General features: G+C 46.1%; 1 protein-coding gene across 1 annotated transcript; it reads left to right on the top strand.

Moving 5' to 3' along the window:
- Window positions 1-14,883: 14,883 nt before the first annotated feature.
- Window positions 14,884-66,789, top strand: MAL (mal, T cell differentiation protein). Its single transcript, XM_063918079.1, has 4 exons — window positions 14,884-15,077; window positions 57,680-57,850; window positions 62,356-62,475; window positions 65,339-66,789. Exons 1-4 carry the CDS (start codon window positions 14,973-14,975, stop codon window positions 65,414-65,416), a joined length of 474 nt encoding a protein of 157 aa, XP_063774149.1. The 5' UTR covers window positions 14,884-14,972; the 3' UTR covers window positions 65,417-66,789.
- Window positions 66,790-72,089: the final 5,300 nt, after the last annotated feature.

The following is a 72,089-nucleotide window of genomic DNA, read 5'->3' as shown; positions in this document are numbered from 1 at the left end:
CGCTGTCTGGCGAGCTTGGGCCTTCCACCCGCTGCTTTCGGGACGCATTCCTTCCGCATCGGGGCTGCGACGTCGGCTGCGTCGGCAGGGTTTTCCGCGGATGAAATCCAGGAGGTGGGGCGATGGAAGTCGTCGAGTTACAGACGATATATTCGCCCCGTTGCATGAGATGTTTGCTTGAATATGGTTTTGTTTATTTGTGGTTGTATAAGTCCTGTTGTAAAGTTCAGTACGTCCTTGTGTGGTGTTCGGTTTGTCTCCCCTGTTTATCCTACTCAGGGATTAGCTACTCGCCGCTGCTGGCAGCGGGGATCTGGAGTTCTTTTGCGATTTTTTGCCTGACTTGACGGACTGAATTCTAATCTACAATTCGGCTGATCAGTTCTAATCAAAGTCTCTCAGCAGGTTTTTACGCTTTCACCTCCAGCTGAGTTCTTACATGTTTTTCCCATTTTATACCCACCCTCCCCCCCCCATCCCCCGTTTATTTTCTTAATTTAATTTTGATTTTCCCATTGTGTGTTTATGTTCTGCTTCAAATTGTCTGGAAGCTTGTGCAGATCGGCTAGGCCGTTACTTCTGCAAGACACGAAAATCCATTTTTTCTTTTGGCAGATCCTTCAGGTTAATGCATTTAATAAACTCTGTTTTAGATTTTTATTAACCAAATTTTTACCCCTTTCCTTCTCTTCAGGTTGGGTAGACGATGATTTGGCAGTCTGGGTGGTTGGCCACTCTTATGTATACTGGGCAGCCAGGTTTTTGGCCTCGGAGAGGGCGCAGATGTTTCCTAGGGCTCATGGCGTTCGTTGGCTTGGTTGGCGGGGAATGATGTGGAAAGATCTGAAGAGTAGATTAGTCAGTCAGGCCAGCGAGCATGGAGTCCCTATGGTACTGGTTGTCCATTTAGGTGGCAACGACCTGGGGAAGAGGACATCTTTGGAGCTGCGGTGGGCCATGATGCAGGATCTGGCCTGTGTGGCCGCAGCATGGACCACTTGTGTCTTGGTGTTCTCAATGATGGTGCCAATGTTGAGTTGGCGAGGTGTGGCAGACGGTCGCCTGATTGATGAGGCCAGGCAGAAGGAGAATGGGGCGGTGGCGAAGTGGGTGTTGTCCCACGGAGGCAAAGTGGTTCGCCACCCTAGGATTCGGTTTCGAGACAGTCACCTTTTTCGGCCTGATGTCCAATGAGGGGATGATGCTTTTCCTGGAGGATCTGTTTCTTGTGTTGCAGGAGATAGGTTGAGGTTATGGTGGCGGTGCGAAGACTCTGGGGAGGAGTCTTTCGCTGTTGGCGGAAAAGAACGGCAGGTTGTAGTTTGTCTTGTTAGCTGTAGTGATTTACAGTTTGGTGTGGTTTAGGTGCACTCACCTCCATTGACTTTTAAGGCCGCTCGACCACCCGTTCGGGGGCAGCGGCATCACCCATCAGGGTGGGTAGTCACCGTGGGGGTTAAGTTGGGCACCTATTACCGATTATATAGTTTGTATTTAAATTAGGATAGTTTTGAATTTTAACGTTTTAAGGTTAGCGTCAGTTTAATAGAGCCGTTCTTTTTTCTGCCACCATATGCCGGCTGAATCGGCATGTTAAATACATTTTTCAATTTACAGGTTTACTAATGGTTAGGGTACAATAAATAGCTAACAATTTTCTGCCAAATTTAAGTCTCTGTGTCATTATTTCTTGGTATTAAAGGTAATGAAGGCTTTACTTTTGAATAAGGGGTCCACAAATTATCACTAGGAGGTTTAGGAGTGCATTTTTCTGTGCATCACGCAGTACTGCCTACTATAACACTAGGCCCTCCCACCTCAATATATGCTGTTTTTTTTTTTTCAATTTTATTGAAAACTGATGCTCATATAATATTTTTTTTGCAAAATATCACTCATAGGGGTAAATTTACTAAGAATCGTATTTTCCCGTTTGAGGTCAAAGTTCAATCACGAATGACATCGAAAGTGTAAATATGCAACTTTTTGAATTGATTACAACTAATTTACTTAGCTGCCGTATTCAGCATTTTCGGTTTTTCCGATGTCATTCGTTTTTTAAGGCAGTGTTTTACGTGAGTGACTTGTAAAACACTGCCGACTTTAATACAATGAATCTCGGCCGGATCTGAGAGATCCGTGCTGGGCTTCATTGTGCACCTTGTAAAAAAAAATAAAAATGTTTAAACTTTAAAAAAAAATTGCGTGGGGTCCCCCCTCCTAAGCCAAACCAGCCTCGGGCTCTTTGAGCCGGTCCTGGTAGCAAAAATATGGGAAAAAAATTGACAGGGGTTCCCCCATATTTAAGCAACCAGCACCGGGCTCTGCGCCTGGTCCTGGTTCCAAAAATACGGGGGACAAAAAGCGTAGGGGTCCCCCGTATTTTTGAAACCAGCACCGGGCTCCACTAGCATGACAGATAATGCCACAGCCGGGGGTCACTTTTATACAGCGCCCTGCGGCCGTGGCATTAAATACCCAACTAGTCACCCCTGGCCGGGGTACCCTGGAGGAGTGGGAACCCCTTAAATCAAGGGGTCCCCCCCTCCAGCCACCCAAGGGCCAGGGGTGAAGCCCGAGGCTGTCCCCCCCATCCAATGGGCTGCGGATGGGGGCTGATAGCCTTTGTTGTAAGTTATGAATATTGTTTTTAGTAGCAGTACTACAAGTCCCAGCAAGCCTCCCCCGCAAGCTGGTACTTGGAGAACCACAAGTACCAGCATGCGGCGGAAAACCGGGCCCGCTGGTACCTGTAGTACTACTAGAGATGAGCGCCTGAAATTTTTCGGGTTTTGTGTTTTGGTTTTGGGTTCAGTTCCGCGGCCGTGTTTTGGGTTCGAACTCGTTTTGGCAAAACCTCACCGAATTATTTTTGTCGGATTCGGGTGTGTTTTGGATTCGGGTGTTTTTTTCCAAAAACACTAAAAAACAGCTTAAATCATAGAATTTGGGGGTCATTTTGATCCCAAAGTATTATTAACCTCAAAAACCATAATTTACACTCATTTTCAGTCTATTCTGAATACCTCACACCTCACAATATTATTTTTAGTCCTAAAATTTGCACCGAGGTCGCTGTGTGAGTAAGATAAGCGACCCTAGTGGCCGACACAAACACCGGGCCCATCTAGGAGTGGCACTGCAGTGTCACGCAGGATGTCCCTTCCAAAAAACCCTCCCCAAACAGCACATGACGCAAAGAAAAAAAGAGGCGCAATGAGGTAGCTGTGTGAGTAAGATTAGCGACCCTAGTGGCCGACACAAACACCGGGCCCATCTAGGAGTGGCACTGCAGTGTCACGCAGGATGGCCCTTCCAAAAAACCCTCCCCAAACAGCACATGACGCAAAGAAAAAAAGAGGCGCAATGAGGTAGCTGTGTGAGTAAGATTAGCGACCCTAGTGGCCGACACAAACACCGGGCCCATCTAGGAGTGGCACTGCAGTGTCACGCAGGATTGCCCTTCCAAAAAACCCTCCCCAAACAGCACATGACGCAAAGAAAAAAAGAGGCGCAATGAGGTAGCTGACTGTGTGAGTAAGATTAGCGACCCTAGTGGCCGACACAAACACCGGGCCCATCTAGGAGTGGCACTGCAGTGTCACGCAGGATGTCCCTTCCAAAAAACCCTCCCCAAACAGCACATGACGCAAAGAAAAAAAGAGGCGCAATGAGGTAGCTGTGTGAGTAAGATTAGCGACCCTAGTGGCCGACACAAACACCGGGCACATCTAGGAGTGGCACTGCAGTGTCACGCAGGATGTCCCTTCCAAAAAACCCTCCCCAAACAGCACATGACGCAAAGAAAAAAAGAGGCGCAATGAGGTAGCTGTGTGAGTAAGATTAGCGACCCTAGTGGCCGACACAAACACCGGGCCCATCTAGGAGTGGCACTGCAGTGTCACGCAGGATGTCCCTTCCAAAAAACCCTCCCCAATCAGCACATGATGCAAAGAAAAAGAAAAGAAAAAAGAGGTGCAAGATGGAATTATCCTTGGGCCCTCCCACCCACCCTTATGTTGTATAAACAAAACAGGACATGCACACTTTAACCAACCCATCATTTCAGTGACAGGGTCTGCCACACGACTGTGACTGATATGACGGGTTGGTTTGGACCCCCCCCAAAAAAGAAGCAATTAATCTCTCCTTGCACAAACTGGCTCTACAGAGGCAAGATGTCCACCTCATCTTCACCCTCCGATATATCACCGTGTACATCCCCCTCCTCACAGATTATCAATTCGTCCCCACTGGAATCCACCATCTCAGCTCCCTGTGTACTTTGTGGAGGCAATTGCTGCTGGTCAATGTCTCCGCGGAGGAATTGATTATAATTCATTTTAATGAACATCATCTTCTCCACATTTTCTGGATGTAACCTCGTACGCCGATTGCTGACAAGGTGAGCGGCGGCACTAAACACTCTTTCGGAGTACACACTTGTGGGAGGGCAACTTAGGTAGAATAAAGCCAGTTTGTGCAAGGGCCTCCAAATTGCCTCTTTTTCCTGCCAGTATAAGTACGGACTGTGTGACGTGCCTACTTGGATGCGGTCACTCATATAATCCTCCACCATTCTATCAATGTTGAGAGAATCATATGCAGTGACAGTAGACGACATGTCCGTAATCGTTGTCAGGTCCTTCAGTCCGGACCAGATGTCAGCATCAGCAGTCGCTCCAGACTGCCCTGCATCACCGCCAGCGGGTGGGCTCGGAATTCTGAGCCTTTTCCTCGCACCCCCAGTTGCGGGAGAATGTGAAGGAGGAGATGTTGACAGGTCGCGTTCCGCTTGACTTGACAATTTTGTCACCAGCAGGTCTTTCAACCCCAGCAGACCTGTGTCTGCCGGAAAGAGAGATCCAAGGTAGGCTTTAAATCTAGGATCGAGCACGGTGGCCAAAATGTAGTGCTCTGATTTCAACAGATTGACCACCCGTGAATCCTTGTTAAGCGAATTCAGGGCTGCATCCACAAGTCCCACATGCCTAGCGGAATCGCTCCGTGTTAGCTCCTCCTTCAATGCCTCCAGCTTCTTCTGCAAAAGCCTGATGAGGGGAATGACCTGACTCAGGCTGGCAGTGTCTGAACTGACTTCACGTGTGGCAAGTTCAAAGGGCATCAGAACCTTGCACAACTTTGAAATCATTCTCCACTGCACTTGAGACAGGTGCATTCCACCTACTATATCGTGCTCAATTGTATAGGCTTGAATGGCCTTTTGCTGCTCCTCCAACCTCTGAAGCATATAGAGGGTTGAATTCCACCTCGTTACCACTTCTTGCTTCAGATGATGGCAGGGCAGGTTCAGTAGTTTTTGGTGGTGCTCCAGTTTTCTGTACGTGGTGCCTGTACGCCGAAAGTGTCCCGCAATTCTTCTGGCCACCGACAGCATCTCTTGCACGCCCCTGTCGTTTTTTAAAAAATTCTGCACCACCAAATTCAAGGTATGTGCAAAACATGGGACGTGCTGGAATTGGCCCAGATTTAATGCACACACAATATTGCTGGCGTTGTCCGATGCCACAAATCCACAGGAGAGTCCAATTGGGGTAAGCCATTCCGCGATGATCTTCCTCAGTTGCCGTAAGAGGTTTTCAGCTGTGTGCGTATTCTGGAAAGCAGTGATACAAAGCGTAGCCTGCCTAGGAAAGAGTTGGCGTTTGCGAGATGCTGCTACTGGTGCCGCCGCTGCTGTTCTTGCGGCGGGAGTCCATACATCTACCCAGTGGGCTGTCACAGTCATATAGTCCTGACCCTGCCCTGCTCCACTTGTCCACATGTCCGTGGTTAAGTGGACATTGGGTACAGCTGCATTTTTTAGGACACTGGTGACTCTTTTTCTGAGGTCTGTGTACATTTTCGGTATCGCCTGCCTAGAGAAATGGAACCTAGATGGTATTTGGTACCGGGGACACAGTACCTCCAACAAGTCTCTAGTTGGCTCTGCAGTAATGATGGATACCGGAACCACGTTTCTCACCACCCAGGATGCCAAGGCCTCAGTTATCCGCTTTGCAGTAGGATGACTGCTGTGATATTTCATCTTCCTCGCAAAGGACTGTTGAACAGTCAATTGCTTACTGGAAGTAGTACAAGTGGGCTTACGACTTCCCCTCTGGGATGACCATCGACTCCCAGCGGCAACAACAGCAGCGCCAGCAGCAGTAGGCGTTACACGCAAGGATGCATCGGAGGAATCCCAGGCAGGAGAGGACTCGTCAGAATTGCCAGTGACATGGCCTGCAGGACTATTGGCATTCCTGGGGAAGGAGGAAATTGACACTGAGGGAGTTGGTGGGGTGGTTTGCGTGAGCTTGGTTACAAGAGGAAGGGATTTACTGGTCAGTGGACTGCTTCCGCTGTCACCCAAAGTTTTTGAACTTGTCACTGACTTATTATGAATGCGCTGCAGGTGACGTATAAGGGAGGATGTTCCGAGGTGGTTAACGTCCTTACCCCTACTTATTACAGCTTGACAAAGGGAACACACGGCTTGACACCTGTTGTCTGCATTTCTGGTGAAATACCTCCACACCGAACTGACCGAAGAGCTGATTTTTTTGGTATTTTCACCTGGCATGTCAACGGCCATATTCCTCCCACGGACAACAGGTGTCTCCCCGGGTGCCTGACTTAAACAAACCACCTCACCATCAGAATCCTCCTGGTCAATTTCCTCCCCAGCGCCAGCAACACCCATATCCTCCTCATCCTGGTGTACTTCAACACTGACATCTTCAATCTGACTATCAGGAACTGGACTGCGGGTGCTCCTTCCAGCACTTGCAGGGGGCGTGCAAATGGTGGAAGGCGCATGCTCTTCACGTCCAGTGTTGGGAAGGTCAGGCATCGCAACCGACACAATTGGACTCTCCTTGTGGATTTGGGATTTCGAAGAATGCACAGTTCTTTGCTGTGCTGCTTTTGCCAGCTTGAGTCTTTTCATTTTTCTAGCGAGAGGCTGAGTGCTTCCATCCTCATGTGAAGCTGAACCACTAGCCATGAACATAGGCCAGGGCCTCAGCCGTTCCTTGCCACTCCGTGTGGTAAATGGCATATTGGCAAGTTTACGCTTCTCCGACGACAATTTTATTTTAGGTTTTGGAGTCCTTTTTTTACTGATATTTGGTGTTTTGGATTTGACATGCTCTGTACTATGACATTGGGCATCGGCCTTGGCAGACGACGTTGCTGGCATTTCATCGTCTCGGCCATGACTAGTGGCAGCAGCTTCAGCACGAGGTGGAAGTGGATCTTGATCTTTCCCTAATTTTGGAACCTCAACATTTTTGTTCTCCATATTTTAATAGGCACAACTAAAAGGCACCTCAGGTAAACAATGGAGATGGATGGATTGGATACTAGTATACAATTATGGACGGGCTGCCGAGTGCCGACACAGAGGTAGCCACAGCCGTGAACTACCGCACTGTACTGTGTCTGCTGCTAATATATAGACTGGTTGATAAAGAGATAGTATACTCGTAACTAGTATGTATGTATAAAGAAAGAAAAAAAAAACACGGTTAGGTCACTGGTATATACAATTATGGACGGGCTGCCGAGTGCCGACACAGAGGTAGCCACAGCCGTGAACTACCGCACTGTACTGTGTCTGCTGCTAATATATAGACTGGTTGATAAAGAGATAGTATACTCGTAACTAGTATGTATGTATAAAGAAAGAAAAAAAAACCACGGTTAGGTCACTGGTATATACAATTATGGACGGGCTGCCGAGTGCCGACACAGAGGTAGCCACAGCCGTGAACTACCGCACTGTACTGTGTCTGCTGCTAATATATAGACTGGTTGATAAAGAGATAGTATACTCGTAACTAGTATGTATGTATAAAGAAAGAAAAAAAAACCACGGTTAGGTCACTGGTATATACAATTATGGACGGGCTGCCGAGTGCCGACACAGAGGTAGCCACAGCCGTGAACTACCGCACTGTACTGTGTCTGCTGCTAATATATAGACTGGTTGATAAAGAGATAGTATACTCGTAACTAGTATGTATGTATAAAGAAAGAAAAAAAAACCACGGTTAGGTCACTGGTATATACAATTATGGACGGGCTGCCGAGTGCCGACACAGAGGTAGCCACAGCCGTGAACTACCGCACTGTACTGTGTCTGCTGCTAATATATAGACTGGTTGATAAAGAGATAGTATACTCGTAACTAGTATGTATGTTTAAAGAAAGAAAAAAAAACCACGGTTAGGTCACTGGTATATACAATTATGGATGGGCTGCCGAGTGCCGACACAGAGGTAGCCACAGCCATGAACTACCGCACTGTACTGTGTCTGCTGCTAATATATAGACTGGTTGATAAAGAGATAGTATACTCGTAACTAGTATGTATGTATAAAGAAAGAAAGAAAAAACACGGTTAGGTCACTGGTATATACAATTATGGACGGGCTGCCGAGTGCCGACACAGAGGTAGCCACAGCCGTGAACTACCGCACTGTACTGTGTCTGCTGCTAATATATAGACTGGTTGATAAAGAGATAGTATACTCGTAACTAGTATGTATGTATAAAGAAAGAAAAAAAAACCACGGTTAGGTGGTATATACAATTATGGACGGGCTGCCGAGTGCCGACACAGAGGTAGCCACAGCCGTGAACTACCGCACTGTACTGTGTCTGCTGCTAATATATAGACTGGTTGATAAAGAGATAGTATACTCGTAACTAGTATGTATGTATAAAGAAAGAAAAAAAAACCACGGTTAGGTCACTGGTATATACAATTATGGACGGGCTGCGGAGTGCCGACACAGAGGTAGCCACAGCCGTGAACTACCGCACTGTACTGTGTCTGCTGCTAATATACAGACTGGTTGATAAAGAGATAGTATACTCGTAACTAGTATGTATGTATAAAGAAAGAAAAAAAAACCACGGTTAGGTGGTATATACAATTATGGACGGGCTGCCGAGTGCCGACACAGAGGTAGCCACAGCCGTGAACTACCGCACTGTACTGTGTCTGCTGCTAATATATAGACTGGTTGATAAAGAGATAGTATACTCGTAACTAGTATGTATGTATAAAGAAAGAAAAAAAAAACACGGTTAGGTCACTGGTATATACAATTATGGACGGGCTGCCGAGTGCCGACACAGAGGTAGCCACAGCCGTGAACTACCGCACTGTACTGTGTCTGCTGCTAATATATAGACTGGTTGATAAAGAGATAGTATACTCGTAACTAGTATGTATGTATAAAGAAAGAAAAAAAAACCACGGTTAGGTCACTGGTATATACAATTATGGACGGGCTGCCGAGTGCCGACACAGAGGTAGCCACAGCCGTGAACTACCACACTGTACTGTGTCTGCTGCTAATATATAGACTGGTTGATAAAGAGATAGTATACTCGTAACTAGTATGTATGTATAAAGAAAGAAAGAAAAAACACGGTTAGGTCACTGGTATATACAATTATGGACGGGCTGCCGAGTGCCGACACAGAGGTAGCCACAGCCGTGAACTACCGCACTGTACTGTGTCTGCTGCTAATATATAGACTGGTTGATAAAGAGATAGTATACTCGTAACTAGTATGTATGTATAAAGAAAGAAAAAAAAACCACGGTTAGGTCACTGGTATATACAATTATGGACGGGCTGCCGAGTGCCGACACAGAGGTAGCCACAGCCGTGAACTACCGCACTGTACTGTGTCTGCTGCTAATATAGACTGGTTGATAAAGAGATAGTATACTACTAATATTATATACTGGTGGTCAGGTCACTGGTCACTAGTCACACTGGCAGTGGCACTCCTGCAGCAAAAGTGTGCACTGTTTAATTTTAATATAATATTATGTACTCCTGGCTCCTGCTATAACCTATAACTGGCACTGCAGTAGTGCTCCCCAGTCTCCCCCACAATTATAAGCTGTGTGAGCTGAGCAGTCAGACAGATATATAATATATATAGATGATGCAGCACACTGGCCTGAGCCTGAGCAGTGCACACAGATATGGTATGTATGTGACTGAGTCACTGTGTGCTGTGTATCGCTTTTTTCAGGCAGAGAACGGATTATAAATAAAAGTGGTGGTCACTGGTCACTATCAGCAAAACTCTGCACTGTACACTACTGAGTACTCCTAATGCTCCCCAAAATTAGTAAATCAAGTGTCTAAACGGAGAGGACGCCAGCCACGTCCTCTCCCTATCAATCTCAATGCACGTGTGAAAATGGCGGCGACGCGCGGCTCCTTATATAGAATCCGAGTCTCGCAATAGAATCCGAGCCTCGCGAGAATCCGACAGCGTCATGATGACGTTCGGGCGCGCTCGGGTTAACCGAGCAAGGCGGGAAGATCCGAGTCGCTCGGACTCGTGAAAAAAAACATGAAGTTCTGGCGGGTTCGGATTCAGAGAAACCGAACCCGCTCATCTCTAAGTACTACTACTAAAAAAATACCCCAATAAAGACATAACACACACACCTTGAAAGTATAACTTTAATGCATACATACACACCACCATATACACATACTTACCTTATGTTCACACGAGGGTCGGTCCTCTTCTCCATGTAGAATCCATGGTGTACCTGTTGAAAAAATTCTACTCACCAAATCCAGTGTAGAGGGCTCCTCGGGTAATCCATTTGTAATCCACGTACTTGTAAAAATAAAAAAACGGACACCCGACCACGAACTTAAAGGGGCCCCATGTTTTCACATGGGACCCCTTTCCCCGAATGCCAGGAACCCCCTCTGACTTAAGTCTAAGAGGGTTCCATCAGCCAATCAGGGAGCGCCACGTTGTGGCACCCTCCTGATCGGCTGTGTGCTCCTGTACTGTATGACAGGCGGCACACGGCAGTGTTACAATGTAGCGCCTATGCGCTCCATTATAACCAATGGTGGGAACTTTGTGGTCAGCGGGTGACCGAAAGTAACCTCACCGCTGACCACAAAGTTCCCACCATTGGTTATAATGGAGCGCATAGGCGCTACATTGTAACACTGCCGTGTGCCGCCTGTCGGACTGTACAGGAGCACACAGCCGATCAGGAGGGTGCCACAACGTGGCGCTCCCTGATTGGCTGAAGAAACCCTCTTAGACATAAGTCAGAGGGGGTTTCTGGCATTCGGGGAAAGGGGTCCCATGTGAAAACATGGGGCCCCTTTCAGTTCGTGGTCGGGTGTCCGTTTTTTTATTTTTACAAGTACGTGGATTACAAATGGATTACCCGAGGAGCCCTCTACACTGGATTTGGTGAGTAGAATTTTTTCAACAGGTACACCATGGATTCTACATGGGGAAGAGGACCGACCCTCGTGTGAACATAAGGTAAGTATGTGTATATGGTGGTGTGTATGTATGCATTAAAGTTATACTTTCAAGGTGTGTGTGTGTTATGTCTTTATTGGGGTATTTTTTTAGTAGTAGTACTACAGGTACCAGCGGGCCCGGTTTTCCGCCGCATGCTGGTACTTGTGGTTCTCCAAGTACCAGCTTGCGGGGGAGGCTTGCTGGGACTTGTAGTACTGCTACTAAAAACAATATTCATAACTTACAACAAAGGCTATCAGCCCCCCATCCGCAGCCCATTGGATGGGGGGACAGCCTCGGGCTTCACCCCTGGCCCATGGGTGGCTGGAGGGGGGGAACCCCTTGATTTAAGGGGTTCCCACTCCTCCAGGGTACCCCGGCCAGGGGTGACTAGTTGGGTATTTAATTCCACGGCCGCAGGGCGCTGTATAAAAGTGACCCCCGGCTGTGGCATTATCTGTCCAGCTAGTGGAGCCCGGTGCTGGTTTCAAAAATACGGGGGACCCCTACGCTTTTTGTCCCCCGTATTTTTGGAACCAGGACCAGGCGCAGAGCCCGGTGCTGGTTGTTTAAATATGGGGGAACCCCTGTCAATTTTTTTCCCATATTTTTGCAACCAGGACCGGCTCAAAGAGCCCAAGGCTGGTTTGGCTTAGGAGGGGGGACCCCACGCAATTTTTTTTCAAAAAAATAACACTTTCCCATCCCCTTCCTACTGATAAACATGCACGGATCTCATGGATCCCTGCATACCTATCCAAACACGGGATAAAAAAGCAGGTCTGTTTTTTTTTAGCACTTTTTTACGATTTGTATTTCTGCACGGCAGTGTTTAGCTATTGACGGCAGTGTTTGTGATTTGCACTTTTTAGTAAATTCCCGATTTCTACCAAATTGCAGGCGTATTTGACCGATGGTGTATTGATTCGTGATTTTTTTCCTAGGACTTCCAAAATATTACGAATGCCCTCATCACTGCCGTGATTTTTGCTTAGTAAATTACCGAGATGACACTTTGAAGAAAAAACGGCATCTCGGTCAAAATCGGGACCTTAGTAAATATACCCCATAGAAGGGTCGATTCATGAAACATACATAAGCCTTTTGGCTGGGGAAATCAAGAAATATCTTTTCACAACATTTATTAAGTAGTAAACATAATTTCATGAAGCAGCCCAAAACTGAGCTGTTCTCTGCTTTTGTTAAAAACATAACACCATCTACAGCGCTATATTTAAGTTTAGGGTTTCCAATGTCCTCATCGTCCTATTGCAAGTTCCATCACATGCATGAATAACCCAATATTGTGTATGCCACATGTATGGCCTTGCTTGTTCATATATACTCCATAGGCAAACACAGGGGGGTTTCCGGTTGCCCAGAAACCCCCCTTCTCTTGGCAAGTGGCTGAATTTATGACAACAAAATTGGTATATAATATGTTTATTAGAGCTGGCGCTACATCTTGCAGTTGAAGGGACAGAGCAGAGCTGCTGCACATGCCCAGTGGTAGCAGCTTCTTCTACCAAGTTTGCTGTGTGTGTGTGGATCTGAGTCCTCAATCAGTGCACTGGACCAGTGAAGAGACAGGAGCCTTACCATGAGGTGGGAGAATTTTTTGCTTAGAAAGTTCAGTAGTGGTTCTATTATGTTTGTGTATTATTATGGGATGTTTAACCTTTTCCTGACCACTTATCTTATTTATATTATTTAAACGTTTGATACAGCCATACTATAGACCATCTATAGTGTTAAATATCAATACTGTTTTCCATACAATATCCAGTGTACAAAAAGACCAATGTTTACATTAATGTTCAGGGTCGTTACTAGGTTCTTCTACCTCTCTCCCAGACTCCAGCACTTGCTCTAATGTTCTGCAGAGTGGGAGATTGTGGACTTTATTTGGAAACCCCCCCTCTAGAAATCCTATGTTTGCCACTGTATCATATTTGCAGTACGTAAGAGGAGGATCTTGTTACGTTGATGCTGGGGGGGGGGGGGCGAAACTGTATCACTGGAAAGGTACGTCTACACAAGAACTCTCCAGAATATGCTAAATAGAAACATCCTACAGGGTAAAAAGGTGACAAATGATGATGATTTTCAGATAATGGGGTCTATTCATGAAGCAGTGAAGAAGTGAGCCAGTGGCGAAGTTGCCCATGGCAACCAATCAGCATTGAAGTAACATTTGTAATTTGCATACTCTACAATTGTACGAAGCAGGGGATTGGTTGCTATGGGCAACTTCTCCACAGGCTCACTTCACTCTTTTCACTGCTTCATGAATAGACCCCAATGTTTTTTAAAATACCCTCCAGGGTACCCCGGCCAGGGGTGACTAGTTGGGTATTTAATGCCACGGCCGCAGGGCGCTGTATAAAAGTGACCCCCGGCTGTGGCATTATCTGTCCAGCTAGTGGAGCCCGGTGCTGGTACAAAAAATACGGGGGACCCCTACTCTTTTTGTCCCCCGTATTTTTTGCACCAGGACCAGGCGCAGAGCCCGGTGCTGGTTGTTAAAATACGGGGGATCCCCTGTCATTTTTTTCCCGTATTTTGGCAACCAGGACCGGCTCAAAGAGCCCGAGGCTGGTTATGCTTAGGAGGGGGGACCCCACGCAATTTTTTTTCGTGTTTTTTACCGTTTTTTAAACATTTTTAAAAATCTAATCAAAATCCGTCAAATCGGCTGTTTTTCAACAGCGGGACTGTCAAATTAGTTTTTTATTGAATATGTCGAATTCCGGCACCCACCTGCCGGAAATCGACGGTCGAATTGTGTCGAATTTAAAAACGGGCGAAAAAGTGCCGCAATTCGCCCGGAATTGCGTATACCCCATAGACCACTATATGTCTTTACTTTTATAGAACAAATATATGTATTACGCATTTGTGTCTTGATTTTTTTTTTGTCCTGCATTCCATGAAACAGCTTGTAAATCATACACACCTTTTACACAAACCCAATTTTGTGGAGTTGAGCGATTATGACAGTGTGCATCTGCATCTAAGGCGTGTTGCAACCATTTTGGAGGCGTGTTTAAGTATGCAGCTGTAATGTTTCACCTCATTTAAATATCCTGTTTTATTAAAAATTAAATATATATTTTTTCCTTTTTCCCATATCTAGTACATATAGTAAATCTGCTTTTTGGCAATAATACAGATCAACGTCTGTGTATTGCTCATCTGATTCATATAACTGACAAAACTGAAGTATTTATATTTGGTCTGTGTAAAAAAATCTAAAATAAAGCAAAGATTACTGCTGTTCTAGTATACTTGATGTATACAATGCCATGGTATTTGCAGCCATCCATTCACTCCATAATAGGGCGGGTCATCTATCTCTTCTAGAATAGAAATCTTTTCCTGTTATTCTTGTATACCTACCTAGGCTATTGTTTCTCTTAAGATATCCAGTCTCATTTCTCCTAACTAATCTGTGACATACTGTATGTGACAAGCAATCACTAAATTGTTCAGGGAGTGGTATGAGACTTACCATCCCTTCCAGGTGGAGTAACAAGTGAATAACTATTCTGTAACCTGTAGGAGTGGCACCTTAGTATTATACAGGCACTGTAGCAGAAGAGTGCAGATCTGTCCGTTCAGTTACCTCTTCAAAAAGACTTTGCAGAATGGCATCAACCACTGCGGCACCTGTGTATGGGGATACCTCTGTACTACCATCAGGACTGAAAACTGCATATTCTTTCCCTGACTTACTAATGATACTTGAATTTGTAAGTATTAATATTCCACAAACTTATTCTTTATTTTGTAGGTTCCATTAGGAAGCATCTAGGTAAAAATATATTTGTTTCCCTAAAATGCTTTCCATTAGATTCTGCACACAAGCATACAAAAGCTCCTAACGGAACACAATGGGGGAAATTCAATTTTTTGAAAAGTCAGTTGGGTTTCTGTCTGATAGAAAGGAAAAAACAGACACCCAACTGACTTTTCAAACAATTGTATTCCCCCAATGCATTAGTTTTATTTACTGTATGTGTGAAATGTTTCATTATGTCAGTTGTATTGTAATAGTTATTTTATGTGTCTTGCTTTGTTTAGTGAGTGTTGGGTTAGTAAACGTTTAAACTTGTGTAGATGGAGATGTTGAAAAAGCTGAAACAATGTGTCTGAGATCAAAAAAACTCAAATACAAAGAGAAAAAAAAATCTGTTTCCTTTTTAAAAGTTTTTGGTGTTACTGACAAACCCAAGAATAACTTAACTTCAATTCTATTTTCTCTCTGTTTGTAAAGATCTTTTTAGTTTTGTTCTCATTTTACTAATCTTAAAAATATATGCAAAAGAGTGCCCTGTTATGCTACCTCATTACAATGTTGATGTGAAGCCATGCATACATCCTGTTGCTGCTAAGTCCCCTGGGTGACTGCAATGCACCTGGGGCTTCCACCTCCTTAGGAATACTATACCATGGAGATGCATAAGATTTTCATGGGTAACAGGGGAGAAGGTGGCTTTCTTTCTTCTGGGGCAAAGACACACTCCTATGGTCTACATTAAAGTATTAAAGTATTAAAGAGTATTAAAGAGTTTACAGAACCTAAAGCTTGCATAAAATGCTGACATCCAACAAAGAGAATAACATACATTGGTCAAGGTGGAAAATATGGAGTTGATGGTCGGGGGCCTGGGGGTCTCTTAGGTGCTTTTTAACATTATACTGTATAATGGGTGTGGTATGTTAGATAGACTAGACTTAGGTCGACTGTGTCTAGGTCGACCATTATTGGTCGACAATAAGTAGGTTGACATGCTTTCTAGGTCGACAGGGACTCTAGGTCGACATGTACAAGGTCGACATGAGTTTAAAGAAAAATTTGGGTGTCGTTTTCTTCGTGGAGTGACGGGGAACCCCTGTTAGTGCACCGTGTCCCCTCGTATGGCTCACTTTGCTCGCTATGCTTCGGGCAAGGTGCCTCGCTCCGCCACCGCTGCGCTCGGTACAGGTTACCGTTCCCAATTGTAGTCCATGTGGATCGTAAAGTATGAAAAAGTTCAAAAAATTTAATTTTTTATGTAAAACTCATGTCGACATTTTGTCAAGTCGACCTAGTACATGTCAACCTAGGGTCCCTGTCGACATAGAAACCATGTTAACCTACTTACTGTCGACCAATAGTGGTCAACCTAGACATTGTCGACCTAAGCCTTGTCGACCTAGAGACCGGATCCCCTGTATAATATAGATGTATACAACTGTGTGATGGGGATTTTAGAAAAAGAATGGAACTCAAAGGAGGAAGTTTTGGTGGTGTAACCCTGAAGGTGTAGTGGAGGTGGGGCAGTTATGAGGATTTTGACACCATCACCATGGCAGTTGTCAGGTTTGGGAATGTGGGAACAGGCTGAAAGGGAACAGGGCAATGAAGGGGAGAGAAGAGTAGGGTGGAAGGAGATGAATTGTGAATACAGGGAGGGAGCAGGAGTAATTACGGGTGTGGTATGCGTTCAGCATACTGATGCCGGTATCACGACAGCAGAATGCCGGTGGGGAGGGGGGGTGCAACAAGCCCCTTGCGAGCTCGGTACGCTCGTCACGCTGCGGGCTCAGCACGGGTTCTATTCCCACTCTATGGGTGTCATGGAATAGTCCCTGTTGGTGGGCATGCTGACCGCCGAGATTGTGAGGGGGCGGGATGTAGTGGGAGGTATTGTGGTCGCCAGTCATGTAACTACATCCCAGTAATTACAGTGGCAAGTGATGTAGACATATTAACAATAATAATAATAATAATAATTGATAATAATAATTTTATTTATATAGCGCTCTTTCTAGAATAGCAGCCGTGCATCTGTACGCAGCAATAGTGGATGCGGGCACATAGTTATTGACAGCAGCAGATGTTTATGGGGCGGGGTTTCAGTATAGTGGGGCATGGCATGCAAAATGGGCGGGTGTCAGGAGCATTTTCGGGGTGGCTGCGTGGCGCTCTGATAAAGAAATGTTGATGGACTGCCTGCTGGCAAGGGGTCAACAGTAAATCGATGCATCCACAATTAAATTGCAGACACATTGTTGGGTGGCGCCACAGACATGCCCTGTGCTGGGCGGCCGCCAGCATGTGAGAAGCCGGAAACAAGATCTGCGTCCATCTCTGAATAACCCCCATACGCAGTACTGAAGCAATGAAGTCATAAATATATAAAGAGCATTAAGATACTAAAGGGACTTTAATAAATGGAACAGCAAATGACTAGATAATTAAGAATATATGAAGGTGGCAGAAGGGTGATAGACAGTGGAAGTGTCTGTCTAGCTCCAGTGTTGAGTAACTGGGGTTAGCAGTTCAAGCGACAGCAGGGACATAGGACCCTGGGGGTAATTCCAAGTTGATCGCAGCAGAAATTTTTGTTAGCAATTGGGCAAAACCATGTGTACTGCAGGGGAGGCAGATATAACATGTGCAGAGAGAGTTAGATTTGGGAGGGGTGTGTTCAATCTGCAATGTAATTTGCAGTGGAAAAATAAAGCAGCCAGTATTTACCCTGCACAGAAATAAAATAACCCACCCAAATCTAACTCTTTCTGCACATGTTATATCTGCCTCCCCTGCAGTGCACATGGTTTTGCCCAATTGCTATCAAAAATCCTGCTGCTATCAACTTGGAATTACCCCACCTATTCAGGTTGGATCGCTAATCTTGCTAAAAAGCAGTTGCTGCGATCAAATAGTTGTCGCTCAGACACCCATTGTAGAAATTGCGAATGCACCGCAATGCCAACCATACGTAAATACCAGAACAACAAAGAGTTTTTCCATCTGCGCCAGGCAAAGTCGTCCACAATTCAGCATAAGCAAGAGGCTGGAAGTGGTTATTGCTGATGTCAGGGACCCACCCGAAAAACACCTTGCCACTCCTGAGTTTTTACAAACACACCCACAAAACGCCATGTTTCCTCCCCTAAATGCAGGCTTCCTGTCAATCAAAATGTGATTGCGTTGAAGCACAATGCTTTTGCAGAAATATTTGCTAATCGTGGGCGTGAAAAATGCGCATGCTAGGTTGAGTTTTCATGCAGGAACATGTTCAGAGATGGATTGGAGGAGTGTCCACAGGCATATCTATATCATACTTGCCTACCTGACCCTTTCCATGAGGGAGAAAATGCTCTGTTCCTGGACTTTCCTGGTAATGTATGATTGCCATCACCTGTGGTGAGCTAGTTAATTGATAAGAAAGGCGTGTCACCACAGGTGATGGCAATCCTACATTACCAGGAAAGTCCAGGAACAGAGCATTTTCTCCCTCATGGAGAGGGTCAGGTAGGCAATTATGATCTATATGCCCCTGAGTACAGGAAGGCCCCTGGCTCCAGGAGGGCCTACACTGCACACGCTGCACCCATTTCTTCAGTACTTACCTCTCCAGAGTCCTGGTTCTGCAGAGGCAGCACAGTGGCCATTTTCCCTGTGTTTTGTGGATGCACAATAGGTGAATAAACCAGAAAATGGCCTCCAGTCCGTGTTCCCCAGAGACCTTCAGTATACTCTAGCACTGCACTAGAGTCTACTAGCACTCACTGCTCATATACACTAGTTGGCTAGAGAGGAGGGTGCCTGGAAGGAGAATGCACATGAACCACCTCCTCTCTTGAAATGCCCTTGGGAGTATCCACAGGTGGAGCACAACAGTCTTAAGGTAGCAGAATGGTCACAATACATTCAGTAGATTGAGAGGCAAGGTCTAGTTTTGCAGCGACGAGCAAGGCCAGGGCAGGGCTGTTTTAACAGCATTGGCCCCTATCAACTTATTCACTGAATTACATTTAAAAAAAAATCATAACTTACTGCTCCTGTGGTCCTGCGCCATTTCTCCACATGCTTCCATATAGTGCAGGGGTGGGGAACCTCCGGCCCGCGGGACGTATAAGGCCCGCAAAGCCGTTTGGTCCGGCTCACCCGCTCCTCTCAGTGTGACACGCCGCCGCACAGTCCGGCGGCAGCGTGTCTCAGCTTTCACCACACGGAGGAGAGCGCGGATATTGTCGGGCGGCGGCGGCGTGTAGGACTTGAAACCAGCCTCGGGTTCGTGAGCCAATCAGAGCTCGCGGACCGGCAGCCAATCAGGAGCCACGGCTGCCGGTCCGCGAGCTCTGATTGGCTCTCAAACCGGCGGGTGGTTTCAAGTCTTACACGCCGCCGCCCAACATAGCCGCGCTCTCCTCCGTATCCCCGCCGAAAGGAGCGGGACGGGACGGGGGGGCATCTGTATACCTGGAACTGTGGGGGTCATCTGTATACCTGGCACTATGGGGGTCATCTGTATTCCTGGCACTGTGGGGGTCATCTGTATACCTGGCACTGTGGGGGCATCTGTATACCTGGCACTGAGGGGCATTTGTATACCTGGCACTGTGGGGGCATCTGTATACCTGTCACTGTGGGGACATCTGTATACCTGGCACTGTGGGGGCATCTGTATACCTGGCACTGTGAGGGGCATTTGTATACCTGCCACTGTGGGGGAATCTGTATACCTGGCACTATGGGGACATCTGTATACCTGGCACTGTGAGGGGCATCTGTATACCTGCACTGTGGGGGCATCTGTATACCTGGCACTGTGAGGGGCATCTGTATACCTGGCACTATGGGGGCATTTGTATACCTGGCACTGTGGGGGCATTTGTATACCTGGCACTGTGGGGGCATCTGTATGCCTGGCACTGTGAGGGGCATTTGTATACCTGGCACTGTGGGGGCATTTGTATACCTGGCACTGTGGGGGCATCTGTATACCTGGCACTGTGAGGGGCATTTGTATACCTGGCACTGTGGGGGCAATTGTGGATTTGGCACTGCACTATTGGGGGCATATGTGTATCACGTCTCATTTTAACTGGCCACATCCATTTTTTTGGCGCGCGCGGGGGCAGACTTGTATGGCCCCCGAAGGATTTTATAAATATCCAAATGGCCCTCGGTAGAATAAAGGTTCCCCACCCCTGATATAGTGCATGACAGTTCTCTGATTGGTGGATAGGTCCAGTTATCCACCAGTCAGCATGCATTCACTGTCTGGCTGCAGTCTGGGCGGCAGATGGAGAATTCTGCCTGGGAGCTCTGACTGTGTGTAATTCACAATAAGAGCGGCTAACCAGAATACTCTACCTTCCTCCCAAGAAGCTCAGAAGGCAAGAAACCCAGTGGACAAATGCTCTTTGTCCCAGCCCAAAGACCTCTGGAATTGTAGGGCACTGGACAGCTGACAAAAAGAACAGCAAAAAGAGGGAGGCATAATTGGGGAGACAGATCAGGAAGGAAGTGCAGCCCGGGAGACCAGTGGGAGAAGAGGGTGAATTAAAGGTGTCTAGGCCAAACCTGCAGCCTAGAATAGTGGTGGCTGCCCACTTCAGGGTCCAGAGTGGTTCTGAGTGGGCACAATCAAGAGCCTATTGGATTAAGCTGAGACTCTTCCAGAGCTTAGCGATGGAGCATGTCCTGGATAACTCAAGATGCTTAAGGAACAGAGAGTATGAGTTTGTTTGGGCCCCAAAGGAGAGCTCACCCTCATGTCTTGTCTACATTCATTGCTGTCTCTGTATTTGAATGATTGGTGCCCTGAATTATTTGTTATTCATTCTAGTACAATTCCCATCCATATATCCAATAATCATTTACTCAGTTGCCTCAGACTTACTACTTTGACATATCATACCTTGAGCAGTTACATAATTCTTGGAGTCAGACTGTAAATGGTCCATCGTGTTGCATAATTGTGAGGGTGTGTCTCCATGTCCCAGGAAGAGTTGAGTATCAGGTTTAGCTCATATGAACTTGCCTCTTCTACATTTGTGAACAACAATAGAGCTAGTTCTACAAAGTATAAATAATTCTGTAGAGAGACACTGAAAGTGTTAGGCCAAAGAGCAGAGAGAGACATCCAAAGAGACACATCCACTAATATGCCATACAAGGGGTGGTATTCATGTGACCGGCGGTCAGCTGACCGACGGTCACATGACCTCCTCCACCATCCCGCCGTTTCAGTATCCCGGTGGTCGGCATGCCGACCTATAGGGACTATTTCCACTCGTGGGTGTCCACGACACCCATAGAGTGGGAATAGAATCTGTGGCGACCATAGGTCGCCACCGAGCCCGCAGCGTGGCGAGCGCAGCGAGCCCGCAAGGGACTTGCTGCACTCGCCCCTCCCCGCCGGGATCCCGGCGTCGGTATGCTGCCGGGATCCCGGCGTCGGTAAGCTGACCGGCGGTCAGGAGACCGCCGGTCAGCCATACTACACCCCATACAAGTACCACCATGATTTCCTCTTGCTGTTTTGATTTGCTGTATTGTCCAGACCTTTTGCAAAATAGTGGCACCTTGCCTCCAGAAGATCCCTGGCCTTTCCTCAAATGTATAACCTTTACCCACAAAGTACCCTTCATTGTAAAGCAGGGGGCAGTGCCCAACAGTTATTGAACTGGTCAGAGTGAGACCTAATAATCCATGTATGTCTATTAAGATTATAAATTACCACCTCAGAAATGAAGCAGAGCTGGTTTTCCATCACAATACTCTAAAGGGTAAATTTACTAAAGTCTCTAAAAATGAAAAGTGGTGATGTTGCCCATAGCAACTAATCAGATACTAACTTTCATTTCTCTATTGCATCCTAGAAAGTGACAGACAGAATCTGATTGGTTGCTATGGGCAACATCACCACTTTTTACCTCTATGGGGGTAATTCCGAGTTGATCGCAGCAGCAAGTTTGTTAGCAATTGGGCAAAACCATGTGCACTGCAGGGGAGACAGATATAACATGTGCAGAGAGAGTTAGATTTGGGTGTGGTGTGTTCAATCTGCAATCTAATTTGCAGTGTATAAATAAAGCAGCCAGTAACTATTTACCCTGCACAGAAACAAAATAACCCACCCAAATCTAACTCTTTCTGCACATGTTATATCTGCGTCCCCTGCAGTGCACATGGTTTTGCCCAACTGCTAAAAAAAAATCCTTCTGCGATCAACTTGGAATTACCCCCGATGTTCCAGAACTGATAAAAAAAACCTTCTTGCTTGCTAGCCTTTTTTCTTCAACACTTTCACTGTAGTCTACACTACAGCCGTGAAATAAAATAAGGTACCAATTAGCAAAATCCAGAAAACAAAATATTTTATAAAACTAGAGCAATACCCAAAAATTCTACAAAATTATACAGCACACAGGTGGCTTCCATACTAATAAAGGCTAGAGATATTTAGACAGTATAAATTCATAATGTCGACATGGGCATATTGACAAATTTCGATATACCAACAGTCACAGTATTATGAGACTATGACCGAATTTTTCTTTAGATTTAGGGTTAGTTAACATGTCTATGGGGAACCACATGGTCGACATGCTGATATTCACAAAGTCAACAGTCTTTCATTGTCAATATTATGTCAATATTGACATTTGACATGTCGACCTCCCATCCATGACGACATTCCAAATGTCAACATTCAGGACAGGTTGACATTCTGCACATCAACTTATTGATGCACATCAACAATTTATATCACACCCATATTAATAAATAATTATTATGATTCTCAAAGTCCATTAGACTGACAAGATCAAAATATGCTTAAAATTGCAAAGAACGTGATACTTAGTGCTGCCAAACACCTCTGACTTGTCCAGTCATGGACTCCACAAGACTTCTGAAGCTGTTATGTAGTATCTTGCACCATTAGCAGCAGATCATTTAAGGGGGTAATTCAGAGTTGACCATAGATGTGCTAAATTTAGCACATCTACAATCATTAACTCTGACATGCGGGGGGACGCCCAGCACAGGCTAGTCCGCCCTGCGTGTCAGGCCCTGCCCCCCCCCCCTCTTCCCACACGGTGACAATGCTTTTGTACCTGACGAGTAGCTCCCTACCTGCACAGCTCCTGCACACTGGCAGGGAGCTACCCGCCGCATACCGGGTCACAGCGATTGCATGTGACATCACGCAGCCGCAGCGGCCCACACCCCGAATGGTCCAGACACGCCTCTGTTGTTCGGACCGCGCCTCCTCGACAACGGCGTTCTAACGCCGTAGGCACGCTCCCTCCAGCCCCGCGTCTGATAGCATCTCACTGGGCTCCTGGGGTGCGTACACGCAGTGCGGCTTCTCCGCGTGCATACTCCACAAAGTAATTCAGAATCCGATGGCTGCCACTGCAGCGATGCAGTCTGAATTACCCCCTAAGTCCTATAAGTTGTGAGGTGGGATCTACATGATTAGACTTGTATTTCCAGCACATCCCACAGATGTTCAGTCAAATAGAGATCTGGGAAATTTGGAGGCCAGGTCAACACCTTGTACTTTTTGTCATGTTCCTGAAACCATTCCTGAACAATCATGTATTGTGGCAGGGCATATTTTCCTGCTGAAAGAGGCCTATGCCATCAGGGAATACCATTGACATGAAGAGCTGTACTTGTTCTGCAACAATGTTTAGGCAGATGGTACATGTCAGAATTGCATCCATATGAATGCTATGTCCTAAGGTTTAACAGAAAAACATTGCCCAGAGCATCACACTGCCTGCACCAGCTTGCATTGTAACCTTGGTGCATCCTAGTGCCATCTCTTCCCCAGGAAAATGACACAACTGTACCTGGGCATCTACATGATGTAATATAAAAAATGATTCATCAGACCTGACCACATTCTTCCATTGCTCCATCCTTGAGTTCAGATGCTCACATGCCCTTTAGGCGCTTTTGACGATGGACAGGGGTCAGCATGGACACTGGGATGCTCTGTGTGTTCTGCAATAATTTATGCTACAGGAGCTGTTCTGTGGGATCAGACTAGATGGGCTAGCCTTTGTTTACCATGCGCAACAGTTAGCCTTGGGCACCTACGACCCTCTCGCCAGATCACAGGTTATCCTTCCTTGGACTAATTTTGATAGGTTTATCTCCCTCTCCTTCTCTTTCTCCTTCTCAAGCACTCTCTCCTCCTGCCTCTCTTCGTCAACCCCCCCCCCCCCCCCCCCCCTCACTCTGTTTCTCGTTGTGAATACCTTTTCCTCTACTTGTTTGACATTTCACCCCTTCCTTTGTCAAGCAGTGAAACTTGAAATAATAATGGAGTGCCTTATCTTCAAAATATGTGTGGCAGATTTGAATCTATTGTAAGCATTGGTATCTGTCTCATGGAATATCAGGAGTATGTTTAAGACCGGGATCTAGATACATGGTTGACAGTGACCACGTCGACATTCATAATGTTGACATGAGTCAATATGTGGACATACACCATGTTGACATCCACTACATGTACGCTTCCTCAGAGTTTCGCCATGTGAAATGTTAACATTCTGAGGATGCCGTAGAGAGGGTTTGGGTTAGACTGCGAGTGTAAAAGGGGTGTGTGTGTGTGTTAGGGTTAGACTGTGGAGGGTAGGGATTATGGTTAGGGATAGGATAAGTACTGTATACTTACCGGAATGCCAATGCATCACATCACTCTGCCGGAACGGTACGTCAAGTGACTGCTGGGACCCAGAAGAAGATGCAGGAGCTACTGGGATCAGATAAGTGACCACTGGACCACTATTCTATCATGTCGACATGTCATCCGTGTAAAAATGGTGTATATTGACAGTCACTGTCGACATGTTAAGTATGTTGACATTCCGACATTCTCATGTCGACTTGATGCAAGCTGAAATTAAAACTGTTGACCTGACATACCACATCTCGGACCAGTGCTTTTTGTGGGTTTCAGTAGCAACATTTGTGTGACATGGCCCAGTTAAGTGGGTTGTACCGTGGAGCAGAAGGTTCCTAAACAGGTGCTACTGTGTAATTTTGAATAGCAGAATGTACTTCCCTATCAGCTGCATAAATTAAGTTATTGTAAATTATAATTGTGCTTGTCAGTCAGCCAAATAGTGTGTGATTTTTAGGAACACTCCTTGATCTATGGAGTGCTATAGAGATATACTGCCCACTTCACACATGCAAATCATAATGTATAGAGGCTCAATTCTTTATCAAGGGTTATAAACCCATTTTATTATACAGGTAATACTAAAGAGTACAGGGCAGGGCTGGCTCGAGGGCTGTTCAAGCACAGTGGCCGAACAAGGGCAAAATACTGTTAGGGGTGCAGTGCGGTCGCCGCCTGGGGTTACCATGAGCAGTGCCCAGAAAAAGAAGGTGCCCTTTCTGGCTGCTCTGCATCCTTTCGCCCCACAACCCTTCTCCACCCCGAATTCTCCCTACCAGTCCCTTCTCCACCTACCCTCTCCAGCCCGCCGGCTGACAACCTTCAGCAGTACTTCTTGTCCAAATTCTCCCACCTAGTCCCCCCCCATAGCCCTTCTCCATCTGCCTTCTCTAGCCCTGGTCGTCACCCAACAGCATGATTTTACATTTTGCTGTATTACATTTATAATTCCAAACATATCCATTCCTCTTTTTTCCTTAAATGTTGTGCATTTCATTACCCCGTTGAGTTTACTACATTAAATAATGCAATGCTTAAACTTCCTATTGATTTACAATGGTTTTGTGTGAAAGTTCAATGTGAGAAGAGTCATGTCGCCTCATTTGGCAATATATCTTACTTCACTCACTCAGTTTGTTTGACTTAGATCAGCGATATGTACATGGTGATTTCAAAATCAGGATCGTTAATATGTTGATTTGAATGGTTGCGCAATATGAATGGATAGGAGGGAAGGGCGAGGGAGCAATAGGGGAGGGGGGGTAGGGGGGGGGGGGGGGCTTACCCAGGCATGTTACCCAGGCCCAGGCTTGCTTGAAGAGCCTGGTGGGGGCTTTTGGAAAAAAAGTCCTGGAGGAGTAGGAATGCTCCCCTCCCCGGCAGCTAAGACTGTACTGACTGCACTGTGTCCATAGGTTCTACTAATTAATAGGCTTGCCATAATATCCCTTTGATCTGGGACACCTATGATTTTCACAGGTTCTGTGACAGGTTGACTTCAAGGGCGGAATGTAACAGAGTCAGAGTTCGCCGGATGTGCAGGATGCCGGACGAACTTTGAGTTTTTTTAAGGGGGTAGTCATTTACAAGGCAAAACTATGGGCCTAATTCAGACCTGATCGCAGCAGCAAAATCGTTCTGTAATGGGCAAAACCACTACAGGTGGGGCAGACACTGTATAACACGTGCAGGGAGAGTTAGATTTGGGTGGGTTATTTTGTTTCTGTGCAGGGTAAATACTGGCTGCTTTATTTTTACACTGCAATTTAGATTTCAGTTTGAACACCCCCCACCCAAATCTAACTCCCTCTGCACATGTTATATTTGCCCCACCTGCACTGCACATGGGGGGTAATTCTGAGTTGATCGCAGCAGGATCTTTGTTAGCAATTGGGCAAAACCATGTGCACTGCAGGAGAGGCAGATATAACATGTGCAGAGAGAGTTAGATTTGGGTGGGTTATTTTGTTTCTGTGCAGGGTAAATACTGGCTGCTTTATTTTTGCACTGCAATTTAGATTGCAGATTGAACACACCACACCCAAATCTAACTCTCTCTGCACATGTTATATCTGCCTCCCCTGCAGTGCACATGGTTTTGCCCAACTGCTAACCAAATTCCTGCTGCGATCAACTTGGAATTACCCCCATGGTTTTGCCCATTAGAGAAAAAGTTTGCTGTTGCGATCAGGTCTGAATTAGGCCTTATGACTTGTAAATGATTGCCCCTTTAAAAAAAAGTCTGCATTTACCCTGGTTTTATTCAGCCACAGAAGCTGTGAAAATCACAGGTGTCTCTGATGAAAGGGATATTTTGACAATCCTAACCATTAAGGAAAAGTTCTGAAAACCTGTATACAGTTTGGTAAAAACATAGAAGCCAATCAAAAAGCAGGAAGTCATCACATCTTATTTAATTAATTAATGCAATTTGGTTTTCTACTGTACATGAGACATGACATTAGAGCTGTGTGCTTTTGCATAATAATGTAATACAGTACATAAGTTAAAGTAATCATAGCATTTATATTATTTCCCTGGTATAGACGTCAGAGGCTCAGAGGCAGGCACAGCGACAGGGGTTACAAGGTGGGTATCTGTCCCATACCCCAAAATTCCAATGGGCCCCAAGTCTCGGATGGGCCAAAACACCAATCAACCACCTACTGTATATTTAGAAGGAAATTGAAATTAGGAACCACGCAGACCGGTGATGCAATAATAAGTAGAAACGGAAACTCAAAAGTAACCCTGCCCCTGGTTACCCCCATCTCCAGTGAGGATGGAAATGTCATCAAGTGCGCTGCGCATGTGCCCGAGTATTCAATGACGCCTGCAACAAAGTTTGCTTTCCGGAGCTTGATACATATTGGTAATGTGGTCAAATTGCATTTTGCCGTTAGTGCATCCTGCCCATACCGTAGTTACACACACAGAGACATTCAAACATACTATCACACACATATACACATCCATAGTTACACACATGCACACATGCAGATGTAGCCAGGGTAAGCACACCCACGACTATTTGCGGGAGCAACTTGTTTTATATGATGTGTGCGCATGTTTATGCGCACGTGTGAATAATTGCACCTGTGGCTCATAGACTTTACATTGTGTAATCACATGTGTGACGATTCGCACCCCGGCACTGCAAGTTGCATACGCATCACACGCTGGATGAAAGTGGCTGCATCTGTATAAAGCCACACACACACATATATACATACAGTCATATTCATCCATAGTTACACGCATACAATACTCACATTTATACACACACATACAGTCACACACTAATACCCACACATACAAATGACCAGTGACGTGTAGTCAGGGGATGCACGGTTGGCAGAGCCTCACCTGTCATACTCGAGTTTTCACTATAAAAATTATTAGAATAATACAAAGAAGATATTTAGAACATATAAATAAATCTTCTTTGTATTATTCTAAACATTTTATAGTCAAATGTTGCCAAATTTGTTGAGCACCTGGGGGTCAAGAGAGGTGAAGCAGCTACCAGCTCTGCCTCCCCTCTGGTAGTTATAAAGTGCCTGTAGCTGGGGGTGGGGCTGCACTGCAGCCAATAAGGCTGCAATGAAAAAGGACCCAATGGGGGGAATTCAAATGTTTGAAAAGCCGGTTGGGTGTCTGGTTTTTCCTGTCTAGTAGATAGGAAAAAACAGACACCCAACTGACTTTTCAAACATTTGAATTTCACCCAATGAGTCAACTGTCAGATCTGCCTCACCGGTGGTGGTGGTGTGTGTGTGTGTGTGTGTGTGTGTGTGTGTGGGGGGGGGGGGGGGGGTTATTGAACCAATGCCTGGCCACATAGTCTTAGTAGCCTCTCACCCCCATGTTCCCTGCCCCGTCCGTATGCCACTATCCCTGGAAATGCTGCTGCCTAACAGGACGTTATAGAAGACCTAGCAGTGTGGACAGCCGATGCTCCCATCAGTGGGGAGGACCCAGCAGCAGCAGCTAAGGTTGTGCTGGGAATTGGTGACAGAAGTTGGCAGTGTGTGCTCCCAGTAATTGTACAATTGGATACCACCTGGTACTGTGCTTGTCCTTTTCTCTCCTCCTCTCTCTGCTTACTGACCCCTACCAGTGCCCAGGTCTGGCTAAGTGGCAGCAGCAGATTTTGGGACAGAGGTGAAGGAGCAGAGGATGCCCCCAGTGATGCCCCATGTTACCCTGTGCCCTTATGTGCCTTATGTTACACTGTGCCTACTTATGCCACAGTGCCAATTATTACCCTGTACCCCCTGTGCCATGTTTTACCATGTGCCAACCTGTGCTATGTAATATGTATTACCCTTTTGCAAACCCAGTGCACCTCTGTGCAGTGTTCCCTATGCCATGTGTTACACTTCCCATCGTTCCCCCTTTATAATAGATTTAAATTTATACATAAAAGTAGCATGGGTTTGTTTTCTTAACTGAGAACAGAATCAGACAACTGAAAAAGGAAAAAAGGGAAAACTATGCGCTCCGGTGAGTAGCACTGCACTATGATTGTCAGCAGCCTCTCGTAGAAGGGAATTGCCAGTCCCTTAAAACAAAACTATCAAACAAATAACAAGTGGCGCTTGACGATCAGAAAGTTGAAAACATTTATTTATATAAAATGTATATAAAAATTACAACAACCTCCCGGGGGTAAATGACAATATTAAAACATCGCACTAATATAAGTATCCGTATTATAGCTCCGCGTTCAAATTATGATAAAAACATCAATAATAGATGATCTTATTTGCATACAATTAATTATTAATAACACCTGGAAGGTCATAAACCGTGCTGGGTTCAATATATGCACAAAGATATAAGACTGTTAGATACTTAATCTGAACAAGAATCACTCACGGCTGTGTGCTTTTGAAAGATTGCATATGTCACAAATTCATGGCAATGAACGGCTGGTGCAGGAAAAAGAAATTTAAATGCACAATTACCGCTGGGCAGGAGCTTCTTCGGTCCCTGCTCCCTGGTGTTGTCCCGTTGTCTGGATAGGGACACACACCAGAGCCTCAGCGGATGAAATTGATGCCGCGCCGTGCGGGGTATCCCGATGAGCCGTCCCTGCCCGATCCACACCACCTCCGGCACCTCCGCGCTTTCCAAACGGAGGCTGTAAATTGATATTACCGGAGTTATTATGGTGATCGTTCCGGGTGTATATGGCCAGCAGTCGGCCTGTCTTCGGTAAAGCAGACACCCGGTGTAGACTCCGTGCGCCGATCTGTGCCGGGCTGGGAGGGAACGGCACCTGTAACTTCTACCGCCCCAACTTGAGATGGGCGGCTGGGGCTGTAGAGATGAAGACTGCAGTACGAATGTTCCTGACTGCAGTAGTTATTTACCGGGCTCCCATGCACGGTTCTATGGTGGATTGGAAGCAGACAGCGGTGTTGATCCTTGAAATGCAAAGCCTGTGTCCTTAACGCATTTCAACGCCAGCAGGGCTTCTTTTTCGAAAGGCAGGTATACCTGGGAGTAGGGGTGGTCAGATCTTATACCTGCTCCACAGGTGACTGCTGGCCATATACACCCGGACCGATCACCATAATAACTCCGGTAATATCAGCTTATAGCCTCCGTTTGGAAAGCGCGGAGGTGCCGGAGGTGGTGTGGATCGCGCAGGGACGGCTCATCGGGATACCCCGCACGGCGTGGCATCAATTTCATCCGCTGAGGCTCTGGTGTGTGTCCCTATCCAGACAATGGGACAACACCAGGAAGCAGGGACCGAAGAAGCTCCTGTCCAGCGGTAATTGTGCATTTAAATTTCTTTTTCCTGCACCAGCCGTTCATTGCCATGAATTTGTGACATATGCAATCTTTCAAAAGCACACAGCCGTGAGTGATTCTTGTTCAGATTAAGTATCTAACAGTCTTATATCTTTGTGCATATATTGAACCCAGCACGGTTTATGACCTTCCAGGTGTTATTAATAATTAATTGTATGCAAATAAGATCATCTATTATTGATGTTTTTATCATAATTTGAACGCGGAGCTATAATACAGTGCATACTTATATTAGTGTGATGTTTTAATATTGTCATTTACCCCCGGGAGGTTGTTGTAATTTTTATATACATTTTATATAAATAAATGTTTTCAACTTTCTGATCGTCAAGCGCCACTTGTTATTTGTTTGATAACTGAAAAAGGAACCCCACACGGGGGTATAGAATTAGCCCCGAATATTTTTTGGCCACGGAAAATGGATTTTTCATGATTTTTAAATGTTTATTGCAGATTTTTCCAACTGAAAAATTTTCTATTTTTGGGTGAAAACACATAGGGCAGTATTCAATTATTTTCACCCCCTTCCACACTTGTTTCTGCTGACAGGTCTGGTATCATCACTTCAGCTCGCTACCCCCGGAGTAGCGAGGGCGCCCTAACCCTTTACACAACTAAACCTGATTACTATGGGCGCAATATGCGCAATAACGTGGATCACTTTAGAAAGGAGATTGGGCGTGATATATCATTTGAATACCGCCCATAGAATCTGGGATAAGTTCCTGGACCTTTGTTTTTTCACGAAAAAATGGGGCTGATAGGGCTGGTAGTCGTGGATTTTTCTCACTAGCTTGCAGTTTAAAAGAGATCTCTAATAACTGCTGCCAGTGGCAGCACTTCAAGAACAATTGAATATCCCCGGGGGGAAGAGTTTCAATTAGCAGTGGTAAATTACTGTAACTAACTGGTTATTGCCCTTAGTTTTTGACCGAGCACACCCAAAATGGTTTTCAGTCAGCTTTTAATGTAACCTTCTCCCCACAAATGTTATAACAATTATAATTTGATATGGAGTGCTAGTAGAGATGTGGTACGTCACTACAGTAGTTAACCAGTGTCAATCTCAGACATTGTAAATATAAACAATTATATAGAACTAGCTGTTCTACCCGCTCATCGCACGGGAGTTTCTGATTTTCACAGTTTTAAATATAATTTGGCATTAAAAATTTGGTAAACCTATAGAGCTGTAAATCTGAGACATCTTAATGTAAGTAAATATTAATCCATGCTTCTTGGCGTTACCCGAGGCGCACCCATAGCAGATACGGTAAAAAGTGACAGGACCATTTTTGTAGTTTTTTAAATTCTACCCAATGGAGGTGCAATCCAAATTTTGATCTCATTGTCCGTTTGGACGTTATTGTTCACGCAACACAAGCCACGCATCAGTAATGACATCATTATGTCAGCCCCCTTTTCATCCCCCTAGGGAGGGTTTATTAAAATTCTAATTACGCGGTGTTCCTATTTCCCACCTGCAGAATAACCATGTTAAATTTAATCTTCCAAACATGTCGGAAAGTAAGGGAATAAGTGATGAGTCAGTCAGTGAGTGAGGGCTTTGGCATTTTTGCAGTTTATTAAACTGTACACACTCGAGGTGGAATCCAAATTTTGATTCAATTGTCCATTTGGTCGTTATCATTCACGCAACGCAAGCCATGCATCAGTAATGATGTCATTATGTCAACCCCCTTAAATTTCAGCTTCCTAACATATCTGAAAGTATGAGAATTAGTGATGAGTCAGTCAGTCAGTCAGTCAGTCAGTCAGTCAGTGAGGGCTTTCGCATTTATATATATAGATAAAACATAAAGACAATCAATAAAAACATAAATGAGAAACACTACCCACTATGGTATTTAGGTGGCTGCTTTCTTTTAATAAACCAATTGGTGCTTTGGTTAGAAAGATCTGTGTAATTGAAAAAGACAAGTGCCTGGATTAAATCATGTAATAATTTAAATAAATGAAGACTTTTTTTTTTTTAAAACAAAGTGAGAAGTGCATATGTACCAAAGCTATAAATATAATCAGCTTATTTAGTCAAAAAGACGTGTATCTTGCCAGGTGGAAGGAGGCTAAGAAGGTGATCAGGCATGCAAAGGCAGGAGATACGGAGAAAATGGTCCAGTCAGTAAATAAAGGGGGCAAAAATAAAAAAAAGTATGTCTTTTTGTAGATGACACACAGATATGCAACATGGTAGACATTACGGGACGGGTAAAACAGATGATTGATGATCTAGGTAAACTTAAGGAATGGTCAGGAACATCGCAACTACAGTTTAGATAAGGAGAGTGCCTGACTGGGCACGATATCTGTATAAGAGTCTGGCAATTTTGTGATTGGTTAAAGAAGGTCAAATTGTTGCTAGGCAGATCAGAGTTTTGGGTGAGTGATAATTGGGTAGGGCCAGCCTATCGGTGAGTGTAGGGGAGGTGTTTAGTTCATGTAGGGTAGAAACTTCCAGAGTGCTTCCTCTTGTCGTCTGGAAGCCCAGAAGGATAAGTAAAAGCTGATTGTGCCTGCCTGTCTCTCTTTTCTTTCAAGTTTCTCTCTCATTCTCTATTTTCCCCTGATCGCTTTTCTTATATTCTCTCATACCCTCTTTTACTCATACTCATTTCTTTACTCATTTGCTGTACTTTCCTATATTGCTCCTGCATCTGTGTGCCTCCCCACCTGCCATGCCCAGACCTAAGCGCTCAGCATCCCGTCCCCTAAGGCTTGCGGGGGCCGCTCCCGCATCGGGAGCTGTGCGCCTCCGCCGCCCTGCTGCTGTCCCCTCACGCCAGGCTCCGAACTCCGGGGTGGGAGGCGCGACGGTGCCCGTTCCGTCAGCGCCTCCCGTCTCTGCCCCCGATGCAGCGCCTGGCGGCTCCGTGCGTCCCGCTGCTGGCGGGTCGGGCACGGCGGCCGCCAGCGCAGGACAATCACTGCCTAGCGCCGGGGACTCATCATCCCCGGCCGCGAAGGTGGCTGGGGCTGCAGCGCCGGAAAGCCGCTTCTCTCCCGCGATCAGCGGGTATGGGGCGGCTGGCGCCGGCGTGGCTGCAGGGGACATGCGCGGCGGGGATTCGGCACCCCCAGCCGCGCTGGTTTATAACGCTGGGGAGGTCGCGGGCGCGGCTACCCTGGGGCATAGTGGACCCCCCACGGGTCCCGCGCCCGGTGCTTTTGGGGCCCCTGAGGCACCCCTGGCTGCTGGGGGGCATCATATAGCCTCAGTAGCTGGGGGGGTCAGCGGGCAGTGGGGGGGTATGCAAGACACCAGTCAGACCCTCCTGGGTCAGGCTCCCCCTCTGGTGGCCATTTTAGGACAGGGCTGCTCACCTCATCCACCTCAGCAAGCTGCTAGCAGCATGCTGGGTGGGGAGTCGCAGCCATCTGGTGGACACTTGGAGGTGCTGCGGGCCTTTTCGGTACATGGCTCCGCAGCAGCCTCTGTGTCTTTGCCAGCCCAGCATTCCGTCACGGATTTTCGGTCCATGGCGGGGGGTGGCTTTGCTACAAACACCCTTGGTTTGCCAGCTTTCTCTTCCCCCAGCAGTACGGGCCTGCCTTACTTGCAATTCCCATTTCCCACGGTAGTTTCGCAAAGTTTCCCCCCGATAGTCTCCACCCCGCAGGTGGTCCAGTCGGTCTGGTCCTCCGGGATGGGGCAGGCTTTCGGACACCCGCATAATGTTTCTTCCTTTTCGGGGGGGTTTCAATCCGCGTCACTTCCGGCGCCAGCTTTCCATCAGTTCCCATACTGCCAACCGCCTTATCCCCCGGCGCAGCCAGGGCCTTACGGGTATCCGTGGCAGGGCGGTTTCGGGTCCCCAGGTTTCCGCGTTCCCAGCGTTAGCCAAGCTGTTGCGCTGCCTCCGTACCTTCCCACGGCCCAGGCCCCGCCAGCTCAGGTGGCACCGCCTGGGCCCGGTACACCATTGCATTCGGTTGCCCCGGGCGGGGAAGCGCCGCGCCCCCTCCCCGTTTCATCCGTTGGTGGTGCTGATGGGCCGGGTAACTTAATTCCGATTGTTTTTGTTCCCGAGGTTAGTACAGACTGCTCTGCAGCCCCTCAGGCCGCACCGGTACAGGACGGATCCGGTAGGCGTGGTGAGGTGGACCCATCTCCAACCGATGCCGTTTCTTCAGTTCCAGGTGTCTCGCAGGCGACTGAAATGGCTGACGTCCCTGGCCCTTCCGGTTCTGGTGAGCATGACGCTACTGCTGATTCATCTGTTGTTTCCTCATCTGAATCCTCTGCTAGCAGCGAGGGGTCTGATTCCCCCAAGCGCCCGCGCAAGCTTGCGAAATTAGTCGCGCGTGAGGTCGCCAAGGTGGTAGGGAAGGATAAGGTGCCGAGGAAGGCGGTGGCTACTGATCAGCTGCCGAAAAAGGCGGTGGCTCCTGATGAGCCGCCGTTGTTTTCGGAGATGGTGCGCTGCGCGAACACGGCTGTTACTCGGGGTTTACGGAAGAGGATGAAGGAAAAAATAGTTAAGGGAAAATTTGTCGACCTTTTCACCCTCACGGACGACATGAGGAAGGACTTCGACAAAGCGAAGAAGGCGGGGGGCATCGGTGAAAATGCTTTTCGGAGCTTTCATCATTGGTTAAGGGGTTTCTTAGTCTTTTCTGCGGTTTACCTAAAAACGCGCCCTGCCGAACATCTTAATGTGGTAAAGTACATGTTTTTAATTAATGAGATGTTCTTAAAGTACAAAGGTTCCGTCTGGAGGGATTACGATGAAAAATTCCGTAAGAATCAGGATGGCAATCCGACGTTACCTTTGGGCTTTAAGGATGTCGAGGTTTGGATGGAGGTTTCCAACCAAGCGAGTAGTGTGGTTGAGGGTCTGGCCAAGAGGAAGTTTCTGGGGGGCAAGAATGTTACTGGTACGGCGGCAAAGGGCAAGTGTTTTGCGTTTAATGACTCTAAGTGCACTAGGGGTGCGGCCTGTCGTTTTCGTCACTCCTGCCGCGTCTGTGGAGCCAATCACCCCGCCAAGGATTGTAAGTCCGGAAACGGGGTTAAGCAGGCCGACCAGGGCGCTGCAGGCGGCAGTGCGAAGTAAGGCACCCTCGCCCATAGTTGTACCTGAGTTGGCTAAATGGTTGCACCGTTATCCCAGAACGGAGGATGCTGAGTTTTTGTTAGCCGGTTTTAGTTGCGGTTTTCGTTTGCCCATTTCGGAATCGGTTCATGTTGTGTCTCGCAGGAATTTGAGGTCGGCGACGGAGTTTCCTCATGTGGTCAGGCAGAAGGTGGAGGCGGAGGTGCAATTGGGTCGCATGTGCGGTCCTTTTGCATGTGAGCCTTTGCCTGGGTTATGCGTATCTCCCTTGGGAGTAGTGCCCAAGAAGGCGCCGGGCAAGTTCCGCTTGATACAACATTTGTCCTACCCGCATGGGGGCTCTGTTAACGACGCCATTCCTGAGGAGTTTTGCACGGTCAGGTACCAGTTGTTTGACGAGGCTCTGGAATTGATCCGGGGTTTTGGGCCCGCGGCCCTGTTGGCCAAGTTGGATGTTGAATCCGCTTTTCGCCTTCTTCCCCTTCACCCCGACTCTTTCAAGTTTATGGGTTTTCGGTTAGGCGGTTTCTTTTATGTTGACAAATGTTTGCCGATGGGTTGTTCTGTCTCTTGCGCCTACTTCGAGAAATTTAGCTCGTTCCTGCATTGGTGCATTGCTGCAGGAACGGGGCAAGTTGGCATCGCCCACTATCTCGATGATTTTCTATTTGTGGGCCCAGGAGACAGCAACACCTGTCAGGAGCTCCTTTTTTCCGCGTCCGCCTTGTTCAAGGTTCTGGGAGTGCCTGTTGCTCACGATAAGACAGAGGGACCCACGTGTTGCCTTTCTTACCTGGGCATCGAGGTTGACACTAGAGCAGGTTGTTGCCGTATTCCGGCCGACAAGGTAGCGAAGCTTTTGGGACAGATCGAAGAATGCTTGAGGAAGTGTAGAGTTAGACTCCGTCAGGTGCAGTCCCTTTTAGGCTCCTTTAATTTTGCTTGCCGGGTCATACCTATGGGGAGGGTGTTTTGCCGCAAACTTGAGAGGGCCACAGCGGGAGCGACTGGGCCGCACCACACCATTCGTCTGTCTCGGGAAATTAAGGACGACCTTAGAACTTGGTCGACCTTTTTGGTAACTTTTAATTCGGAATTGCTGTGGCCTCTCCGGCCCGTCGCCAATTCTTCCCTGGAACTGTTTACAGATGCTGCCGGTGCTACGGGTTTCGGTGCTTTTTTCCAGGGCGAGTGGTGTGTTTCGGCCTGGCCCCAGTCTTGGGTATCGCGTGGCTTTACGGCTAACCTACTCTTATTGGAACTGTTCCCTATAGCGGTGGCAGTGGAGTTGTGGGCCCCTAAGTTGGCGAACCGGACGATTGTCTTTTGGTGCGACAATTTGGGGGTGGTACATGCGGTGAACAACCAACGTGCATCATCGCCGCAGGCTTTGCGGCTGTTGAGATTTTTGGTGTTACAGTGTCTCCATTTTAACATCAATTTCACGGCGAGGCACGTGCCTGGGGTCGAGAACGACATCGCGGATGCGCTGTCGCGTTTCGATTTTCCCAGGTTTCGCAGGTTGGCCCCCAGGGCGGAGGCCCTAGGTTTGACTTGTCCAACTTCTGTCTGGCAGATTATAGAACTGGCGTAGATGGCTTGGCACTGAACTCATTGGCCCCTTCGACCCGCCGGGCATACGCTGCGGCTTGGCGTGACTGGCAGGCGCATCAGGTTAGGTGCGGGGCCGGGGGTAAGTCAGAGGAGGATCTTTTGTTGGCCTTTGTTTGGGAGTGTTACCAGAGTGGTAGGTCCAAGGCATCCATGTGCGCGGCGTTGGTGGGGATTTCGTTCCAAGCCCGGTTGCAGCGGGGGACGGACCCCACCAGGTCTTTCACTTTGTCCAAGGCGCTCAGGGGTTGGGCGAAGTTAAGTCCAGCCCAGCCGGATACGCGCAGGCCTATTGACACCCATTTGTTGCGCGAGCTCATGGCGATTCTGCCGGCAGTGACTGATTCTGCTTTTGAGGCGTCCCTTTTCCGTGCAGCATTTTCATTTGCGTTTTTTGGGGCCTTTCGAGTTGGCGAGCTGGTAGCCGCTAATAAAAGGTCCACTGATACAGGCATGCTTTTCAGGGACCTGGTACTCAAGGAAGGTGTCGCCATGTTTAGGTTGCCTCGTTCCAAGACCGACCAGTTGGGTCGAGGGCGTTGGGTGACTTTGAAGGCGCACGAGGATACAGATTTGTGCCCGGTGCTGCATGCAAAAATTTATTTACCTTTACGACCCAAAGGTGGGGCTCAAGTTCTGCTGCACGGGGATGCATTGCCTCTCACTCGGTTTCAGTTTGCTGCTGTGTTGAAGCGCTGTTTGGTCGCCCTTGGGCTTAATAGCGCGGAATATGGGACGCATTCCTTTCGCATCGGTGCGGCAACTTGCGCTGCAGCACGCGGACTTCCACCGTCAGCCATTCAGGAAATGGGACGTTGGAAGTCGGCAGCGTTTAAGTCTTATGTTAGATTGGATAAGGTGTAATGTTGCGCTATTTGCGCTAACCCAAAAACGTTGTTTACCTGCCAATTTTGGAATGATTAGCGTTCCGGAATTGGAGGTGTGAAGGAATTTTTTAAATTTTTCCTCCGAGGGGGCCTAAATTACAATTGGCTGACACTCCAGGTCCACGGGAGGTTTTTTAAGTTTTCTCCTTCACTTGGGTTTTTATGTTACTAACTGTTCGGTTCGGTCTAACGGTTCTAATTACCTGTTTTATGGGCGCGGCCTGACAGCTAGGTTACTTTTTCTTTTTCAGCGTCCACTGATTCCAACGAACAGATTTGGGTAGTTGGCCATTCTTACGTGTTTTGGGCCGAGCGGCATCCCCTTGCTGATAGGTCGTCTGAGTTGTTAGGTGGTCGCAGAGTGCGATGGTTAGGTGTGAGAGGGCTCAGATGGTCTGGACTTTTGGAGCGGTTGTTGCAATACGAACAGCGTTGGGGGCGTCCCCAATGGCTGCTGCTGCACCTGGGCGGTAACGATGTAGGTCACCTAAAAGGTATAGATCTTATACTTAGGATTCAGGCGGATTTGGGGGAACTTAGCTTGCTTTGGCCTGGTGTACGCTTGGTTTGGTCTGACATTATTCCTAGGTTTGTCTGGAAGGGATCACGGAACGTCACAGCGCTAGACAGGGCTAGGAAGAAGATTAACTTTGCTGTATCAAAGTTTGTGTTGTCCGCTGGTGGTTTGGCCGTTAGACATCCGCTATTGGTGCTCCAGAGCCCCTTTTATTTTAGGAAGGATGGGGTGCATTTCTCCCATCTTGGGATTGGAGTTTTTCTGAGGGCGCTGTTCTCTTGTCTGGAGTAGTTTGTTATCTTTGTAGGTAGGGATAGGATTTGCGTAGATAGGTATTTGGTTTCTGGTTGGATTTAATTTCGTGTTGGGTGGCGGGCTGCGTTTCTCTGAAACTGGCGGTGGCGGGAAGGCGCTACTGGCCAGCGGTCACTTGTAGCATAAGTGGTGTTGTGGGGCACTTACCCCTTTTGAAGGACGGCGAGTGTGTCCTGCCCTTGTGGGGGGGCGAAGGGCGCCTCCTTGGGGAGCGTCCTCACTCTGCTATAGGAAGGGGTGGTGAGACCTTCGCAACACAGGTTATGCTGATATATATAGATGGGGCATTTCAGTCGCACCCATGACAGTTGGGGCGTTTAGTCGCCGCCATTTTGTAAGATCGTGACTAGAGCTGGTTAGTGGTAGCGTTTTCCTGGCCACCCACTACGAGTGAGGTCATTCCAATTAATAAATTCAATGACCATTTAATCCAACGCAGTTGTGTCCGTGTCGTTATTTTTAGTTGATAAGCTAGCTTAAAGGGTATAGTTAATGTTAAGCACAATAATTGAATAGACACCTTAGATAAGGAGAGTGCCTGACTGGGCACGATATCTGTATAAGAGTCTGGCAATTTTGTGATTGGTTAAAGAAGGTCAAATTGTTGCTAGGCAGATCAGAGTTTTGGGTGAGTGATAATTGGGTAGGGCCAGCCTATCGGTGAGTGTAGGGGAGGTGTTTAGTTCATGTAGGGTAGAAACTTCCAGAGTGCTTCCTCTTGTCGTCTGGAAGCCCACCCACCCACCCACCCTATTGGCTCACTAATTTGCCCCTTTTCAATTTGGCTTACGATTATCTTTCTTTCAGACTTAGTGGGCGGGAAGGCGCTACTGGCCAGCGGTCACTTGTAGCATAAGTGGTGTTGTGGGGCACTTACCCCTTTTGAAGGACGGCGAGTGTGTCCTGCCCTTGTGGGGGGGCGAAGGGCGCCTCCTTGGGGAGCGTCCTCACTCTGCTATAGGAAGGGGTGGTGAGACCTTCGCAACACAGGTTATGCTGATATATATAGATGGGGCGTTTCAGTCGCACCCATGACAGTTGGGGCGTTTAGTCGCCGCCATTTTGTAAGATCGTGACTAGAGCTGGTTAGTGGTAGCGTTTTCCTGGCCACCCACTACGAGTGAGGTCATTCCAATTAATAAATTCAATGACCATTTAATCCAACGCAGTTGTGTCCGTGTCGTTATTTTTAGTTGATAAGCTAGCTTAAAGGGTATAGTTAATGTTAAGCACAATAATTGAATAGACACCTTATTGTTAAAAAAACCCAAAGGCTAAATATAGTATCATGGGTACTGGAAACTACTGAGGAGGAAAGGGATTTAGGAGTCACTATTTCAAGTGACCTAAAGGCAGGGAAGCAATGCAACACAGCAAGGAGGAAGGCTAGTCAGATGCTTGGCTGCATTTGGAGAGGAATCAGTAGCAAGAAAAATTCAGTCATAATGCCACAGTATAGGTCATTGGTACGGCCTCATCTGGAATATTGTGTTCAGTTCTGGAGACCAAGGGCCTAATTCATAGTTGATCGCAGCAGCAAATTTGTTAGCAGTTGGGCAAAACTATGGGGGTCATTCAGACCCGATCGCACGCTGCCTTTTTTCGCAGCCGTGTGATCGGGTCTGAACAGCGCATGCGCGTGGGCTGCAATGTACAGGCGCGTCGGTTGCCGGTGACAGCTGTCGCCACGGATCGACGGAACTAACGAAGAAAGCGTTCACATCGGCGAACGCAAGAAGATTGACAACTCACTGTTTTCAGGGAGTGTCCAGGAAAACGCAGGCGTGCCCGGCCGTTTCCAGGGAGGGTTCCTGACGTCTGCTTCTTCCAGGATCATCGCAGCGGCTGAGTAAGTCCTGGGCTGTGCAGAAACTGCACAAACTTTCGACTGCACAGTCGATCGCACCCCTGCACAGCAATTACCCACTTACCTGGTCGCAGCAGTGCAAAAAATAGCCTGCATGCAACCAGGTCTGAATTAGGCCCAATGTGCAATGCAGGGGTGGGGGGGGGGGGGGGGGGGGGGCAGATATAACATGTGCAGAAAGTTAGATTTGGGCGGGGTGTATTCAAACTGAAATCTAAATTGCAGTATAAAAATAAAGCAGCCAGTATTTACCCTGCACAGAAACAAAATAACCCACCCAAATCTAACTCTCTCTGCATATGTTACATCTGCCCCACCTGCAATGCACATGGTTTTGCCCAACTGCTAACAAATTTGCTGCTGCAATCAACTCTAAATTACCCCCCATATCTCCAGAAGGATATACTGTAAATACATTACAGAGTGTGTAACACCCTGTATCGGTAAGGCAATGCTAAAAATGGTCACATATATATATATAGTGATTAAAGTAAAAGTTTATGGGGTTTCATTTAATAAAAATACCACTTAATGATAAGAGTTGTTAAACTGTATATACCCTCATAGAGGGTAAAATTTGATATAAATAACAAGCATGTCACCCTCACGGAGGGTAAGTGGTCTGAGCCAAATAATTAATGTCCCAGGAAGTTTATGGGCTCGTGGCCCCAGGACTGGTGCACTGGCAAGCTGGTGGGGGTTAATCGGAGAGCCAATAGGAGGATCGGAGCTGGCGCGTGGGTAAAGCAAGGAGCGGGACTGATCCGGGGCCCGGGGAAGAGGTGATAAAAAGGAGAGGAGATAAACCGCTGGGGAGTCCCTGACTGAGGAGAGCTGACTAGACGGTGGAGCTGCGCTGCGAGAGCGGACGGGAGCAGGGGAAGTAACGGATCGGGACGGAGCCGGAGGAAGCTAAAAACCGCCACTTACTTCATCCGATCCCCGGTGCTTCTGTGGTGTGAAGCAGGAGCCGGCGTCGGCGGCATAATTAGTAGCGGTGACGCGAGAAGGAGAAGGGGAGCTGAAGTGCGGAGGTTCTCCACTGTCGACACCCTCCGGGAGGTGACCAAGCCTCTCTAACCAACCGAGAGACATCAATACTGTGAGTGTTACAAAGGGATAGAACCACCGACACTCCATATAAGGTCGGGGGTGGGGCTGTGCTACATAACAGTAAGAAAAGGGCCTCCAACTGAAGGGACTTGATTACAGAAGCATCATAGAGACTGAGTGTGAAGACGGAGAGCCATCTATTGAAGGGGAATTACTTGTAATACAATTGCAGGAGATTGCAGCTATTCAGTGAAAAAAACAAAAAACAAACAGAGAGTACTCTCAATCCAATATCTGTCAGGCCTGACTATTTCATACCGTACTTAAAATTACAAGCTAGTCAGCAAAAGAACAGTTAAATATATAGCTACATGTAGAAATATACTTACCGCTACCGCTGTGCAGATACAGAGACTGGTTGCTAGCGCCACCATTCAGCCTGTTAGTATGTCAGCAGAAGTCAATTGCAGAAAACTCCGCCTCACAAATTATAGTCACCTATAGTGAATAAGAAGATTGACATCAGTTTCCGTTGCATCTAAAAGAATAGGATTACAGGGACAGTCAGCACAGCTTTACCACAGATAAGTTGACACAGTATATGGAACATTAATTCTGGATATTTACCAAGGATTACAAAAATTGTAAAATATTTGTTATCAACTAGCTCTGCAGGGCATAACAATATTGTATTGACGTTATTTCTAGTCTGGGACATACTAACCCCTAAAGACTTCATGTGCACCAACAGAATGGCCATAGTTTACTGCGTAGTACAGTTATTATAAAAGTATAATTAATAGTATCTGAGTTAACAATTAATAAGAAGTCAGCTGTTATACCAGTGTTACCATATATTTTTTTGTTTGACAGTTAATATGAGTAATATTGTTATATGCACTTTAAACCTTATTTTCCTTAGGGAGTGAGAAAGCAGTTGAGAGCAGCGATTGCAGTACAATAAATGCTTTATTGATGTGTCTAAGTTTATTAGTGAATATTATTATAATATAGCACTAATTACAGTGACACGGATATTGATATTTCCTGTCAATAAATGTTGTTTAAGGCGCGTCTAAGCACTAACATTGAGAAAAAATAATAATAAAGCAAATCGTTTGGTTCACCACCAATAGTTGCAAAGTCTATTTTTAACCTCCCCTCTCTGCGAAAACCCAAGAAGAAGGTACAGCTACTACAAGGTAATGCTACATTCACCAGTGAGAGGAGACAGCTATCACTAAGTGGAAGTGTACAAGTGTACAAAGAAAGGCAACTAAAAGACAATACATGCTTGGTATAGGCATATGAATATCCTTACAAAGAACTAAGGATCAATTAATGTTGAGTTTACCTAAAGGATAAAAAAGGGGCAGACTAGATGGGCCAAGTGGTTCTTATCTGCCATCATCTGCCATCATGTTCTATGTTTCTATGTTAATATATCATAATGGTCCTGTATATGGGAAGCAGTCAGGATCCCAGCAGTCAGAATACCGACGCCAGAATCCCTGCGGCAGGGGGGGTTAGGTTAAGGCACTTACGGGGGATGGTTAGGGTTAGGCACTAAGGGGGAGGTTAGGGTTTGGCTTAGGCTGCAGGTAGGGAGGGTTAGGATTAGGGGGGTATGGGAGAGTGTAGGGGGAGAAGGTATAACACCCCTTACCCACCCCTGTCAGCTTTTTTAATATATCGGTATTTCAGATGTCGGGACCCCATGCGCCGGCTGAACCCTTGTATATTTATTATCAGAATACAGGGCTTTGGGGGTGATTTAGAGCGGATCGTAGATGTGCTAAAATTAGCACATCTACGATCAGATTCTCTGACATGTGTGGGGACGCCCAGCACAGGGCTTGTCAGGCTCTACCCCGCACAGGTGCAAAACCACCCAGCGAGTAGCTCCCTGCCTGCGCAGCCTAGCTGCGATGACAGGTGGCTACCCGCCATGTTCTGGGTCACAGTGACTGCGTGTGATCTCACACAGCCACCGCGGCCCACTCCCACAATGTTCCGGACATGCCTGCATTATCCGGACGACGCCCTCCCAATGGCGTTCTAACGCCGTTAGCAAGCCCCTCCCATGTGCGCACTCCAGAAATGGCTTCAGAGTGCGATGGCTGTTGTAGTAGGGATCGGCTCTGAATTAGGCCCTTTGTCAGGTAGGAAGTGTGGATGTGGGGGACCTCAGTATCCTCATATCTGCAATACAAGATATGATTCATATGTAATCAGGAAGCGGACAAAGTAATTGTACTGTGTATGGTAATAGTAGGTCATATAGTGCAACATGGATTAGCGTGCCAAACTGCATACCAAAATGAAAACAGAATTATCACTTATCTGATACCTGTATATGGGAAGCAGTCAGGATCCCCTGTGATTAATTATTAAAATTATTATTAAAATATTAAAATAATATAAAGAAGATACTTATGACACATATTCTGTGTCATAAGTATCTTCTTTAATTAATTCTAATAATTTTTGCGGTTTAATGTGCTTGCGAGGCACTGACAGCAGGTGCCTCTCATACAGAATTGAAACGGGACTGAGCGGGGGGCGGGGCCAAGCACTGGGCTGTAAAAGCCCATTCAAAACAGATGGGGAAGCGGCACTTATACAAGTGCCTCGCTGACAGGGACACCACCCCCATGTCAGCGAGGCACCTGTGATTGGACAGCGGATCCAGTGCTGGATCTGCTGTCCAATCCCACACATGCGGCGCTGGAGGCGGCGGGTCCCGGCGGTGAGTGTCGCTGGAGGTAGGCGGGAGTGCGGCTCTCCCCCGACCTCCTCCGTCTTCCTGCTGACCAAAGCGCCGTGATGTGCGGCTCTCCCCCTCCTCCACCCTCCCGCTGACCGAAGCGGCTCTCCCCAGCAGCAGCAGAGGTACTGTTTGTGTGTGTTGTGTGTGTGTGTGTGTGTGTGTGTGTGTGTGTGTGTGTCCAGCAGCAGCAGGTAGGGAAGGTTTGGGGGGGGGGGGGAGTCATCCAGCAGCAGCAGCAGAGGTAGTGTGTGTGTATGTGTGTGTGTGTGTGTGTGTGTGTGTGTGTGTGTCCAGCAGCAGCAGGTGTGTGTGTGTGTGTGTGTGTGGGGGGGGGGGGGTGTCCAGCAGCAGCAGAGGTAGTGTTTGTGTGTGTTGTGTGTGTTGTGTGTGTGTGTGTCCAGCAGCAGCAGGTGGGGGGGGGGGGTCGTCCAGCAGCAGCAGCAGAGGTAGTGTGTGTGTGTGTGTGTGTGTGTGTGTGTGTGTGTCCAGCAGCAGCAGGTGTGTGTGTGTAAGGGTGGTGTCCAGCAGCAGCAGAGGTAGTGTTTGTGTGTGTTGTGTGTGTGTGTGTGTGTGTGTGTGTGTGTGTGTGTGTGTCCAGCAGCAGCCGGTAGGGGTGGGGGGGGTCGTCCAGCAGCAGCAGAGGTAGTGTGTGTGTGTCCAGCAGCAGCAGGTGTGTGTGTGAAGGGGGGGGGGGGGTCCAGCAGCAGCAGCTAGGGGGGAGGGGGTGTGTGTGCAGCAGCAGGTAGGGGTGTGTGTGTGTGTGTGTGCATCAGCAGGTAGGGGTGTGTGTGTGTGTGTGTGTGTGTGTGTGTGTGTGTGTGTGTGTCTCGTGCGGCTCTACCCAGCAGCAGTTAGGGGGTGTGTGTGTCCTACCAGCTCAATATCTTTTCCCCGTATTTAATTAACCCCCAGCCTGCCACGCTGTCACTTGCACCTGTTACACGTGACTTCTGCACGATACCTGCTCTCATAGGTAGCCTATTGGTCCACCGCGGGCACCGTATATACGAACGTACGGGACCCATCACCTCCGATCATTAAACGATGGCACATATGCCTGGAGGTGACAGGTCCTGTACGTTCGTACATACGGTGCCCGTGGTGGAACAATAGGCTACCTATGACAGCAGGTACCGTGCCGAAGAAGTCACGTGTAACAGGAGATGCAGAAGCAACTGACGGTGCAGTAGGCTGAGGATTAATAGAACATACGGGGAAAAGACATCGGGCCGGTAACAGGTTTTACCGCTATATTACTGCTTAGTACATCCCGCCCTCACACTCTCTCTCTCTCTCTCTCTCTCTCTCAGTTTGTAAGTATAATGTTCATTTTTACAGGTACCCCTACCCTATTGGATTCTACTGGACAAGTGGACGTGACCGGCGTGGGATGTAGGTAAGTATGTGTGAGTGTGTAAGTGTGTTTTAATAAATTTTTACTTTCACGGTGTGTGAGTTGTGTTTTTATTTGGGTATTTTTGTTGTTGTAGAACTACAGGTACCAGCGGGCCCGTTATTTCCCTGCATGCTGGTACTTGAGGTTCTCCAAGTACCAGCAAGCGGGGGAGGCTTGCTGGGCCTTGTAGTTCCACAACAAAAAACAATATTCTTTTTTTTACACACATAACTATCAGCCCGGCACCCACCGCCCAGGGGTGCTGGGGACAGCCTCGGGCTTCACCCCTGGCCCTTGGGTGCCTGGAGGGGGGTTGACCCCTTGATTTAAGGGGTCCCCACTCCTCCAGGGAACCCCGGCCAGGGGTGACTAGTTGGGGGGGTAATGCCACGGCCACAGGGACCTACATAAATGTGTCCCCTGGCTGAGGCATTATGTCCCTGGCTAGTGGAGCCCAGTGCTGGTTTTAAAAATATGGGGGACCCCTACATCTTTTGTTCCCCGTATTTTTGGAACCAGGACCGGACTAAGAGCCCGGTGCTGGTTGTCTAAATATGGGGAACCCCTGTCCAATTTTTCCCCCAGTATTTAAACAACCAGGACCGGCTCAAAGAGCCCGAGGCTGGTTATACTTAGGAGGGGGGACCTCACGCATTTTTTTTTTTACATTTTTTTAACCCATTCAGACCCTTTTCCATTAAGTTAATGGAAGCCCTGGACAAAAAAATTGCATTCATGCCCTCCTCCCACTCCCTTCCCAGTCCCAAACACTATTTTTTTTTTTCTATAAAAATGTACAATATACAACAAGTATGATGAGCAGGCAGGCAGCGGGCATTGGCGGCATCGGACTGAGATGCAAATTAGTGTCGGAGGGCTGGGTCAGTTGATGGTGGGCGAGTTTGTAAGCCATTGGCGGTGGCAGCGGGCATTGGCTCGGAGGCGGTAGGGGTCATCGGCAGGATGCGGCGTACATTATGGCTGTAGTGCCTCACCAGCCACTGACCTCACCGCACGCCACTGGTACTAATGGGTACTCATGAGTTTCCCAAATGGGTATTAATTTCTTTAGTATACTCAGGAGAGAGTATAGCTATGTACAAGAATAAAATTACATAAATGATAACTTGCTAAACGTTTTGGAGATGGTGCAATCCTGCACATGGAATCAAGTCACTTGTAAGTCCTTAAGCAACTGGAAATGTATAGAGAAATGTCCAAAAGAAAGAATTAGTCCAATATTATATCCTTAATCCTATCTAGCACATAGATGGAGGCTGCTAACACAGTTGGTAGCCATAGGACCTGATTTTGAGTCACACACAAGTCTGAATGCAGCTGTACCTTGTGATTTTTAGCATACTGCGCATGCAATGTGGGCTGCATGTGCATCTTTGTGAACTTGATCGATTCAGAGTCATCCGCATGTCAGTCTGTTCTCTGCAATGGCTCAACTGGTGATACTGGATGGCATATGTGCAGCAACAAAGTGTATACACTAGAGATGAGCTGGTTCGGTTCCTCGGAATCCGAACCCCCCTGAACTTCACCCATTTTACACGGGTCCGAGGCAGACTCGGATCCTCCCGCCTTGCTTGGTTAACCCAAGCGCGCCCGAACGTCATCATCCCGCTGTCGGATTCTCGCCAGATTCGTATTCTATATAAGGAGCCGTGCGTCGCCGCCATTTTTCACTCGTGCATTGGAGATGATAGTGAGAGGACGTGGCTGGCGTTCTCTCAGTTTCTGTGCTCAGTGTGCTGCAAATATCTGTGCTCAGTGTGCTGCAAATATCTGTGCTCAGTGTGCTGCAAATATCTGTGCTCAGTGTGCTGCAAATATCTACGTTCTCTGCCTGAAAAACGCTCCATATCTGTGCTCAGTGTGCTGCAAATATCTGTGCTCAGTGTGCTTTATTGTGGGGACTGGGGACCACCAGTATTATATAGTAGGAGGACAGTGCAGAGTTTTGCTGACCAGTGACCACCAGTATTATACGTTCTCTGCCTGAAAAACGCTCCATATCTGTGCTGCATTGTAGTATATAGTAGGAGGACAGTGCATAATTTTGCTGACCAGTGACCACCAGTATATAATATATAGCAGTACGGTACAGTAGGCCACTGCTCTACCTACCTCTGTGTCGTCAAGTATACTATCCATCCATACCTGTGGTGCATTTAAGTTGTGCGCAGTATATATATAGTAGTAGGACAGTGCATAATTTTGCTGACCACCAGTATATAATATATAGCAGTACGGTACAGTAGGCCACTGCTCTACCTACCTCTGTGTCGTCAAGTATACTATCCATCCATACCTGTGGTGCATTTTAGTTGTTGTGTGCAGTAGTAGGAGGACAGTGCATAATTTTACTGACCACCAGTATATAATATATAGCAGTACAGTACAGTAGGCCACTGCTCAACCTACCTCTGTGTCGTCAAGTATGCTATCCATCCATACTTGTGGTGCATTTTAGTTGTTGTGCGCAGTAGTAGGAGGACAGTACATAATTTTGCTGACCACCAGTATATAATATATAGCAGTACGGTACAGTAGGCCACTGCTCTACCTACCTCTGTGTCATCAAGTATACTATCCATCCATACCTGTGGTACATTTAAGTTGTGCGCAGTATATATATAGTAGTAGGACAGTGCATAATTTTGCTGACCACCAGTATATAATATATAGCAGTACGGTACAGTAGGCCACTGCTCTACCTACCTCTGTGTTGTCAAGTATACTATCCATCCATACCTGTGGTGCATTTTAGTTGTTGTGCGCAGTAGTTGGGGGATAGTGCATAATTTTCTGACCACCAGTATATAATATATAGCAGTACGGTACAGTAGACTACTGCTCTACCTACCTTTGTGTCGTCAAGTATACTATCCATCCATACCTGTGGTGCATTTAAGTTGTGCGCAGTATATATATAGTAGTAGGACAGTGCATAATTTTGCTGACCACCAGTATATAATATATAGCAGTACGGTACAGTAGGCCACTGCTCTACCTACCTCTGTGTCGTCAAGTATACTATCCATCCATACCTGTGGTGCATTTAAGTTGTGCGCAGTATATATAGTAGTAGGCCATTGCTATTGATATATTACTGGCATATAATTCCACACATTAAAAAATGGAGAACAAAAATGTGGAGGGTAAAATAGGGAAAGATCAAGATCCACTTCCACCTCGTGCTGAAGCTGCTGCCACTAGTCATGGCTGAGACAATGAAATGCCATCAACGTCATCTGCCAAGGCCGATGCCCAATGTCATAGTAGAGAGCATGTAAAATCCAAAAAACTAAAGTTCAGTAAAATGACACAAAAATCTAAATTAAAAGCGTCTGAGGAGAAGCGTAAACTTGCCAATATGCCATTTATGACACGGAGTGGCAAGGAACGGCTGAGGCCCTGGCCTATGTTCATGGCTAGTGGTTAAGCTTCACATGAGGATGGAAGCACTCATCCTCCCGCTAGAAAAATGAAAAGACTTAAGCTGGCAAAAGCACAGCAAAGAACTGTGCGTTCCTCTAAATCACAAATCCCCAAGGAGAGTCCAATTGTGTCGGTTGCGATGCCTGACCTTCCCAACACTGGACGGGAAGAGGTGGCACCTTCCACCATTTGCACGCCCCCTGCAAGTGCTGGAAGGAGCACCCGCAGTCCAGTTCCTGATAGTCAAATTGAAGATGTCACTGTTGATGTACACCAGGATGAGGATATGGGTGTTGCTGGCGCTGAGGAGGAAATTGACATGGAGGATTCTGATGGTGAGGTGGTTTGTTTAAGTCAGGCACCTGCTTGACACCTGTTGTCCATAGGAAGAATATGGCCATTGACATGCCTGGTCAAATTACAAAAAAAAATCACCTCTTCGGTGTGGAATTATTTTAACACAAATGCGGTGTTAGGGTCTCCTGCCCTGTGCTGCCACGTCGTCATAGCAACCGGGAGACAAGTACTAGCGGAGTAACCTGAGCGCAGCTGATACTCCGGTTCGGGTCTTTTGCTGTGCAGTGGTTATAGGCTCTGTGCACGGCAGGGGATCCGGTGCTGGTTTTTGTGCTCACAGTCTGTGAGGTCTGAGTGGGGCGTGGACAGCACCTGCTTTATAAGGCCTCTTTCCAGGTTAAGCAGATGCTGCTGAATCTTTGTTGGTTAGTCAGTTCCTGAAAGTTAGCCAGTACTGTGTAGCTTTGTATTTGTTTGTTGCTTACTGCAAATAGGCCTGGGGATTTGGTATTACACTCTGCCAATCCAGACCTAGCAGTAAGACTGGAGTCAGTCGTTTAGCTTGCTGGGGTTCTGTTACTACTCTGTGAACTCAGCAAGTTTGCGGCTGTATTCTAAGACTTGCCTGTCTAATCCTGTCTCACTGTGCTAGGTGTCAGGGGTCAGTTTAGTGGCAGTAAACTGAACCTGTGCACTGCAAGTGAGAATTAGGATTGTGGAGACTCTCCTTGTGTCTATCATTCCATCTCTGACCAAGGAGTTTACTGCCACACCCGTTGGTAACCCTTTAGGGTTTTGCTGTTGCCCTTAGCAACAGCATTTCGGGTTCTCTATGTATTAAAACACAACATCTTGCTTTTCCCATCTGAGCATTTCTAATACAAGGGAGATACCCAGTTCCTTAGCCTCTGGGATTCTCTGTTCACTTTGTGTGTATTTTGTTACCCTATCACCTTCTGTGTACGTTATGTCATATTCCCCAGTCTGTCTGTGAGTCCATTTGTTGTGCATAACAGTTCTGACACCAGTACTTTCCTGCAGGCACTGGTGTACACAACATGCGGACAACTGGTGTCAAGCCTTGTGTTGCGTTTGTCAAGCTGTAATAAGTAGGGGTAAGGACGTTAACCACCTAGGAACATCCTCCCTTATATGTCACCTGCAGCGCATTCATCAGAAGTCATTGACAAGTTCAAAAACTTTGGGTGACAGCGGAAGCAGTCCACTGACAACTAAATCCCTTCCTCTTGTAACCAAGCTCCTGCAAACCACACCACCAACTCCCTCAGTGTCAATTTCCTCCTTAGACAGGAAAGCCAATAGTCCTGCATGCCATGTCACTGTCAAGTCTGACGAGTCCTCTCCTGCCTGGGATTCCTCCGATGCATCCTTGAGTGTAACGCCTACTGCTGCTGGCGCTGCTGTTGTTGCTGCTGGGAGTCGATCGTCATCCCAGAGGGGAAGTCGGAAGACCACTTGTACTACTTCCAGTAAGCAATTGACTGTCCAACCATCCTTTGCGAGGAAGATGAAATATCACAGCAGTCATCCTGCTGCAAAGCGGATAACTCAGGCCTTGGCAGCCTGGGTGGTGTTAAACGTGTTTCCGGTATCCACCGTTAATTCACAGGAAACTAGAGATTTGCTTGAGGTACTGTGTCCCCGGTACCAAATACCATCTAGGCTTCATTTCTCTAGGCAGACGATACCGAGAATGTACACAGACCTCAGAAAAAGAGTCACCAGTGTCCTAAAAAATGCAGTTGTACCCAATATCCACTTAACCACGGACATGTGGAAAAGTGGAGCAGGGCAGACTAAGGACTATATGACTGTGACAGCCCACTGGGTAGATGTATTGCCTCCCGCAACAAGAACAGCAGCGGCGGCACCAGTAGCAGCATCTCGCAAACGCCAACTCGTTCCTAGGCAGGCTACGCTTTGTATCACCGCTTTCCATAAGAGGCACACAGCTGACAACCTCTTACGGAAACTGAGGAACATCATCGCAGAATGGCTTACCCCAATTGGACTCTCCTGGGGATTTGTGACATCGGACAACGCCACCAATATTGTGCGGGCTTTACATGTGGGCAAATTCCCGCACTTCCCATGTTTTGCACATACATTGAATTTGGTGGTGCAGAATTATTTAAAAATGACAGGGGCGTGCAAGAGATGCAGTCGGTGGCCCGAAGAATTGTGGGCCACTTTCGGCATTCAGCCACCGCGTGCCGTAGACTGGAGCACCAGCAAACACTCCTGAACATGCCCCGCCATCATCTGAAGCAAGAGGTGGTAACGAGGTGGAATTCAACCCTCTATATGTTTCAGAGGATGGAGGAGCAGCAAAAGGCCATTCAAGCCTATACAGCTACCTACGATATAGGCAACGGAGGGTGAATGCACCTGACTCAAGCGCAGTGGAGAATGATTTCAATGTTGTGCAAGGTTCTGCAACCCTTTGAACTTGCCACACGTGAAGTCAGTTCAGACACTGCCAGCCTGAGTCAGGTCATCCCCCTCATCAGGCTTTTGCAGAAGAAGCTGGAGAGATTGAAGGAGGAGCTAAAACAGAGCGATTCCGCTAGGCATGTGGGACTTGTGGATGGAGCCCTTAATTCGCTTAACCAGAATTCACGGGTGGTCAATCTGTTGAAGTCAAAGCACTACATTTTGGCCACCGTGCTCGATCCTAGATTTAAAACCTACGTTGGATCTCTCTTTCCGGCAGACACAAGTCTGCAGAGGTTCAAAGACCTGCTGGTGAGAAAATTGTCAAGTCAAGCGGAACGTGACCCGTCAACAGCTCCTCCTTCACATTCTCCCGCAACTGGGGGTGCGAGGAAAAGGCTAAGAATTCCGAGCCCACCCGCTGGCGGTGATGCAGGGCAGTCTGGAGCGAGTGCGGACATCTGGTCCGGACTGAAGGACCTGCCAACGATTACTGACATGTCGTCTACTGTCACTGCATATGATTCTGTTACCATTGAAAGAATGGTGGAGGATTATATGAGTGACCGCATCCCAGTAGGCACGTCAGACAGTCCGTACGTATACTGGCAGGAAAAAGAGGCAATTTGGAGGCCCTTGCACAAACTGGCTTTATTTTACCTAAGTTGCCCCCCCCCTCCAGTGTGTACTCCGAAAGAGTGTTTAGTGCAGCCGCTCACCTTGTCAGCAATCGGCGTACGAGGTTACTTCCAGAAAATGTGGAGAAGATGATGTTCATCAAAATGAATTATAATCAATTCCTCCGTGGAGACATTCACCAGCAATTGCCTCCAGAAAGTACACAGGGACCTGAGATGGTGGATTCCAGTGGGGACGAATTAATAATCTGTGAGGAGGGGGATGTACACAGTGAAAGGGGTGAGGAATCGGACGATGAGGAGGAGGTGGACATCTTGCCTCTGTAGAGCCAGTTTGTGCAAGGAGAGATTAATTGCTTCTTTTTTGGTGGGGGCCCAAACCAACCAGTCATTTCAGTCACAGTCGTGTGGCAGACCCTGTCGCTGAAATGATGGGTTTGTTAAAGTGTGCATGTCCTGTTTATACAACATAAGGGTGGGTGGGAGGGCCCAAGGACAATTCTATCTTGCACCTCTTTTTTCTTTCATTTTTCTTTGCATCATGTGCTGTTTGGGGACTATTTTTTGAAGTGCCATCCTGTCTGACACTGCAGTGCCACTCCTAGATGGGCCAGGTGTTTGTGTCGGCCACTTAGGTCGCTTAGCTTAGTCACACAGCTACCTCATTGCACCTCTTTTTTTCTTTGCATCATGTGCTGTTAGGGGACTATATTTTTGAAGTGCCATCCTGTCTGACACTGCAGTGCCACTCCTAGATGGGCCAGGTGTTTGTGTCGGCCACTTGGGTCGCTTAGCTTAGCCATCCAGCGACCTTGGTACACCTCTTTTTTTCTTTGCAGTGCCACTCCTAGATGGGCCAGGTGTTTGTGTCGGCCACTTGGGTCGCTTAGCTTAGTCACACAGCGACCTCGGTGCAAATTTTAGGACTAAAAATAATATTGTGAGGTGTGAGGTGTTCAGAATAGACTGGAAATGAGTGGAAATGATGGTTATTGAGGTTAATAATACTATGGGATCAAAATGACCCCCAAATTCTATGATTTAAGCTGTTTTTGAGGGTTTTTTGTAAAAAAAACATCCGAATCCAAAACACACCCGAATCCGACAAAAAATTTTCAGGGAGGTTTTGCCAAAACGCGTCCGAATCCAAAACACGGCCGCGGAACCGAATCCAAAACCAAAACATCCAAAACCCGAAAAATGTCCGGTGCACATCACTAGTATACACATAAGGAAACCATTCCATGGATGTATCATGGGCATGTGGCCAGAGTTACTGCCTATTCTAGGTCGTGCATGTGCAAAGTGGATGTCAAATTCAGTTGCATCGCCTGTCTTTAGGTGTTAGTGCTGATGATAGGGTCTATGAAACATCCACAGGGTCCAGGTATTGATGGTGGGTGTGGCTAAATCAATGAAGCATGGCCATACCTCTTCCTAAAAAAAATGAATGGAAAATACTATATACACCGCAAAGGGAGACATTTGTTCCCATAAGCAGCTGGCCCAGGCCCCTGCTGGGCCCTTCCAACAGGCCTGGGTAATTATTACTGTCTCTGATGTTAGGCATGACAAATGCTCTTGTCAATGGAGGAGTGGAGTGGTACGATTGCATAGGTACGTAAATGTATTATAGCTGCATGGATCGTGCCGCTATAACACTACCGAGGCGAAGCAGGAAGGGACATCGACAAGATTTATTTACATCTTATATGCCGAAGCAGGGGGGGGGGGGGCAAGAGCTCCCCCCTCCGACGATGTCGCCCTGACCTCACAGCACATCAGCTCAGCGCCGAAGCGCTGTGTCTAATTGCCCGGGCCGGCTCCAGTGTGCTGCGTGGGATCTCGCAACTCACACGAGGTCTCCTGCGCACTCCTGAGCCAGCACCCTCCACAGCCAGATACACCTCTGTTCCTGCTGTGGTGTATGGGCATCGTCACCTGCAGCTGTCGAAATCGTCAGCTGCAGGTGTCAGAACGGTCATCATTGCCCTCACATATCGGCCTGCTATCCCTGTCACTATGCACACTCCGCAGCCGTCTTACATGGGGGAGAAGCAGTATAGTGCACATAACATGCGCTGATACCACTTCTTCCCCATGACGAGCATTAATACATTTACCCCGGAATATGGAGTTTTACGGACATATAGCCACATTAGCATTCCACTCACATTCCATATGCTGCAGGTGCCTGGAATTGTGTTTGCATTACATGCAACCCAGCATCAGGCCCCCAGTGTTTTGATAATATAGGTATTCTGCCCTCACTAACTCCTCTTTGATAAAAAATACAGGTTGAGTATCCCATATCCAAATATCCCGAAATACGGAATATTCCGAAATACAGAATTTTTTGAGTGAGACTGAGATAGTGAAACCTTTGTATTCTGATGGCTTAATGAACACACACTTTGTTTAATACAAACAGTTATTAAAAATATTGTATTAACTGACCTTCAGGCTGTGTGTATAAGGTGTATATGTAACATAAATTAATTGTGTGTATGTACACACACTTTTTTTAGTGCACAAAGTTGTTAAAAATATTGGCTAAAATGACCTTCAGGCTGTGTGTATAAGGTGTATATGAAACACAAATGCATTCTGTGCTTAGACTTAGGTCACATCGCCATGATATCTCATTATGGTATGCAATTATTCCAAAATACGGAAAAATCCGATATCCAAAATACTTCTGGTCCCAAGCATTTTGGATAAGGGATACTCAACCTGTATAGGAATACAGCATAACCTCCCCTGATTTCCAACAATCCAGTCAGATGTGATGATCTGAAGAATGGTATTTACAGTATAATATAGTAGAGGACATTGGTAAAACTGTGAATACAAACAATAGAATGCAATTACAGTATGCACAGATATAATGCAATGCAAACATGACACGTTGGGTTCAGGTGACCTCCCGACCGCCGGTCATATAACTGCATCACCACATAACATAGCTAATGTACGCAAACAGAAATTTCTGAACACAGAAGGAGAACCAGTATCAGTGTAAAATAATACAGCTGGCATACATACTGTCGGCAGATACAGTATATGGTGGTAGATTTTAGGTCAGAGGGGCAGATGTATTAAGCCTGGAGAAGTGATAAAGCAGTGATAAGTGCAAGGTGATAACGCACCAGCCAATCAGCTCCTAACTACATTTACATATTGGATTTTTATATTGGATTGGAAATTTACACTTATCACTGCTTTATCACTTCTCCAGGCTTAATACAACTGCCCCAATCTCTTATAATCGATGCTATGCTGAGCAGAAAATGAATTCATGTCCATCTCTAGTTGAGCGCATGAGGGAATTAAAATGGAGATTGCCTAGGATTTACCCAGAATGCACTACGGAGCTACTATAGTAGCATGAGTAGTTCAGAATTAAGCTAAGGGGCAGTACAGATGGGAGATGTTGAGGGAGATGTGTGGTGAGTGAACTGCTCAGTACACATCTCTCCCCACTCAGCACAGCGCGATGTGTGCTGAGCTGAGCGAGGGGGTGGAAGGGGGGACGCTTATTTCACCCAGTGGTGAAATGAGCGACCTGCTAGATTGTGCCTGCATGCTGGCCAATCTAGCACTGGCGATAGCGACGCGCGGGACCACGCATCGCTGTCGCCGGCACCCCTACACACGGATCGATGTGTTCTTAGTTTCTAAGCAATCTAGTTAGATTGCTTAGAAATTAAGTGAATGTCGCTCCATGTGTACCCCCTTATTAGGCTGAAAGAGGTATAAAACAAACATATATGCTGAAGGTATAACAATAGGAACCCCTGAGGTTTCAATTTACACTGTAGTGTGGGATCAGTGTGGAGATCTAGACACTTATCAATTACGAGGACCACATAAGCAACTAATAGACAGTTAGGGGGTATCCACTTAGCCGCGGTCAATTACTGCACCTAATTGTCTCGCCGGGGGCTATCCTATTAGCCCTGATAAGCCGGCACGAGCCATAGGTAATCAGGGATTTTGTTTCACCTGCCTCGGGGCTATTTCTACCAAAAACACACAGGTTTCACTGAAATATATATATTTTTTACAAGTGACCAAATTGGATAGCCTATAAAAAAATACGGGTGATACATCGGGAAAAATCGTAAAAACTGTCAGTTTTTCGTGCCCGATGTTTCTTCTCAGGTGATTGAATACCCCCTTAGCCTTCATTAGTGGCAAAGTTCATTAAAAAAATACAAAATTGCTAAAATATGTGTGTTTTTCCCTTGGCATCTTAAGTTTTAGTTATTGTTATAGATGAGCAAATATTTTATGGTCAGGTTTTTCAAACTATTGTGATATTATTCCAATGCTCTTTCTTTATATGCTAATTTAGATTTGTCTTTTAAACACATTTTTTTTTTTTAAATGAGCAAATCTCTTATGGTCCAGTTCTCTAAAGTATTTGAGATATTAGCCCAGTGGCATTATATACTTTTATATGGTCATTTATATTTTTCTTTCAAACATAAAAAGCTGCTGTGATGGGTTAGCTGTTTAAAATGTATATTTGTTTAAAATGTTACTGTGGTTACTCTTATTAAGATCGTTTGGGAGGAAGAAAAATGTTCTTATTGAATTCTGACAAATTACAGACCATGGAAATTTTATGTTCAACTCTTGCTATTTGCAATATCATCTTGAAGTCACTACAATGAACCAAACATGTATTTTCTTTTCTTTATAGATATTTGGTGGCCTAGTATGGATTTTGGTCGCTTCTACAACATTGCCTAACACTGCACTAGTTCAAGGATGGGTCATGTTCGTTTCTGTCACTTGTTTTGTATTTACAACTATTCTTATGCTGCTGTACTGCATAGGAGTCCACGGGGGAAAGCCATCATGGGCAACTGTGGTAAGATAAAGCAATATACTCTACTAATGATGCAGCCAATCACCTCATCTGATTTTAAAACAAAACAGTACACTTATATTATTAAGTTAGCCTACTTAGGGTATTTGTACATTTATCCTGGTTGCTGATGTTGATATCTTACAATATTCCACAGAGCCACTGGTGTAACTACCGTGGGTGCAGGGGGTGAGCTGCTATGGGGCCCAGGCTGCTTCGAGGGCAGCCAGTCACAGAATGTCTCCAAGGCACGTAGCTTCCCTTCACCCCCCTCCCCCCCCCCCAGGGCTAAGAAAGGCAGTCTGTGGCATAAGTCTGTGGGGGCGGGTGGGGGGGGAGCTACCTGGCTCTCTCTGTGTGCCACCATTTGCGGGTACTTAGGGGGCAGTTGCTAATGCTGGGAAGTCATCTGCTTCTGCTGGAGTCAGGGAGTGCTCGCTCCCCTCCCCTCTCTCTCCCTGACACTCTCTCTTGCGTGTCTCTCTCTTTTCCTCTTTCCCTGATACTGTTTCTCTCCCTGATGACCATTTCTCACTCTCTTCCTGACACACTCCCTCTCTGTCTCCTCTCTCCCTGACACTGTCTCTCCCTCCAACACTATGTCTCTGACAATCTCTCTCTTCCTCTCTCTCGCCCTGACTCTGTGTCTCTCCCTCCCTCACTCTCCCTGACACTGTCTCTCTCCCTCCCTCTAACTCTCCCTGACACTGTCTCTTTCTCCCTGATACTGTCTTTCTCTCCCACTCTCTCTATCTCTCTGATGCGGTCTCTCTCTCCCTCTCTCTCACAAAGTTCACTTCTGTTAACCTTGTGGTTTCCATCTCCAACCACCACAGTAATATTAAAAAAATCATAGCAAAAACTCCCTTAATAGTATACTTTTAGTGGATGTACAGTATGTGCTCAACAGAGCCTCTCAGATATCAGGCACAACACTTGGAGTAACCTCAGCTTGAACGTGCTTGGTAGCCTTTCCAAAGGCACAATGGTAAGGCAGGCCGGATAGGTGCCAGTGTGCCAATATCCTATGGATAGGTTTTAAAGGAAAAAGTGATGCTTTCACCTTTCCCGGGTCTCTAACAGTAATTACTCAGTTTGGGCAATCTACAATCTATATAAAATGTACAGATTAACTGACACAAATGTCAAGTTATGTGCCATCATTCAAATGCCACAGGGCTGAGCTTCTTTCCTTTAAAATATGCAGTTTTAGAAGCTTAAAGTAATGAGAGCTCCACCCTAAAAAAGTTTGATTTAGAATCTATAGATACAGTAAGTAAAATTCTGCACAAATGGATTTCAACTAATGAACAATCTATTAGTTTTGTGTCCACTTCCTACTTTCCTATTCTCCCACAAGTTGCGTGAGTCTCATTGCAGTCCCCTGTACTATGAAAGAGTGGCCAGATCTCATGCATCCTGCCCGCTTCCTAATAAAGCAAGCAGGATTAAGAGATTATACATTGAATTGTGGCAGTATACGGAATAGGCAGGGGTAAATAATGTGATTTAGGCACTTAGCCCTGTCCCCTCCCATAGACCTGTGAATCACTGCATTTGGGAGCAGGGCCTAGTGGCTGACAGCCCAGCACCGCCCAATACAGTTTCAAGTAGCATCTCCTTTCCGGGACATTAAAGGTAGCCAACTACTGTATAGTCCACTTGCTTACCTCTGGAATAGTATACCCATTTGAATTATTAGGTTCACAGTGTAGATGGATGCTAGAAAAGGTCTGAGTAACATGGGCAGTCATGCATTTGCTGTCCACCAAAATGAGACATGATAGGGTATATTTAGGAACACATAAGGTCATAGTTGCCTATCCTTTCCTGGCAGTAGAGAATATAGCTTGCCTGATCCCTGTGGTCTGTGGTCCTCATTCAGTACGGATCGCAGGAGTCACGCAGGAGTCATTCTGAGCGTAGTTTCCTGATAATTGTGAAACTGCGCATGCAGTCAATTGTTGACTATACCTAGAATACTATGTGGTTTCCCCTCAATTGACCCACCCAAAGCTTCAATGCAACAATTATAGGGAAAAGCTCCTACAGCAATAAATTTGCCATCAGACCTCCTACGAAAATCCAACAGGAAGCACACTATGCTCCCCAAGTTAATCTCCAAAACCAACCAACACCACTGTAAAGAGCTGTAGGGTTATACATGACTGCCAAATTAAGGTGCCGTGAAATGCCTCCAAGAACATACCCCAAATCTGTAAATCCTTTCATAATTCATTAAAATAATGCACAAAATGATGAAGCTCTTTCATACGAGCCCTAGCCATCTCTGGTTTGTGCCAAAATAGGCCTACGCATTAGAATAAAAAATATCCCTACCCATCAGAATCATGTGGCACACAGTTTTCAACTGGCCCAAAAATTACTGATCCTTCTTGTGAGAAATGTCTGTAGACATTAAAACCAACTCCAACTGTCCATGCATCTGCTGGATTCTATCCTGTGTCAACCGAAAAAAGGTTGTCACTGTATCGGCCACAAAACTCAATTAAGACAGAAAGAAACCCACTGTCTTATCCTTTGGGATTGGGATTCTAATGCTGCAAATAATGTCATGCACTGAAAAAATAATCTCAGCATACATCATGCAATCCTTCATTGACTATAAAGAAGTCATCAGAAAATGCACAATGACAGTATGACATTGTGCATCAATTAAAAAATGTATTCAAATATTCAAACAAAGCACCCCAAACCAAAACACTGATCAATGTGAAACTGGCCTTCAAAATGAAAACCCATAAAACAAAAAAATCAGGATGTAAGGGGGTAGTCTCAAGCAGACTCAATGTCTACCTTGGCCAGCACTGACCCTTCACCAATACCCCTTACAATATCTAGTGCCTATAATTTACACAACACTCTGGATCAATAGCAATATTGACTGAACGTCCAGCAGGGTAAGAAAGGAGTTTGTTGGAGCATACCAGGAACCATCTTAAGAACAACACCAAGAGTTGATATTTAAAGATACTGTAATCCATTGGGCTGCATATGCAAACCAATTTAAATTCCTGCTTGATCTTCTGCAAATCATAAGCAGAATTCTGCATGGAATCTTACAATCCTGCTGAACAATCCTTTTAACTGGTAACCTAAAACCGTACAAACAAAATGGACAATAACAGGTTAGCATGCTTCCTGAGTGAATAGCTGTTCAACCACCTAATGCTAATAGACAATGGTTCTTTAAGAAGTGTTGGTCCCTGAATGATTGCGGGACACTAGTCTGATGAAACACACAGTGTTATTATATGCATAGCATTTTTTTCTGCTGAGCTGAGAAACCACACATTCTGGTGGCACCCCTGTCCTTTTAAGTGGCAAGTTTACCCCTACACACTTACACATCTTTCACGCCATACATTGATTAAGCTTTCTCCAAAATTGCTCATCACAAGCTGAGCATTACATCTAAACTTGACGTGTATCCAGTGAACTAGGTGAAACAATGTTAATGAGTTCCACTGGATGAAATTCTAAGTAACTTGCATCAAATACCAGCATTCCAAACATCCAATTAATATATGAATGAAACTACTGGTCTGCGAGCTCTGATTGGCTCACGAACCAGCGGCTGGTTTGAGATCCTACACGCCGCCGGACTGAGCAATGAGGGGCAGGAGAGGAGCGCGCTGCGCTCTCCTCTCCTGACACACACACAGTAAGGTGGACGGCTGTCAATTTCTTACTGATACGTAGTACCACCCCGCACCGCCATACTTTCAGCACTGGTGTTAGGGCAATGAACAAAGCTAGCAACACTCTGAAACCAGTGTGCTATAAAGAAATGCATTATCTTGTGCAGAGCTCACTAGCTGAATCTTCATTGGCAAAGTAATGGTACCCTGGCCATAGAATAACACCATTCTGGGGTGGACCATTTAAGAAAATTGAGCAGCAACCTTCCCAACAGAGTTGTTGAGCTCTCTCTCACATGAACCAGTGTGTGGGTTACTTTGCAGGAAATATGTCGTGGAGTGGCAGAGCTAAAAGCACTGGGTGTGTTTTTGTATGTGTATGTGTGTGTGTCTGTGTGTGGGGGGGGGGGGCACTGTGTGTGAGTATGGGAGGGGTAGCAAGGATACTGAAAAAAATGGGATCTGGGATAAATTTCAATGAAAGGGGGTGATTGCAGGATGAAGATTAGAGATGTGTATGTGGGCAGATGCATGTCTGGACACTACTCTGAAAGACTGGAAAGAATCATGGGCTGTTCAGGGTGTGGGTTGGGATACAGAATTGGGAGGATGAGAAAAGAGTGGTTAATATGTTTAATGTAGAGGGTAGATATTGGGATAGTGGCAATCATTTACATGGCAAAATCAGGTTGATTTTGCCATGCAAATGATTGCCACTTTAAAAAAACAAAACTCTCCCAAAATCTCTCTTTCTAATTCTCACACCCTATTACATATCCTATAGATCTATATATATACACAATCCCTCACCTGTCGTACTTACATATATGTTATCATGTTTTCCAGGATGCCTTTTATCACTTTACTGCTGCACTGTTCTACCTGAGTGCATCAGTGCTGCAGGCCTACGCGACAATAGCTTTGCGAGGGACTGGAAAGGTTTATCAAGAGAACATTGCTGCAGTGGTAACTATGACATACATATTTTTCTATTTCATGAATGAATATCATGTATCTGTGATTGTCACCAATATATAAAAATAATATAACTTCCATATATCATGTTTTTTAAAACCAGGGCTGTAACTAGGTGTGTGTGGAGTGTGCTCTGCACATAGCGCTGCAGGGTAGGGGGCGCTGTTGGCAGCACTTGTCAATTATGAATTATCTAATTACTTTCACTTGCAGCTTCCCCCCTTTTTGAAGCCCAGCATCTCCTGACTGCCCCTGTCTCCTACCCCCACCTCTTTTGTTGGTGATAACTACACTATATAGTATTCATGGATTTGACTTGACAGCTCTTTGTTGTTCAGTGTGTCCTTTATTACATTTCGGGATGCTGATGTGCTCTAAAGTCAAACCCATTGCCTATGACATTGCAGTCAGACACTCTATTCATTGAGTTATCTGTCCTTGCATAGAAAGCTATTACAAGCTGGAGAGTTTTAACTATTTGAAGTTTACCTTGTACTTTGTGAAGGGTTGATCAGCGTTGCGGATGGGCAGATCTATGTAGTGTGTGGCTGCAAGGGATTGGATGTGTGGCTGCATGAATCTGCTCAATTTAATATATATATATATATTTGGCATGTTATGCCGGCTGCTGGGATCCCGGCGGTCAGATACCGACACAGGGATCCCGGCAGTAAAATGCCGGCGGGGGGGGGGGATGGCGAGCGCAAATAAGCCCCTTGCGGGCTCGCTGTGCTCGCCACACAGTGGGCTCGGTGGCTTGCTGCGTTTGCCACAGGTTCTATTCCCACTCTATGGGTGTTGTGGACACCCATGAGTGGGAATAGAACCTGTGGGTCAGCATTCCAACTGCCGGCATTTTTAGCGTTCGGGATCCTGATGTCAGAAAAATAAAGGGGGGGGGGGGGGGCACCAATTCTCCTTCTGGCACAGGGCAACAAAAAGTCTAGTTACAGCTCTGTTCAAACCCAATAACATATTTATTTGATGAGTCTTTAAATAGAGCAATATATATAGGTCTGCTGTTATGTGTTAAACATTCGGCGAGATGTAATAACTTTGAAGTTTGCCAGAGATGCGGGATTCTGGCCAAACTTGGACTTTTTTTTTAAGCGGCAATTGTTTACAGTAAAACCATGCCTTGTAAATGATTGGCACTTAAAAAAAAAGTCAGCGTTCGACGGGCGTCCCTCACCTCTGACAAACTCAGACGCCATTACATCCCGCCGCATATGTTCACCAGATATCTGTGCAGAGTGTAGGTAAAGAATGGAAATAATATAGGAATATATGTCAGTCAATCAATCAGTTAATCAAAAACTCATTCTTTTAAATACACACTTATCATAGAAGAAATAAATTTGAATACAATAATATCATATCTACTGTATAGATTTTTTAGAATAATATTATGTTGTTCAATATTGTCCGTGAGTCCTATATCACAATCACATTAAGGCAACCTATTACTGGGAGCTCAGTCTAACTAACTAACTAACTGACTAGCATATGTAACTGTGTAAATTCTATGAAACATACTGTAGAAAATATATTAACTGTAATCTTACATTAATTAATTGACACTGGACTCACATAGAGGAGCCAACCATAAAAAAGGTCAAGACAACAAGAGTCAGTCTCAAATAAATAATATTGGTGATTATAATGTGTAATAGAAGCCTAAAAGAAAGAAAACCCATACAGCAGTATAACATCATTGAATTAATATATCAAAATACATATACAGTACAACAACAAAAAATAGAAAAATAAAATGGGTAGAGCACAGTAATTGTAGTTTTATTCCGTGATTTGAATTGGATCTTTGATTTGGGATTTTTTTTTTAACAACTTCAAGATACAGCCATTGGGATAAATCTACTTTCTTGGTTGGGTTAGCATGTTTCATTGACTATAATCTCTATGATTTCATGCAGTAGTTCTCTGCAAGGTTAAGACGCTCCATGTGTAACACCATTTACCAATATCTCTATGGTCCACTGTTTCCAAATTTCCACTATCTGAAAATAGCAGTCTACTGATGACAATATGTTAAGGCCAAAATATAGTACAATGTTGTTCTGAACAGAACTCATCTACATGAAATTGCTTACATTTGTCACATCTTATTTATGAGACGCTACATGTAAATCTTTGAGTAAAACTAAATTGACTTTCTGCAGGTATGAAATGTTTTGAAAACTGAAATGCACATATATAATATAGAGAGGTATAAAGTACCAGCCAGTCAACTCCAAACTGCCATGTTACATGACAGTCAGGAGCGAATTGGTTGGTAGTTTATCTCTCTCCACTTCTCCACATTTTCCAAAGCTTAGTACATCTCCCCAAAAGGCCCCCAGTTATCACCGATACATAATCCTTTTAGCACTCGCCAAAGGGGTTATGTCCTGCTTTCAATATTAATCTATAGATGGCAAGAGTGGTATAATCCCGATTACCGGCAATGGGTCCCCAGCGCTGCCTTTCCAGCTTCAGTGAAGCCTTCCGGGCATTGCTGGGTCCCCGCCTGGTGAAACTGTCATGCACATATGCAGACTGGACGTTGCGCATGACTTTGCAGCCCGTAGCTGGCAGCGTTATGCTGCCAGCAGCAGAGCTGAGAACACCGCTGAGGAAGCAGACATCGCTGGACCTTGCTGGCGAAGTAAGTAATGCTGAATACCAGCTGCATATTCCATAGTATCGCAGTGATACTAAATAAAACATGCCACTGGTATTAACATGTGTTGTTTAATGGGGCTCAAAGTATGATACAAAAAATGTTGAATGTTTTATGTTTGTATAGCACAGCAGAATAATTTCCTCACAGCTTACATGTGGCTTCCTTTTGCAGGTGTTTGCCTATCTTGCTACCCTGGTTTATGTGATTCACGCAGTGGCCTCCCTATTGAGATGGAAGAAACTCGCTTAAGTCAAAACTCTTTAACAATGCAAGAGATCTGGGAAACATACAATGCATTACATGCTGTGTTTTTTTATTTTATTTGATGTAAAAAGTACTGCTGATACAGGTTGTAACATTCACTGATATGTATTTAAAATGTATATATGTACCATAAGCAACTTTATATTGTACTTCACATTTCCTGTTCAGGAACCCTCTATATAGCAGCATAATGTAGTGGGACATAATCAAAGCATCATCAAATGAAGCATATCATTTTAAAGGAACATTTAACTGCACATTGTAAATTTTAGATATGAACCATAAGGAAAATACTTCAGTGTTATGTTGTACACAACGACCTCCTCACTCTACTTAAAAGAGCTGAAGCTCCTCCCACGCAGTCAACTCAGGCTTTCTTTTTACCCAGCTGCCCCTGCGCATGCATACATCTATACACATAATTTGCTTTACATTTTCTGTCAAGCTGCCACTCCATAATGTAGAATTGTGTACCAAGTATATGTCAAGTATATGTCAAGATGCACATTCAATTACAATTCTTGTCTCTACTTATGTGAAAACTAGATACCATCATGCACTTGATCATCACTCAGCATGGAAAGTCCCTGATCTATCCAACTCCTTCTAAACCGAGTAGCAGTAGTCACTTTGGCCATTCACTGCAGAATAAGTGTAAAAGTAGATCTGTGACATCACAAGAGTATTTGGACAATTGCAATTTTGAATGTTTTATAAATGACCCTTAGGGTCTGTGGTGTTTGAGAAGTGTATCCTGCATATCCATACTTGCTTGCTCCCTTGGAATGTCTGGGACACTCTCAAAGTTTGAGGAGCTCTCCTGGACCATGAGGGCTGTAGAAAGGATTCCCAGGTCTCGGTAATGAAAGGGAACATGGCCTAATTGCAGAGTGTAGGAAATACTTTTTATACGACCTGCAGCGGGGGCGCTGTGTGCCGCTCAGCCAGGGTCAGATCCAGTAAGGGGGTGCGATCAGCAACAAGTGACATTTATCTTGTTATTTGTATGATCATTTGAAGCTTTTCACAGATACCATACATTGATACTAGAGTTTACTATGGAAAGAAAAGTAATAAATAGAGAAATATAAAATGTGTTAAAGTTCTACAGATTAAGCAAATTTTAGTTATGTAAATGCTGCAGTTGAGCATCTGCCGCAATGCAGATAACACCGCCCACCTACGGTCACGCAATTCAGAGCAGTCTCTTCGGGAAGCTGGCTATTGCGCTGTTCTAACATTTTCTCCATCTTTAGTTGACCTCTTATCTATTTTTTGTATACCAAAAAAATATATGTGTGCTACATGTTTTTCAATAATTAAACACCCTTTCACTGCTTCCATCTTTCTTGCTTTCATTTGATATTTTAAATAAATATGTATTTCTATAAAGAGTTTAATTAGTCTCATTTATTTAGTAGCTAAGCATTGTAGCAAGTTTTGACAAAGGAATACTTTGTGGAATACTGTACTTCCCAAATTTAGAGTGTTAAGATTCGGGACAATGGCATGGCCACATCACAATGTATGCATGGTCACATAATGATGGTGCCATGACAACATACCCGAGGGTATTCATATTGATTTGAAGCATTAGGTTGCCCTTTGAGACCCTCCTCTTCCCTCTAATCATCCATTTATTGCCATGCATCTATACACAGCTGCTCTGGCAGAGCTTCAATAATCAGGACATACCTGCTAAACCTCTCTGACCTACAGAACCAAACTGTCCTGATTGGAATGTTGGGACAGAGCCTCCCAGTAGTGGCTGTCAAATATAAATCAGGATACTTGTTGTGAGGCATGCATTAGTTCTTGTAAGGGAAGAAAATGTGATGTCTGGGTAGACACTGCATTTAACATCCATGCCTAGAACTTTAAAAAAAAAAACAAAAAAAAAAACACCTGCAGTCATTGCAAAGAGTGGAAGAATTAACCTTTATCATAGTTTAATACTATATTGTTACATTTTTACAAAAAGAGCTATGATTTGGTGGAGGGTAGAGTCACGGATCAATGTGCTTATTATAGGGAAGGGAAAAAATAATGTTTGGGGTTGCTGATATTTATACAAAACCAAGGGTTATGCTTGGAAATTTTGTAGATCCTTGCACTGACGCTGTGTAACAAGTTGTTGCCTGGTGATGGATTTTTTAGCCTTTGTAATTGCTAGGTTGATGTACTCGGGACAGCATAACCAAAACCCCTCAAGAAGACATGATATTTGTCCCCAGCACTGACGTGCGGTGAGCTAAATGGCTCAGGAGACACTGGCTAGCCCCAGAGCCAGATTTACATGCAATATATGAGCCAAAGGGTACATATGGGAATTATACACAGGTGCAGCTGTATAAACTCCTGGAAATTTGGTGAGTTTTGATCAGAGATGTGCGGAAAAGATAAGCCATAGACTTTTTACTCCAGAGTTTTGGCTGTAAAAATGATTAGAATAATGCAAAGAAGATATTTCAAACAAATTATTTGTATTTTTCATATACTTTAAACAGTCAAAACTCTGGCACAAACGCTAGTATGACAGGAAAGGCTCTGCCTCACCTGCCTCACCCCAGTGGCGTCATGAGGCGGGTGCGGGGGGTGCGGCCCGCACCCGGGTGTCACCCTTCAGTGGGGTGACAGCAAACAAGAGCCTCACACCTGTCGCATTCCTACCATTACACTGACAATGTGTCAGAAAGCACGGACCCAGCCGCGGCGCACATGCACCTGCTCGGAGGGGGAGGGGGGGGGGGGGGGTTGCACGATCATAACTGTGCCGCGGCGTCCTCTTGTTATGATCGCATCCCCCTGCTGACTCAAATCGCTGCCTGAATACCGCCGCCGGGTCCGTACTGGCGGTTCCTGACAGTCTCCTCAGCCAGGATGCCGGTCGCTGTACGTCACTCCTCATGACGTCATCTTGCGCGCCGGCACCGCTTGCAGCTTGCCATTCTCCTCACTGCCGCCGGCCACGTTCTGCACACCGCAGCCCACTTCCTCCGCTGCCTAGGGCCGCCTACTACACCCCCCTCCGCTGCTCAGGTACTTACCCTGCTTCCCTATGTCCCTGTCACTGCTGTCACTCACTTTCCCTGCTGTCACTGTACCTCTGTCACTATACTTCAGTCACTGTCCCTGCTGTCACTGTCCCTGCTGTCACTATACCTCTCACTGTCCCTGCTGTCACGGTCCCTGCTGTCACTATACCTCTGTCACTGTCCCTGCTGTCACCGCTGTCACTGTCCCTCTGTCACTGCACCTCTGTCACTGTCCCTGCTGTCAGTATACCTCTGTCACTGTCCCTGCTGTCACTATACCTCTCACTGTCCCTGCTGTCACTATACCTCTGTCACTGTCCCTGCTGTCACTATACCTCTGTCACTGTCCCTGCTGTCACGGTCCCTGCTGTCACTATACCTCTGTCACTGGCCCTGCTGTCACTATACCTCTGTCACTGTCCCTGCTGTCACGGTCCCTGCTGTCACTATACCTCTGTCACTGTCCCTGCTGTCACCGCTGTCACTGTCCCTCTGTCACTGCACCTCTGTCACTGTCCCTGCTGTCAGTATACCTCTGTCACTGTCCCTGCTGTCACTATACCTCTGTCACTGCTGTCACCGCTGTCACTGTCCCTCTGTCACTGTCCCTGCTGTCACTATACCTCTGTCACTGTCCCTGCTGTCACTATACCTCTGTCACTGTCCCTGCTGTCACCGCTGTCACTGTCCCTCTGTCACTGCACCTCTGTCACTGTCCCTGCTGTCAGTATACCTCTGTCACTGTCCCTGCTGTCACTATACCTCTGTCACTGTCCCTGCTGTCACCGCTGTCACTGTCCCTCTGTCACTGCACCTCTGTCACTGTCTCTGCTGTCAGTATACCTCTGTCACTGTCCCTGCTGTCACTATACCTCTGTCACTGCTGTCACCGCTGTCACTGTCCCTCTGTCACTGCACCTCTGTCACTGTCCCTGCTGTCACTGTCCCTCTGTCACTGTCCCTCTGTCACTGTCCCTGCTGTCACTCTCCCTGTCCCTGAATTTTGGATAATACTGTGTGCTTTAATGTGAATTTTGGCTCAGTCAGTGTGCTACAATGTTAGTTTCGGCTCATTCAGTGTGCTACAATGTGAATTTCGGATCATTCAGTGTGTTACAATGTGAATTTCGGCTCATTCAGAGTGCTACAATGTGAATTTCGGATCATTCAGTGTGTTACAATGTGAATGTCAGCTCATTCAGTGTGCTACAATGTGAGTTTCGGCTCATTCAGTGTGCTACAATGTGAATGTCGGCTCATTCAGTGTGCTATAATGTGAATTTCGGCTCATTCAGTGTGCTACAATGTGAATTTCGGCTCATTCAGTGTGCTACAATGTGAGTTTCGGCTCATTCAGTGTGCAACAATGTGAGTTTCGGCTCATTCAGTGTGCTATAATGTGAGTTTCGGCTCATTCAGTGTGCTATAATGTGAATTTCGGATCATTCAGTGTGTTACAATGTGAATTTCGGCTCATTCAGAGTGCTACAATGTGAATTTCGGATCATTCAGTGTGCTATAATGTGAATTTTGGATCATTCTGTGTTCTATGATGTGAATTTCGGCTCATTCAGTGTGCTACAATATGAATTTCGGATCATTCAGTGTGTTACAATGTGAATTTCGGCTCATTCAGAGTGCTACAATGTGAATTTCGGATCATTCAGTGTGCTATAATGTGAATTTTGGATCATTCTGTGTTCTATGATGTGAATTTCGGCTCATTCAGTGTGCTACAATATGAATTTCGGATCATTCAGTGTGCTATAATGTGAATTTCGGCTCATTCAGTGTGCTATTATGTGAATTTCGGATCAATCTGTGTTCTATGATGTGAATTTCGGCTCATTCTGTGTTGTATAATGTGAATTTCGGCTCATACTCAATTATGGACATTATTCTGGTTGCATTTAATTTTAGCAATAAAATTGCTAAAATGCGCCACGCTGACAGTGAGCATGCAATCAAAGTGCGGTCGCATCCCTGAGGGACTGCACTTTCATTGGGGGCCGGCGTAGCAGGGTGTGGTTGGGAAAGGGGATCAGAGCTTTTTTGGGGCGGCTATGTGACATCACACGCACCCACTGCAACCCGAAAAATGGCGGTGCATTGCCTGCATACGCAGCCTAGCTACGTCTGCAGGGGGTCATCCTTCGTATCTGCTTCAGCGATGTGATCGCAAAATAATTGAAATCGCATCGCTGGATGCCAATTAGCATCCTGGACGGACCCCAGCATGCTACAGAAACGATTGCAGATTCTGCTTTTAAGCAGAATATGCAAACCAACCTAAATAGGGTCCTATGTCACTACTATTGCCATCGCATTCAGTGATATACAGGAATTATGACTTACAAGTAAAACTAGTACAAAAACATTTCTAAGGATTGCGTGTGGTGTGATATGGGAGAAGGTCCATGGGGGGGGTGACACCATGAGTTACCACACCGGGTGACACCAACCCTAGTGACGCCTCTGCCTCACCCCACCGCACGTCACTGGTCCCCAGTGCATACCATATTTGTGAATGCAACAAGGGGGCTTAACTGCATACCCCTCCAGTGACCACAATCCGCAAAACCCAGGGCCTGTCCAAAGTCTTGATGGCCCTGGATGTACTGTAGTGCAGTGCAGTGAGGGGAGAGCGTAATGGTAAGAGTAAGGTGCTCCTACATATTGATTGCCCAATGTTGATTTGAAGTGATAAAATTGCATCTGTTGACTTGTCATACCCAACCTGTTTATCCTTATAGGGAATACCCTGTTCTAATCTTGCAAATCTAAAGCCTGTTATTTTTATACCAGGAAATAATGGCTGATCAAAGGGGACAGTTAGGCAGAATATGATGCAATGTTTGCATAAATGTCATATAACAAAAATAAGATATACTATTAACTACTTATTGGGGGAATATATTAATGTTAAACTACAAACTAGGTTGATATAAATAAATACAGATAAAGTAAGTGGTAAAATACAGATTAATGAGACAAGTACACAGTTAAAATCTACAGGTTTATGAAGCCACATTTTCATTAAGGGATAGAAGGGGTAGGAAATAAATATATGAGCTCATCTGCTGGGAGCATAAAGGTATGTTCACAAAAGGGCAACTAGTTGGCTCATACAATAGTGTCAGATGTACTAAGCCTGGAAAAGTGATACATTTCACAGTGATAAAGTACCAACCAACCAGCTCCTGTCATTGTTCAAACCACTCTGTAACATGTCAGTTAGGAGCTGATTTGCTGGTACTTTATCACGTGAAATGTATCACTTTTCAAGGCTCCCTGATTGTGTGTAATATTTCCCATACAGTCAGGGTACCGGGTAAATTAACCAGGGCCATCTTTTTCCTTGGGTGTAATGGGCAGTTGGACAAGGGTCCCAGGAGTCTGAGGGCCCTATGCTAATAGCTGAGGGTCCTATTTTTCCAGGGGTACCAGATTTTTGAAAATCGTATCTGGGGAAACGGGGATATCCGACTTCAAAGCAGCAGCCCTATGCAAGCCTGTTAATTGCTCTTCCCGGACAGATATCTCTGGTCCTGTCTGACTTAGAATGTTTCTGAGGATACACTCCAAGAGCTGGGACTTTCCCCTTTCGGTGTACACTGGCAGCT

Source organism: Pseudophryne corroboree, chromosome 4 (genome assembly GCF_028390025.1).
Source record: "Pseudophryne corroboree isolate aPseCor3 chromosome 4, aPseCor3.hap2, whole genome shotgun sequence".
NCBI lineage: Eukaryota > Metazoa > Chordata > Amphibia > Anura > Myobatrachidae > Pseudophryne > Pseudophryne corroboree.
Note: the sequence above shows the minus strand (reverse complement) of the source record. Positions and strands in the feature narration are given on the sequence as shown.

Bases quoted from the DNA above. Each gene is read 5' to 3' on its own strand.
- MAL (XM_063918079.1), top strand. From the start codon at position 14,973: ATGGCATCAACCACTGCGGCACCTGTGTATGGGGATACCTCTGTACTA. The intron at 15,078-57,679 runs GTAAGTATTAAT...TTTTCTTTATAG, and splicing joins TACTAATGATACTTGAATTT to ATATTTGGTGGCCTAGTATG. The intron at 62,476-65,338 runs GTAACTATGACA...TTCCTTTTGCAG, and splicing joins AAGAGAACATTGCTGCAGTG to GTGTTTGCCTATCTTGCTAC.